Here is a 72,089-nt window from a genome sequence, read left to right as displayed (position 1 = left end):
CAGGCCAGGCAGCTTGCCCCTTATTTGTCTCCCCGTGACATGACTACAGTGGTCCAAGCAATGGTCACCTCTAGGTTGGATTACTGTAACGCGCTCTACGCTGGGCTTCCCATGGGCCTGATCCGGCGGTTACAGCTGGTACAGAATGCAGCAGCGCGGGTCATTGCTGGAGCACCGGTGTGGGAGCATATTACACCGGTGCTACGCCAGCTGCATTGGCTGCCAGTGGAGTACCGAATCAGGTTCAAGGTTTTGGTGTTAACCTACAAAGCCCTACGCGGACTGGGACCGACGTATCTGAGGGACCATCTCTCACCATATGAGCCCCGGAGGACTCTCCGCTCTGGCGGAAAACATCTTTTAAGTGTCCCTGGCCCTAGGGAGGCCCGCCTGGCGTCGACCAGGGCCAGGGCCTTTTCAGTCCTGGCCCCGACCTGGTGGAATGCTCTGTCTTGCGAGACAAGGGCCCGGCAAGATTTGCTTGCATTTCGCCGGGCCTGTAAGACAGAGCTATTCCGCCAGGCATATGGCTAACGCCGGGCAGTGCCCGCCCCCCCCGTGAAGGGGGGGTTAAACCATCACCCTATGCAAACACAGAGGCATGTATGAACCACTGGGCAGCATGAATTGTTATATTTAATGTTTTTAAATGTTTTTAAATGTATTATTTAATGTTTTTAAATGTTTTTAAACATGTTTGTATTTGTTATCCGCCCTGAGCCTGCGAAAGCAGGGAGGGCGGAATATAAATATAATAAATTAAATTAAATTAAATTAAAATAGTGGCCAATGCTATAGTCATAGACTGTCACACCCTTCTAAGACCATTGAAGTCAATGGGGTTAGAAGGGGTGTAACTCTTTTTAGGACTATACTGTTACACAGCAGACACAGAAGAAGAAGAAGGAAATTGATGGTGCTGGATTATTTGACTTCCTTGTTCTGTGTTACCTGTTCATTTTTTCTTGCAGTTGAGAATGGAGTCAGAAACGCTCAGCAGGGCTACCCAGAATCCTACTCATGTATATTCAGTTAGGTTTATTTACAGGACATTTTAATTTTATATACAACCACCACCCCCACCCACCCCCCGGCGCCTTTCTCAATGAAATTCAAGACAGATTACACTATATAAAACAATGCAATCAAATGACATGATAGCACAAGTTATCTAATAAGTAGTTCCCAACCTTTTTGGTATGGTGCCCACAAGCCCAAGAAATTGAGAAGGTTCGGGCGGGGGGCGCTGGGTTGAGGAGACATGGGAAGATGGCAGATGTCCACAAAGAGGTGGGCGGCAAGTGGCTCAGTGAAGCACATCTCCCACAGCAGATGGAGGGCAGTGAGGCACTGCAGAGGGCTGGGCAAGAGGCTGGGCTGCTGAAGGAGCAATGCCAAGACACAGCTTGCACTTGTGCACACCTCTTTGCCTCCTCTAGCTTTTCCATGCACTGAACAGCTCCCACCTATTCTTCAGCCTTCCCCCTCTTCTTCCAACTACTATCATAAAGTTACTAGTTACCAGACAGCTTCCTCCCCCTCCTTGTTGTCACAAAGGGGGAGGGCAAGGCAAGAATGTGAGAAGCTGGAAAGGAAGAAGAGAGAAAGAGAAGGGTCCAAAGAACAGGAGCTGCCATTAGGGTTGGCTGTAACTCACTTTCAGAAGCTTTGAGACCCACTTTTGGGTCCTACTCCGACCCACAGGTTGGGAAACACTGATCTAATAAACAGTGGAGTAGGACTAAAATTACAAAAATTAGGGTTGCACTAGGTAAGGAGCAAGGGAAAATGTATTATATTGTTGAACCTTTCAAAAGGTGTTCATAACAATAACAATAACAATTATAATAATAGCAAAACAGACAAAATGAGTATACTTTGACTTTGTCCTGCTGCCTTCAGACCTGTGAAAAAGGAAGCATATTGCTTGTCTCCAGATACTGTCTAGACTCTGACAACATCTTGGGGTCTTCCACATGGGTTATTTGACTGAGGTGCAATTGTTTTGGGAACTGGGTTTTTTCTTGCTTCCCTACAGCATCGCAATGCATTCATGTATCTCTGGGGTTTCCCCCAGGTTTTCTTCCATCTTTCTCAAATCTGCTTTGCTCCAAAGTTTTGGGAAAGTCTGCAGTAAAGCCTGGCTGATTGCTGTGTGGGTGGGTAAATTCAGATTTTTTGGCCCAGATGGCAGCCACTTTTTCTGACCATGACCGCACAGCAGCCATTTCCTTGCCCCACCAAGATGGTGGCTTTTCAAAAAATTGGCTCCGGAATATCATTATAGTGATATAACATTGTAACATTAAGTGTAGCAGGTTCTCTAAATTCCCACCTTTCATTTTTTAAAAAATAAGGCTCTAGCTCCTTCCCTTACCTGGTGGCCCAAGGGAGGGGGTGGTAGTCATTTAGGGATGCCATTCCCTGACTGGGGGCAAAGGATCTCCAGTCCCTTCCCCTACTGCCACTCACCTGGCTGGGAGGGTGGGGAGAGGCACCTGAGGGAAAGGCACATGCACAAAGTGTGCACTTCTGTGTCATACTGGAAAATGCCATCATTTTCCAGTGTGACTGGTGAGTACAGGAGCATCCACTGCCCCCCTGCCCCCTGGTTTGGCCCCTGGGGGAACCTGGCAACCATATGGCTACTTCCTGAGAAAGAGACAGGGAAACTGTGGGGAAACCTGCCATGTGGAGCCCCCATTGTTGCTGTGCCTAATATGCAGCTGCAACGGCAATGGGGCAATTCACAAAATCCCATCCCCTGTGTGGAAAACATCCCTGTTCGGTGACATGGCTTTTGTCTAAGAAACAGTACTGTTAAAATGACAGTAGATGGTGCTATTGCATTTTTTCTGCCGCAGAGAAACCTGTTCAATCCAGTTAAGCCAATGATATTTCAAAACAACAACAAAAATCTCCCTGCAAGGGAATATCAAGCCCTAACAACCAAATTCACAAAACCAATGCCCTTGATTTTATGACAAGGTACATGTTGCCTTACGATGAATGAACAATGGGCTCACTAGATGATCTGCTGGCCAGGCTTGTTCAGTGTTTTAATACCACCCGCCCCATGCTCTGTGGGGTCTCTTTAGGCCAGAAAAGGAAAATAGGCTGCGAGGCTTTCTAGGATGGATGTCTAGGTTTAGCGCATTGTCCTCATGAACCCCCAACTACTCTTAACAAGCAAAAGTTTCACTGGGTAAGAAGCGTGATGATGGCGTCAAATGATCTGGGAGGGTTGCCAACTTGTCTCCATCATGATCTTACCTTGATTTATATGATGAAGGATAAGCAGACCCAGATACACACTGTTCTCCCCAATGAGGACTCAAAGTGGCTTACACTGTTCCACTCTCCTTTTATCCTCACAACAACCATCCCTATGAGGTAGGACAGACTGAAAGTGACCAGCCTTTCAATGAGTTTCTATGGCAAAATGGGGATTTGAACCTGGCTCTCCCAGGTTCAAGCACTCTAATGACTAAACCACTCTAGCTCAACAAGCAATGATGACATTATCAAACACGATTGACTGGATCATCCAGAAACCTTCCTTACTATTCAAGCAGGAGCCTCCCCCTGCACAGTATTGCTGTGTTCTCTCTCCTCGTTGTCATGATGAATACGAAGACCACACACAATCCCTCTAATCTATCTCCTTTAAGAGTGGTTTGACCTTCCCCAACAACACCTCTAGCCAGTCAGGCATAAACCAAAGACTTTTGAGCAGGTAGCATGTACTGACACTTGCCTCATCTTAACTTCCTGTTCTTGGCATGAATCCTTACGTCAGAATCCTTATACCAAACAACCCAAGCGTGTAAAATGCTGCCTTCACCGTCTTACAACAACAGCAGTTTACTTTGGTTCTTTATTGTAGTGAAACGGAGAATGACTTAGAATTCCTCACTTGTGAGCTACTAGAAACATGTGGCTGACCACTGCTGGAAAGAATACTTGGCTAGACAGACTCGCTAATGAGTTAGGAAGCATAGATTTCACCATTATGTTGCCTTACATATTATCTGTCGCTTTAAATATGTACTCCTATATACTACCTGTGCTTCACGTTGTTTAATGTAAGTCCTAGAATTGATTATGTTCCATTTCAGCAATTCTTCAACCCCATATTGGATCCTTGCTTATACTATGTCAAACTTGTATTCATTTACCCTATGACATTGTTTATGGAAATATTCTTGACACTGTAAGGAGATGCCTGCCCTTGTCCTTGCCACTGATTGTACTAATCCCACACTTTGTAATCTGCCTTGAGTCTCAGTGAGAAAGGCGGAATATAAATGAAATCAATCAATCAATCAGTTTAACCCAGCAAAGCGTTTCTCAAGTTTGCATGAGAAAACCATACATGCTTTTGAGGCTCTATTTGCTTGGATATCAAATCCCTCTTCAAATTTCCTGTGTGGAAAAATAAATGTTGCTTTATAATGTCTGTGAAGTGTTTTGCAAATCCTAAAAGCACCATAGCACTTCGAGCACCACATAAATGCTTATTATTATATTATAATTATAATATTATTATAATTCAAGAGACTAACACATGAACGCATCTCATGCTTTGGGTTCCGGGTGATAAAAGCTTATTTCACAATACATTCATTCATCCTTATGGTATCACAAGACCTGTTATTTTAGCAACAGCTGATGAATGTGGCTACCCAATCCAAGGTTGTTTGTTGTTGTTGTTGTTGTTGTTATTGTACAAATCAGATCCCCAGCTGCATTACTGTACCTCTAGTGCAATATTGCAAGACTTTGGAAATGGTGGCCTAATTGTTGCCTATGTCGTTGAACTTTCTTGTTCTTGTTTTTGGAAAAGCCTCCCTTGTTGCAGCAAGATAATGGGAGAACAGGTTAATACTCTACCTGTTTTAAATGGAATCCTGTGGTGAATTTCTCCAGTCTAAGCCCATTGAAGCCAGTGAATGAGTATCCACAGTGGATACTCATTCACTGTAACTTTCCACAGGATTGCACTCTAAGTACGCTGAAATAAAACAGGAGTCCAGGTGGCACCTTCATCTACTGAAGTGGGCTCTAACTCAAATAAGCTTACACTGGGATACATTTGTCATTCTTTAAGGTGCCTCTGGACTCCTATTTTACATGGAAGCTAATGCCTAACACAGCTACCCATCTGTTGTTATTTTAGTTTGGACTCTGCTGCTGGAGTTTGCTGCCCTTGCTGTTTTGCATTTCTCCTGTGTTGTGTTAGTGCTGCTGCTGGTTTGTAGTTCTACAGGATACTTTTAATTATTGTAAACTGTCTTAAATGGTTTTGGAGAGATGTGGAAGAAATAGAGGCAGCTAGATGGCACTGCTGGCACATCCAGGGTGGTTCTGTGGCTTCTTAGTATTTCACAATGTAAACAATAAAATGAGGGTAAGCCTAGTAAGAGTATATATTACTTTTTTCACATGCATGGAACTGCAAGTAGAACACATGCTTTTTGCACAGCAAAAAAGTAACAGGTCCAAACTCTGGCTTCTCTAGTTAAAGACCTTAGGTATTAGGACTGAGGAAGACACTGCCAGTCCAAACAATGGATATAGGTAAATGTAGCAGCCATCTAACTCGGTGTAAGGTAACTTCAGATGTTTGGTATTATGCAAATCTGTATTAATTTCCAGTAGCACAGTGAAAAGCATGCCAGCTGCTTTTCATTTTACTACTAGAAATGGTTCTAAATATGTGCTTTGGACATGGTGGGATAGGCACCACATATGTGAACGTGGTCTTGGTATTTTAAAAAGCATACCCAATGCTTACCAAGACCTTTTATTTGGTTTTCTGCTGTATCCATGACACTCCAGAGAAAGTTAGGTTAAGGTCTGTGCCCTATTCAGACAATGTCTTTAAAATACTTAACCAGTGTGATTCAATAAGATGGGTTTCAGTAATACTAAAGCTACAAGCCTGATCTCATCAGATCTTGGAAGATAAGTATGGTTGACCTTACTTGGAAATTGATGGGAGACCCTCAAGGAAGGCCAGGGTGACTATGCAGAGGCAGGCCATGACAAACCACCTCTGTTAGTCTCTTGCCTTGAAAACCCCAGCCAGGGTTGCCATAAGTCAGCTATGACTTGATGGTACTCTCCACCACCACCAAAGCTACAAGTTGGGAGTAAGTCCCACTGTACTCAGTGCTCTTACTTTTGAGTAAACATGCATTGGTCCAGATTGCAAGGCAATATTTCAATTGTACCCCACATGTATATTGATTAATTTACATCAAACAAGTAAAAAGAGAATCTCTTTTCAGTACTGAAATTTTACTGGAGTTAAATAAAACAAAAGAAAATGCTGTTTTTTTTCTTTTCCTGAAAATATAACTTCAGTACTTCCTTGTTTTTCCCACTGTAGAAGTGCAATTAGAAGACCCATTGATAATTTGTCTATTCCACATTTTCAAATATTTTGCACATAATAAAGTTAAGTACATTTAAATCCCATTATCACATCTGTGTCTACAAGGCAGTCCTAGCTAGCTGAAACACTATTACTGCCGCTAATGAGGTTACGGTTATGATTTTATGCTTGTGAAATCCAAAACATTGCTTAATCGGATGATATATTTGGTTTTAGCCAAAAGGCTACTTTGGATAGAATAACCACTCTACATTGTACAGAATATCAGTTGATGGTTGCCCTATGATTAAAGCACCCAATGGACTTAGAAGAGAATAACTCTGCTTAGAACAGCACAGTAAGATTGGAGGATTTATATTTAACTATTTTATTGATTCAAGTGCTCCCCATATACCCTTAGACTTCCTCACAATAGCATTCCTGGCTATGGCCTGCCCACTGGTTGCAAGAGAAGGGTTTAATGTATGTCCACACAGGAATTATTTTCCTAGAAAGCAACAGTAATAGCATTACTGTTTAAAGTTCGTACAACATGATGTGTAAATTTTTAATGGGAAGAGAGGGCAATATGGAATGTCACACACTAGGTACAATTCAACAAACATTAGTCTTGAAAGCAACATAATGGGATTAGTCACAACTAATTTAGACTGGATGGTGCCCATTCTCTCTCTCTTTTCCTATTTCCTTCCTCTTCTCTTACCCCACTCTTCTCTCTTTCTCTGTTACCCTGTTATTTTAAAAGATTTTAAAAAAATGAAACCCTGACTGGAAGTTGAAAGCCTGTATAGCAAAGCAGGCTGTGAATTGAAGGCCTGGTGTAATTAGATTACTGTAAACACAATAAGATGCTCACCCCGGTGGTCTGTGGGTGGCAGAGGGCACTAAAGTATTGTGCAGTAGGATTTGGGACACTTTGACTGAAAGCAGGGAACAAAAAGCAATCTCAAAATCCCTTTAATCTTTTTTTTTTTGCAGTTCTATAGGGGTTTGTTTGCCATCAAATAACGCATCAGAGACTAAAGGTGTCCAAAACAGTGTTCAAGCGCATGAGTATTCCTACAAAATAATTTACTGCTGTGGAAAACTTTAATAGGAATCATAATTTAAAGTAAAACTTTATTGTAATTTTAAAAAGCAATAGTACTCAGTGGGTTCCCAATGATCTCTCCTCCCCCGCTCCTGGCCTCCACTTTAACATTAGCAATTCCAATATACTCTTCTCCAAGTGCTGTGGACTGTTGCTATGTGTCTGGAGTCAACGCGTTTAAACTTTGCCTGGCCCATGCAAAACTAATTTGAGTCAATTTGTCTACATCATCTCAACAATCGTCCTGAGCGTTTTGAATCGTATAAACAACACTACACGATAAAGGCCCGCCGAGCAGATGCCGACTGCTCACTCTGCCGTGGTTGGGCTGTTGCTCGTTCTTCACCATGGTTTCTCCATATCCTAGTGACAATGTTAGTTTTTCTGACGGCAAGGTTAAGTCTCTGCCTGGATAGTGAAGACTTTCTTTGCAGAGGACAGCTCCTATACAACTGCCAGCTCTCTCAGCCTGACCTTTCAAAATGAAACTGGGGGAATATCACACTAAGTAGCTTCTTTTTTAAAAAAACAAGCTTCCCTAGGGGTTTAAAGAAAACAAATCAAAACAAGGAGATTTTGCAAAGTAGGCAGAAGCATAAATAAGAAGAAGTCCCGACATTCAGATCGGGAAGCACTGGTCCTTTTGGAATAGATATGAAAAGCGATACTACTAAGTAGCTTTGAGTGTATCAAACAATCCTTATTTATCTCAGCAGTAACCCTATGATGAAGCTGATCCCTAATCCCATTTTGCTGATTGAAAGATAGTGCCTTACTTTACGTTATAGAAGGGCTTGGGAATTTCAGCCCACATGCCCCACACCTATTCACTAAACAAGGCTGCCCCAAACATCTTGATAATTGAGAAAAGAAACCTACCCCGTACTCTGCTATGCATGGTAAAAACAGTATGTTAAACCAAGTCACTGAACCATTGTGGTGTAGAGGTTAGAATGTGAGACAAGGATCTGGGAGACCCAGTTCAGACCCCCATTCTGCCATGGCAGCTTGCTGGGCAACCTTGGGCCAGTACATTCAGTCTAACCTACCTCAGAGGGTGCTTGTTGTGTGAGGATAAAAGGAAAGAGGGAAATGATGTAGTAAACTGCTTTGGGATCCCAACGGAGTATAAATATACATTAAAGGCTCTCAAAATATGCTTCCTGAAGCAGCTGATCTCGTTTTGATTAATAGTAGGGTTGGTCTGATCACTAATCATCCCAGTTATTTAAGATATCCAGATACCTCCTAACCCCTAAATCTGAACCTTTACAGTCCCAAGAACAGACAATCGACTCGAGGCCTTTGCTAAGTTTTTTGCTGATAAAATAGCACAAGTACACTCTGGATGCTAGTTGCAATGCAGAAGATAAGGAAGAAATGCTTAATGCACCATCTAGCTTGCATTTGGACTGCCTTGAACCAATTACAATATCAGATATTCATAGGACCCTGACATCTATGAAAGCCACTACTTGTGTGCTCGATCTTTGCCCGTCTTGGCTGTTAAAATCAAGTAAGGACTATTTAAGTGAATCACTGAGGTCTATTGTAAATCAATCACTAACACAAGGCATCTTCCCTTAGCCGCTCAAACAGGCGGTTTGAGCCATCCCTAGACAAAAATGATGTGACAAAAATGATGTGGCCAGTTATTGCCCAGTCTCTAATCTGGGCAAAGTAATTGAGAGAGCAGTACCTGACCAACTCCAGATCTTCTTGGAAAATGCTAGCGCTCTAGACCCTTTCCAATCTGGATCCAGACTAGGACATAGAACAGAGAGAGCACTAGTATTGTTAGTGGATGATCTCCGTCTGAATATAGACAAAGGCCATGCCTCCTTATTGCCCTTCCTGGATCTGTCTGCAGCCTTTGAGACAGTAGACCATGCCATCCTGTTGAGGCATCTTGAGACAGAAGTCAGCATCAAAGAATGTGCTTTGGACTGGTTTAAATCGTTTCTCATGGGATGGACCAAAGGGTTACTGTCAGGGCTTTTTTTCTGGGAAAAGAGGCGTTAGAACTCAGTGGGTTGGCAGCACACGGGGCAACTTCTGGGAAGTAACGCCATTGCACAGGGTGCAACCACCCCCAGGAGCGCTCCTGCAAAGGGGGGCGGGTTAAATTGCCATCTGCACTGCTGGCGATTTAAACTTCCCCCCTTACTCCAGCTGACTGGCACCAGTCAGCTGGAGCAAGGGAGGTATTTTAAAGTTTAAATTTCCCTCCACGCTGCTCACAAGGGTGACCATTTTCTAGAGGTGCTGGAACTCCGTTCCACCGCGTTCCAGCTGAAAAAAAGCTCTGGGAAATCAGCTGTCTCCAGAATGGGAGCTATCTTGCAGGGTTCCACAGAGCACAATCTTATCTCGCATGTTATTCAAACTCTATGTAAAGCCTTTAAGAGAACTCATTTGCAGCTATGGAGTTGGATGTCACCAATATGCAGATGACACCCAACTCTGTATCTCACTATCCAGGTCCCCTCAGGATGCAGTAGAAGTCTTGGATCATTGTCTGACAGCTGTAGTGAAAAGGCTAAAAATTAACAAATAGAAATTGAACCTAGACAAGATGAAAGTGATGCTTGTTGAGAAGGCAGAGATCTTGAAGGACATTGTACTCCCCACTTTCAATGGAGTTTGTCTGACACTTGCAGATCTGGTTAAGAGCCTGGGGTTATATTGGATCCAGTGCTACTATTAGACCAACAAGTTAAGGAAGCTGCAAAAAATGTCTTTTACAACCTCACTATAGCCTGGAAGATGGCTTCTTATCTCGACATGGCTGACCTGACCACCTGGTTACCTGTTATGGTAACATCAAGACCTGACTATTGCAATGCACTATACATAAGTCTCCCGTCCAGTTTAACTAGGAGACTTCAGTTGGTGTATAATGCTGCAGCATGACTGCTATCAGGAGCAAGCAGGAGCATGAACATCACCCCCATTCTGCAGCCACTCCATTGGCTACCTATCAACTACTGTGCTCAGTTCAAGGTATTGGTTATCACATACCACATACCAAGATCTTCATGGCTATGGCCTGGCCATGCCTCCCTCCCTATGTTCCTCCATAGCAGCTTCGCTCATCTGAGCAGGGTCTCCTGCAGGTGCCACCCTGCACATGGGGAAAATCAACAGCAGCCCATACATGGGCTTTCTTTGTGGTGGCCCCTACCCTGCGGAATGGCCTGCCTGAGGAGGTTAGGAAAGTCCACCTAGTGTTCTGCAAAGGATGCAAAACTGAATTATTCAGAAAGGCTTTTGTATTGTAGGGAGGGGCTCTTAGATGCTTTGCTAATGAGTTAATGACCATAGACTTCACCGCTATGTTGCCTTACGTGCTACCTGTTGTCTTAAATAGATGCTCCTATGAGCTACTTGTGCTTCATGTGGTCTGATGTCAGCCCTAGAATTTGTATGTTCTGTTTCAGCATTTCTTCAATTCTGTATTGGATTATTACTAATTCTATGTCTTTGGAAAATTGTGTTTATTTACCCTATGGCATTGTTTATGGAAATGTCCTATAAATTGACTGTACTAATCTCACACTGTGCAATCCGCCTTGAGTCTCAGTGAGAAAGGCAGACTATAAATGACATTAAATAAATAAGCTACACTTGCAGGAGTAGACATGCATAGGAAACTCAGAGGAGGGGAAGGGAAGCTGCTGGATGAGGAAACAGTAGGCAAAAACTGGGTAACCATCCTCTCCCTCTATTATTTTCCTGTTCACAATCAATATCTCCCAAAGCTGCTTTATGGTTTAAATAATAAAAATGAACAGAGCACACATTTATTTAGCAAGGTCCTGTTTCCATAAGTTGTGAAATTAGCCCCGGACTAATTCACACAAACATTTCTACACTATAAAGTCAACATGACTTTCCATTGGACTTTGGTACAATGTCTTAATGTATACTCTAGAGGAGTTAGCCGTGTTAGTCTGTAGTAGCAATATAGTAAAGAGTCCAGTAGCACCTTTAAGACGAACCAGTTTTACTGTAGAATAAGCTTTAGAGAACCACAGTTCTCTTCGTCCAATGCATCTGACGAAGAGAACTGTGGTTCTCTAAAGCTTATTCTATAGTAAAGTTGGTTAGTCTTAAAGGTGCTACTGGACTCTTTAATGTATACTCTGACATCTGTTTCCTAATGTGGCATCCAGGGGCAACATAGTGCCCACAGACACTTGCTTGTCCCTTGGTGGGGGGTGGGGGATTTTTATTTATTTTATTGATGTTATTTATGTCATTTATAGTCCGCCTTTCTCACTGAGACTCAAGGCAGATTACACAGTATGAGATTAGTACAATCAGTGACAAGTACATTTCAAAACAGTATCAAGGACATTTCCATAAACAGTGCCATAGGGTAAATAGATACAAGTTTAAAGACATAGTATTAGCAAGAATCCAATACAGAGTAGACAAAATACAGGAGCAGAACATAATCAATTCTAAGACTAACATTAGACAACATGGAGCACAGGTGATACCTAGGAGTACATATTTAAAGCAGCAGATAATACGTAAGGCAATATAGTGATGAAGTCTATGGTCCCTAACTCATTAGCAAAGCATCTGAGACCCCATCCCTACAATACAGCCCTCCCTTTTGAGTAAAAAGCCTTTTTGAATAGTTTGGTTTTGCATCATTTATGAAAAGCCAGGAAAGTGGGGGCTCTTCTGAGGCAGGTCATTCCACAGGATAGGAGCCATCACAGAGAAAGCCTGTGTATAGGCTGCTGCTGACTTCACCCGTGTGCAGCCTGGCACCTGCAGGAGACCCTGTTCAGATGAGCGAAGCTGCCGTGGAGGAACATAGGGAGGGTGGCAGTCCTGTAGGTATGCTGGACCAAAGTCGTGAAGAACTTTGTATGTAATAACTAATACCTTGAATGGCTGACCTGCCGCCAGACCAACTCAGTACTGAGCCCCCTTTCACCAATGTTGAACTTGACATGTTTGGCCCCTGGAATGTAGTGGCACGCAAGACCAGGGGAGGACAGGCCAACAGCAAGAGGTGGGCAGTGCTTTTCACATGTCTGAGCATCTGAGCCATCCATATTGAGGTCCATAGATACCTCCAGTTTCATAAATGCCCTCAGAAGATTCCTTGCCATATGGGGACCTGTCAAGCTACTGAGGTATGACCGTGGCATGAATTTCATCGGCGCCTGCAAGGAGCTGGGAATCAATGGAAGCACAGACCTTGACCTGACACTCAGCAGTTACTTGAGTGATCAGAATTGCAAATGGATTTTCAATACTCCCCACGCCTCTCACATGATTGGCATTGCACGCAGAATATTGGACTCTATGCTGGCAGGAAAACCTTCTCTCACTCATGAGACCTTGACTACCCTCCCGACAGAGGTGTCCGCCATTATCAATGCCAGACCTTTAGTTCCAGTGTCCTCTGATCTTAACACCAGCCACCTTGCTGACTCAGAAAACAGGCGCCTGGCCTGCACCCCAAGGAGACTTTGTTTCTAAGGATAAGCTGAAGAAGCAATGGAGACAAGTTCAACTCCTTGCTAACACCTTTTGGAAGCAATGGAAGCAAGAGTACCTCCCAACTCTTCAATGCAGACGCAAGCGGGAGAAGTCTGAGCCCAACCTACGAGAAGGTGATGTCCTCCTCCTGAAAGACAAGGATGCTCCTAGGAACTTGAGTTTTGCCCAGTGCAGACGGGTTGGTCCGTAAGACTGACGTCTGTGTAGCCAGACATGACAGCCCAAAGATTTTCACCAGACCAGTCACCAAAGTGGTCCTACTTGTACGAAAGGCTGATCTTGAAGACTGAAGTTCAAGCTTTGCATGCCATTGTGTTGGTTATATTTTTATATTTGGCTGCTGTTTGCTTATTCTTAGCTCTTATTTGCTTAGTTATGAGAAAGTGTAGCATGACGTTTATGCTTAGACTTGTTAGAATACTCCACTAGCTTGCATGTTGGGGGTGGAATCCACAGGATCCCAGGCAGGGAGTGTGCTGTAGCCACAGCTTAGGAAAGCCTATGTATCAGTTTAATCAGAAATATGTACTGTCCCTTTAAGAATAGCTACTCATGGGAATTGTAGTTAAATCCTCCTGCCTAGAATAGCAGGAGGACATTTGAGCTGTTTATTGCAGGTTTTCCTGTTTTAAGTGTGAGTTTATTGCCCCTCTTCCTCGCTTTGTTTGTAACTTCTTCACTCCCTCAAGCAAAGATAGGAAGCCATCATGAATTTACCGCTCATCTATGAATAGATCAAGCTGAATAAAGATGTACCCACTTTGTTTGAAACATGAGTGCTGTTCACTAGCTCTGAACTGTAAGTAAGGATCAGTTCAACAATTCTGAAACATTTAGGGACTGATCTTAACTCAATTAATGGAGTTTAATAATTTTACATGTATAACCATGAAGGCAATAATTCGGTTTTTTTATTCTAAAGGTGGACAATACATCCCAGCCACCATCATTGTCTTTAGCAGCAAAGTAGGCTTGCAATTTTTATACGAAGCACCTGTGTGGGTTGAAGTCTGTGGAGAACCAATTGACTCCCTCCTCTATCATTTTCTTCGGAAAATTACTGGTGCCCCTAACTGTGTAGCTGGACTATCATTGAGGGCAGAATTGGGACTTGGGTCCTCTGAAGCATGGGTTTGGGTGGCAACTTTTAGGTTTTGGATTAAAACCCTGTTCTCCATGGAATCAAATGGCTACTTGCACCTGCTACAGACCATTTCCTATCAAAGCCCTTGGAGTAAATTGATCGAAAACCATGTCCAGTCCTTGGGTATTCATCCTCATAATCTGAAAGAACAAGGGCCTTCAGCAGCTCTCTCCTCGATCTTGGGCTGTTTGAGCAAACTGGATTATAGAAGTACTATGATAAGAGCACATAGAGTATGCTCACCGATATACTTGGGTTTAACATTGCCACAGTCTCTTCCAGCTTACTTCGATTTCTTGACAGTTCCACGTTATCAACGATTATTTATGTTAGCCAGCTTGAATGCCATTCCATCAGGAGAGTCACTGGGATGTTTAAATAGGGTTCCCTATTCTGAGCGACTCTGCCAATGTGGCTCTGGCCAAATAGACACTCTTCAACACTGTCTATTTGAATGTAATATTCTAAACACAGCAAGAGACGGATGGATTACGCCCTATATCCAGGACCCAGGAAGTATAGAGGACAATTTGAGGCTCCTTTTAGCAGGGGTAGATTTTAATACTACTTTAGCAGTAGCCAAGCTCCTCTCCCAATCGGTTAAAGAAAAAACTTGCTAAATTTTAATATTATACAGATTATATATTAAAGATTTTTCCTATTTAAACTCTAATTCTAGTGTGGCACTGCTCAGAGCTGAATAGACTGTATGAGCAGTATCATTAAAGTAAAGTAAGTATAATTTTACATGAATCCGCTTGGACATCCAGCTGATAGCCCATTCCAGGGTGCTGGTTTAGCTGTAGCGGGACAAACAATATTTTGTGTGACTCCTGGACACAGGGCGAGGGGGGTGAGTGGACTAAAGTCCCAATCAATCTCTAGTACACACAACAACTAATGGCACTGAATAGGGATATCATTCTCATCTGCATCAAAAGTCATACGAACTGTTCAGAGTACACTCAAATAATCAACTACATAGGCAAATAAATTTACAGCTACCATATTCTGCATCTGAAACCAACATGGTAAAAATGATGTCATAATCATATCAAAAGTGACCCTTTGGTCTCACATGCTGAATAGCTGGACAGCTCCTAATTTGCCAGGGTAAAAAGTACCTATGGCAGGACCCCTTGCCCACAAATCTTTCACATGCTGCTACCCACCCAGACCTCCCTTCATAGGTCTGGGGCCTCCCAGGGAGGTAAAGACTGGGTCAGCACATGCTACCTGTTGAGCCCCCACTATAGCAGGCAGAGAGCCCTGACCCAAATTCTCACAGGGCCCCCTCTCTCCTCTTCCAGAGCTCCAAGGCCAGTTCCCTGTAAGTACCTTCCCTCCCTCAGGTATAGCCCAGGGCTACTGGAGAAAAACGAATTTAGAGGTTACTTTCCCTATATATAAGCTGCCACCATTTAAACTTGACCCATTGGTTGTTACCAGAGCGTTTGAAGCCTGTGTGGGGGATATTTTCTCTCAGCCAACAATTTCAAACCAGCCAGGGTTAAACAAAACTTTAATAAACCTGATTTATATATCTCCCTTTTACAAAGTGTGTTATTATTATCTTCACAACAATCACCCTGTGAGGTGGGTGGGGCTGAGAGAGCTTTGAGAGCTGTGACTGACTCAAAGTCACCCAACTAGCTTCAAGTGGAGGAGTGGGGAATCAAACCTGACTCTCCAGATTAGAGTCCTGCTGCTCTTAATCACTACACCAAACCAAATAGGTTTACAAGGAAGACTCAAGACACGAGGAACTATTAAACTCATTTTTATAACCACTCATAACTTCTAACACCCAAACATCTGTGGTGATGGACACCCAGGCTGCATAAGAGTGGGTTAGTCTATCACCGAAAATGATAGGTTTCTCCTGCGTTAATCAGAATTTCTTCTGACTTTGAATCAGAACCTTGCTCCTCGTTAATGAGACCATGATTGCTGAGAGGATGGCAACACTCTGTAGGATCTCACAGTCTGCCAATCCTTCTGTTTTTGGGGGAAATATTTCATCAGTTTTTGAAGAGGTTAATGTCTCTCCTTCAAATGGTAAATCTTCCATCCTGCCTTTCGTCTCAATAGATAAGAGTCATGGACTGGAACCATGCATTCCTCCAAAGAACTACTGCTGATGCTAGAGCTCTAGCTACATGCCTTCTGGCATTTATCTGCTGCTCTGAAAGCCTGATTGCCTCCTCTTGGATCATTTTGACTAGGACCGTATAGTCCTCTGGCAGATGCTTATTATATGCTGACATCTTATTCCAAAGGAGTATCTGGTAAACGCTCATAATAGCAACATAATTAGCAATTTTTATGTTGAGGACTGCAGATGTATAGACTTTCCATTTGAAACATCTGCTTGGCATAGAGTTGAAAGTCATCCGTGGGAGAAACAGGTTCCCTATCTCCTACAGCCTCGTCTAGTGACAGTTCAGATGGTAGACTTGGGCTCCTCCAGGTAGGGCTCTGGGTCTGAATCAGGTAGATGAAATGCCATGGATGACTTCAGAATGGAGTAGTCGATGGTACACTCTATGTAGTGTAAGACGATGTGGATTCTACAGATTCTGCTCTATAGGGTTCACCCCAGTTGACGCCCGATGGTGGAGGTATTCTCTGATACCACAATGGACATTTGCTTGCATAGCAGCTCTGGTGCAAAATTTGTTCATGCCCCTTAAGAGCTGTGTAAGAAGATTCTCATGGTAATTCCCCCTCCGCTTCTGATGAGTAAGCCAAGTGGGAACCTGAGTGAGGAGAAGGAGTATGTGGGTATCCACTACCTCCAGATCTCCTTTAACTTTTACCTCAGAAGGGCTTTTGGGTCACAGTGAATTTCTACACAGACACACACAGAGCCCAAGGTGTTCCCTACTTTACCCAGACGTTTACTTCAAGAACACCTTTGCTTTAGGGTTTGAATGCCACAGCTGCCAACCATTTTATGGCAGGACCCCTTGCCCACAAGCCTTTCACATACTGCCAAACTCCCTTCACAGGTTTGGGGCCTTCAGGCAGTTAAAGGCTGGGTCACTACACACTGCCTTTCTAGCTTCCACTATAGCAGGCAGAGAGCTCTGACACAAATCCTCACAGGGTCCCTTCCCTGGGCTATAGCCCTGGGCTATATATATGCTGCCACCATTTAAACTTGGCCCATTGGTTGTGACCCAAGTGTCTGAGGTCTCTGTGTGTGTCTTATTTTCCCTCTACTAATGATTTTGAGCCAGCCGGCGTTAAACAAAAAAACTTTATTTACAAGATGGAACATAGGAGAGAACAGATTTTAAACTAATAAACAAATTGGAGTTAGAGAATGTTTCAGTGAACAGAATAGGTTTGGAGTCACCCAGCACTATCTCTGCTGCCTCTTCTCAGCAGTCAAAACCCTTCACCTTCTCAGCAGCTCCTAAAGCCATTCCCCCCCCCTCCAACATACACTACCTCTCAATGGTCCAGAATGGTCTGCCTACTCCCATTGGCTGTCTCTCAGGATAGGCAGAGCTGGAGCTAGCCCTGTCTGTCATAGCCACTGCTTGGGTAAAACATAACTTTGTGTCCTCTCCTCATTTGATGAGCACATCTCCCATTCCACAGCAAAAGCCTTTCAGAATTTTCCTGGGCTGGCACTAGATCAGCAACCTTTTATTGGCATTCAGGCTGGCAATAGTCTTTGCATGGTGGAAGAGGGAAGAATCCCTCACTCCTGTACTATAGCTAATGCACACAATTGCACATCTCTCTCTCTTTTTGAGAGACAAGAATTGTTGGAATCTAGCATCCTCATGGAGTTCCCACATTATACAAGATCTTGATTGGTAGTGAAGGTGCATGAAACTCTTCCACTCTTTGTGCACTTACTGGCCTGGGAGATGTCAGAACTAAGCCAGAGTCACTAATGGATATATTAAACAGTGCTGGGCATCCAGAACATCATTTGGGATACTCTATTAACAGTTACTCTTAGTTCTTTCTTAAGATCTCTTGTTTTTGTTATTGCAGCAACCAGCATATTCTGCTTACACAGCTCTTGTGGTAGCACTTTCAAGTCCGCAGTTCTCTTGCATCTTTGTAAGAACCATTTCAAAAGCCTTGCTAAAGTTTCTTTCATAATCCATTAAAACAGAACTGTGTTTGGTTAACAGTGCAGTCCTAAGCAGAGTTACACCCTTCTGAGTCCATTGATGTCAATGGGCTTAGAAATGTATTAACTCTGCAGAGAATATCACAATTGACCTAGTTCACTTGCTTGCATTGCTCTTTTGCTCCCAGCATGTCTTGGCTACAGGAAGCCATGCAATTTTCATTTGGATTATTTCAAATAGGTTGTTTCACTCTTTGCTCTAACACCATGTTAAAAGAAGTAACAGAATTAGCTGAAGACATTTTGATGTTTGTAGCAGAAAATTCTCACTCTAAGCCCATAGGAACCAATCCAGCAACAATTTTTCCTCCACAATGCTCACTGAAATAGGAACTGCACAACAGGTGCAACAATTGGAAGGTGTATCCTGCACACACAAAAATTTCAGATTAGACTGTAAACTGCAAGTACAGTGGCTTAACTTCTTATTGAGATTAGTTTGAACTTGTTTGTTAAAGCAATGTGCTCTAATGCTTTAAGCAGCTTGTGAATCTGGTTGTCCGTTACCCTTTAGGGAGAAGGTGCTTGAGTTTCAGTTTGTTGCTGTCTTGTTGCCTGGTTTTTATTCAGAGCTTGTGTATTGCAACTACACCATTCATTTCTAACTGGGTAGCACTGGATTTCACATTCATTATTGTGTATGTTTGGGGCAATGGGGGAAGAAGAGGGATAAAGCCCTATTTTGCAGAAAATTTTCTGTTTATTTCTAGGAATACAAGCATGGGCAAAGAGAGACCCAATCTAGTGTAGAGGTTATGTTTGACTAGAACTGGGGAACCCCCTGATGAAACTCCCCGTCATGAAGTGCATTGACTGATCTTGGAACAGTCACTCTCTCTCTCAGCTGTAAAACAGAGGTGGGTAAGTACCTAAGCTCTTTGGAGTAAGGCTAGGACAGTGATGTGATTGGCGGAGGGAAAAGAGAGGTGGCCATCATCAACTAGCATACTCCAAACTAAAGTGTTCTGTTCCTGAGAGCTGATCTTCAAGAATGGTGACTGTAAAATAGTGATGTGTGAAGGATTACAGAATATGGGGCTGTGAGAAGAGAGAGGCTGTGGCCTGGTGGTGCAGCATCTACTTTGCATGCAGAAGGTCCAAAGTTCAATTCACAGCATCTCCACTTCAAAGGATTTAAGATTATGCAAGAAACCTCTGCCTGACACCCTGCAGAGACACTGCCAATCAGAGACCTTGATACTGAGCTTGACAGGCCAAGAGTCTGACTCAGTGTAAAGGAGCTTCATGTGGACAGAGTGAAGCCAGCTGGGTGACCTTGGGTCAGTCACAGCTTTTTGGAGCTCTCTCAGCCCCACCCACCTCACAGGGTGTTTATGAGGATAACAACGTAATTTGTAAATGGCTTTGAGCAGGCGTTAACTTGTCCTGAAGGACACTATATAAATAGAATGTTATTAGTAGTAGTACTATCAAGATCACAGGGGAGTAGGAGTCCAGAGCAATGGCTTTCAAACTGTGCCCAAGGGAATGGTGGGATTTCATGGAAGTTTCTCAGGTATTCCTCAATGAGCACATTAATACCTTCCTAGAAAGACAATCTGTCCACCACTACCATTTCCCACTCATGCAAGTGTACAGTAGAGAGTTGAATTTTGTCTAGGATGCAGTATGAGTTCAGCAAGAAGCTGAGTAGACTGAGCCAATGCCCTGTTTGAGTTGGTGATGTAGCCTAGGGTAAAACATGGCCCAGAATCTTTGGCAACAATCAAGGAAACACAGTAGATTTGAAGGAGTTCCTCAGCAGTTGATGTAGAACTATAAAAGGTTATCAGAAGTTTTCAAACCTACTACTCTAGAACACCACTCAGTTTGAGACCCATCTCCAAACTCACTGAGTCATAATCTGGCAAAAACATGAAAGAACCATTTTCAGGGAAATGGAGTCTCACCATTGCAGAGGCACTGTAGTCTGTCTTTAAAATTCATAGAGACCATATTTTCTTGTGCCCAGAAGTATTGACTCTTTTCAACCTTGTTCAGCAAAATAAACAAAGTATTTGATTCCTCTTCCCTTTACCATTTAAGAGACAAGAATATAAAAATTAGCCATTGCATCTTCATTAAAACTGTATTCCCCCCAGCTCCTGGGGATAATTTGGTAGTGCAATATATTTTCCAGGATAGGCCTTTGTTTCCTTTCTTAGCAGTTCCCCTCCTATCTGTGTTAGGTTTTGCTCATTTCTCTTGTAAGCTGTCTGGAAGGGGAGAAAGGCTTTAGTTTTAAGCAATTCTTTTTCAAGCTCCCTTTTATTGAATTCCAACCACCATTTTCTTTCTTTAAAAAAAATGAGAACATCATTTATCTTGGATTTTAAGTTGCAGAGGCCTTCAAGGGGCTTCTTTTTTCTTTCCCAGCTGCATTTGTTGACACACACAGTCAATCTGGGGTTTCTTTTTTGCCTCCACGCCCCCCCTCCCCAAAGTGGGCCATAAAGAATCTACAGCTGTGCCCTTTATTAGCATAGTCATTCTAAGCACAACAAGAAAGAAAGAGACTAAATATATTACAGCCATTACCTCTGTCAAAAAGTGACAATTTTAAAACATTTTAGCTTTTCACTGGAAGAGCCTGGTAGCACAAAAGCAAGAGCTATAATTTTATTGTAAATGCTTTTTAAATGTGGGTCACTTGGCCATACTTTGGAGAAAGGACAGAAGAATTCAAAGCTTGAGAAAAGCTTAGTTACATATTAGTGCTTTTAAAAAAATAACCACCAGACTTGCTAATATGTTAATTGGCACAAAATGCACAACAGGGATGGGTGCCCAAGATGGGGGTTTCACTCTGTTCACCTTGACTCCATCTTGTAATGTGTGCATATTACCATTTTGAATTGCCTGTGGGGAGTTAAGGATAGTTAGGTGCTAGAGTGGCATTTTTGTTTCCTAAAACAAATGTACGAATTGCTCTTGAAGAAGTTTGGAAATCTGGTATGGACATCTATTTCCAACACATTTACAAGAATGATTTTGTACATTTTCCTTATATTCAGGATTTAAGGTAGGTCCCCAAAATCTTTGCAATAAAGCAAGACAAAGTATTTTCCAATGAGTATGATATACACACTATTGTCATCAATGGGGATTATACATGCATACTGACTTTATAGTGACAGCATTAGAACACAAGAAGAGGCCTGCTGGATCAGGCCAGTGATCGATCTAGTCTAGCATCCTGATTCAGACAGTGGGCAACCAGTTGCCCTGGAGGGCCAACAAATAGAGCACAGTTGCTTCCTAGCATTGGTATTCAGAGGGTTGCTACCTCTATATATGCAGGTTCCCTTTACTAACCATGGCTAGTAGCCATTGATAGATCTGTCCTTCATGAATCTGTAGTAAAAGCAATTTAGGCTCATGGCCATCGCTATATCCACAGGCAGTGAATTCCAAAATGCAATTGCTCATTGATTAAAGGATTTCCTTTTGTCTGTCCTGAACTCATTGCCCATCAGCTTCATTGGGTGCCCCCGAGTTCTAGTGTTATGGGAGAGGAAGTTCTTCATTCACATTCTCCACCTTATGCAAAATTTTAAAAACCTCCGTCACATCCTCCTTAGCTGAATGGAGAGAAATCAAGGGAAATTTTTCACAAAAACAGAGATAAACATTTTAAACCGCTAATGTCGGCACATGAAATTGCTGCTACAGGAGCTGGTTGAAAAGCTGGCAGCCTTACAGTGGATATATAACGCCTCATAAATTTCCTGCCCCTTCTGCCAGTGATTTTCATACCAGTTGCTTACCAGTTTACGAGTTTTACACTGCAATCCTAAGCAGAGACATACTTTTAACCTCATTAACTTTAATGTACTTAGAAGGGTTCAACCCTGTTAAAGATTACACTGTTAGTCCTAATTTTTTTCTGTGTCTTTGACAGAACTGACTTGACCACACATAATACATACCCAAACAAAGCAGAAGTTCCACAAAAACAGCAAGTCATGAGAGATGGCAGGTCAGCAGTCTGGATTCTGGCTCATTCAAGATATACACAAAAACAGACTGTCTGTGAGAAGCCTGGAGGAAGTACATTCATATCTTGGGAACACAACTATAGTGCCACACAGGTGGCAACTGCCCGTTTGCCAGAGTTGGGCTGTTTTCTAGAATCATGTTCAATGTCATGTTTAAAAAACATCGTAGTGCAAGTTTCTAGAGCTGGTATATACATCCTCAGTACATTTCCCTCAGTTTTCTTTTGTGGTACCAAGAAAACTGGGGTCCTAAATGAGCTGGCAGGCTTACGTTGCAGGAAGCTGCCTACATCAACTTACCAGGCCTAGGTGCTGCTTCTCCAAGTCTCTACCCTGGACTTGACTCACAGTATTCCTAGTGGCGGGGAAGAGGAATCACAGCACACAAATTCAAAAATGTTACTGACCTGGCCTTAACAGCCCAGGCAAGCCTGATCTTGTCAGACCTCGGAAGCTACAAGAACACAGGGAACCCCCTGGGGACACAGACAAAACTACAATGCAACAACCAGGGTCACAAAAAATCAAGCACTCAATGTAAATATATTGTTAGTGTATTTTTCCAAAAAGTGCAAAAGTGCAAACGTGCAAAGATATTATTACGTAACACAATATAACAACAATTTAAAGTGCATATTTCATCAAAGCAGGGGTAGTCTATCGGATAATTAATCAGTAGATAAATTCATACAATCCAAAAAGTTCATCACTGGTGGTGAGGAAGTGCAAAGAGTGCATGGAAACTGTCCATATGTCCAAAGCTGGAAAAAGAACGTGTCCAAAGACACGTATCTATCTATTGGTATCTATCGGGTTCCTTCTAACTGCCATGGTGTGTGCTGTGAGGAGAGTTGCTTTTGGACATCCATAGAGTCTAGCCCAAGAAGAAGAAACACTGAAACGGGAATTGGTAACAGCAAGCTAAAGCCCGTCGGCTAGGTGTCTTTGGACACGTTCTTTTTCCAGCTTTGGACATATGGACAGTTTACATGCATTCTTTGCACTTCCTCACCGCCAGTGAACTTTTTGGATTGTATGAATTTATCTACTGATTAATTATCCGATAGACTACCCCTGCTTTGATGAAATATGCACTTTAAATTGTTGTTATATTGTGTTATGTAATAGTATCTTTGCACGTTTGCACTTTTGCACTTTTTGGAAAAATACACTAACAATATATTTACATTGAGTGCTTAATTTTTTGAGACCTCGGAAGCTAAGCAGGGTCAGCATTGGTTAGTGACCAGATGGGATACCTCCAAGGAAAACCCAGGTCTCTGTTCAGAGGCCAGCAATAAGTGAGCTTGATGGCACTCTCTATCACCACACCAGTTTACTAATCCTCCAGTTAGGGCAGAAATAGTAATAAACTTACAGCTCAGTCCTAAACCCTGAGGCAGTGTCATTGCTCGTGCATTGATGTAAATGGGGCACTGCTCCATGGCTCCCTATGGACTTTCGCAGGAGAGTCCCGCTGGCACCCAAGCATGGCAAGGTGAGACATGGCCGCTGCCAGGAGCACCTGCCCACCATTCCTGACAGCCCCGCTCACACCAGCTAATGACCACACCACTCCCCTGACAGGCAGGCAAGGGGCAAGCAGCGGCGCAGCCAATGGGGAGGCCATGATCCCTGCTGCCACCAAGAGCCCCCCCCCCCTCGGATAGCAGGCATCCCTGCCAGGAAGAGGGGCAGAGGTGATAGCGAAGGTCTGGATCGAACACTAACCCTCTCGGCTCATCCAGCCCCCATTTCTGATGAGGGCCAGGCCGGTGGCTGCAGCTCAGTGCACCTGCAAATCCCCGCCGCCATTGCTACCATGGGAGACAGGTTCCCCCTCCCTGAAAAGTGGGACCAGAATGCCTGCAGCACTCGGAAGCAGCCCCCAGGATCCGGCGAGGCAGGTGGGGGGGGGGCAGGTTCTACAATGAGTGACAGGAATGCCCACTGGAAACCACACGAGAGGCCAGAAGGGAGTGCAAAGCACCCACAGACTTGTGGTGGCGCCATTTGAACAATCACTGCATCACAACGATATGAGAATGCGGGTTGTACCTTGAGAGCTACGCCCCAGAGCAGGGGTGATAACCCCCACCCCTGCGGACTGACAGCCTGCAGGAGCAGAGAAACTGCTCCAGGGGCCGCCATTTACCCCCTCCCCGTCCATCCTTGCTTCCACAAACAGCGAAATGGAGGGTGGTCCATGCTCCTGGAGGAGGAGGAGGGGATCTGAAGATGTCGCTCCACATCCCCCACCTCCCTGCAGTAACTTCTGCCTTCTACTCTGCCTGGCTTATCAGACGCCAGCAGCTCCATCTGTCAGAGAATGAACGTCCTCAGTGGAGCCTCCCCGCCACCCTGCCAGACATTCATGGGCCACACTTCAATTCCCACCCCACTGCCTGAACTTACATTGAGTGGAGGGGGCAGGGGAGCTGGACAGGGCGCCTCTTGACACCTGCTCCTCCTGGCAGCAGAGCCCGCCCCATCAATGGGGTACAAAAATGATTTCTAGTTTATAAGTTAAGTTTGACAGGCTTAATACCAATCAAATGTGTTTTAGAGGTTGTCTACTAATTTTAGAGACTGTTTACTAATTAGGATAGTGTGGAAAAAGAAGAGGGATATAAAAATCTGGTTATGACTATCTGTTCAATACAGTAAAACTGTCAGAACCAGTATTGATTTCAATTTGATTTCACATAACTTCTTAATTCAATTAGCCATCCTACCTCCTTCCATTGATTAGAGAATGAGTTAAGGCAACCCAATCAGCATGCAACTTTTTTACAAAGAAGGAACATCACAAATAAATATTAACATTTTAGTATTTTAATTTCACAGCACACTTTGTTCCACTGAATTACAATTAGTTTTAAGTTAATAAATTGGATTGGTCTTGCTATATAAACTGAGGCCTTAGAAATGCTAATATTACACCACAGAATTTATAATTTGAACATTCTGATTGATAAAACAGTTGCTGTACCACTAGGCTAAGAGGGAAAGTGTCTAATATTTAGATAATAAAAGATACTGTGAACATAAGGAAAGGTGGGTAAGACGGTGAAGCAGCCAATGCTCTAGTCAGAGTCCAAACTATCTCGTTCATTGGTTTGGTACTGACAAATTGTTTCTTCCAGAGGAGTCAGTGTGCCATCTGGTCCCACTCCCATAGGTGTTATCATCTTGTCTCTGGGGGAAAAAAAGATTATGGGGAAAAAATCACCAGGATACTCAACCATGGCAATGTATGGTCACAACATACATATTTAACACAGAGCTGCAAAATGTGAAAGTTCTGAACTCATATTCAAATTCACTTTGGTAACAAAACAGATTTATTTAGAACAAATGGACACAGAAATTCTACCAATGGGCTGCCATAAAGAACCTAGGAAGCCATGTCATGGTTGTCATTTTTGACAACGCACAGATTCTAGATATGAAAGGGTGAACAGGGGCTTCGACACACAAAGCAGAACTGGGGAAGGGGGGTGGGGAACAAAGGCTCAACACTGATAGATATCATTCAGGAAGGCCAAATTTGCTAAGCCAATTAAGAACTATAGAGGAAAAAATTTAAAATCACTAAATAGGACAAGGACAGGTTCACTGATTAAATTAAAAATAAAGGACACGTTCTCTATTTATTCTCAATGCTGATATGGTTACTGAATTTTCACCTGTCACTTGGGCACGTCCACCCCTTCTATTTCAAACCCATGGTTGGATTCATATTCATCTCACTGAGTAAAAGAAGTCAGTCAGGAACAGAGATTCGTGGTACACAGCCAACCTCTAGTGGTGCTCAAGTACTCATGGATTCATTTTGATTGTCAGCTTTCTCCACCCCCAGCCCCCGCCTTTAAACTGTTGCTTTTGTTTGTGGCTGTTTAATTACAGGATTGACAGCCATTTTAATCTCTTCAAAGCTCTGAAGGCCTCTCACAGCTAATCCAATTATATCTACTCCACGAGCTACAGCCTCATATAAAGATGATTAATTATTGATTAAGCCAATCAAATAGTATTAGCAAAGATTTATTTAAGCCTTTCGTTGTTTCACATTTGATTATCACTTCATTTATTATATGTGGATTATAGGGCAAAGGCTGTAAGGCCAGAGATGGAAACAATTTGATCCTTTCCCCCTGAAAGCCTTTGTAGTAAATTCACAGATGGTTTAAACAAAAAATTCATATCCAGGATGTCAGTCTTTCCCTCTGCTTCTCATCTTAAAAGGTCTCTACTTTCTTTAGTAGTGGCCGATCCTATCTCGCAGAATGAAGCCCTTTGTGCCTTTCCACCAATTTATAAGGAACATTTAAGTTAGGTGCTTTGTACCAGTAACTCCACCATTAACTGAATAAGATCAGAGCAACAGAAAGTGCAGTAGTTTCCAGGTATAACATATTGCCCTAATCTTTGTATCCCGGTTCTCCTGAGTGACAGTAACAGGTTCAGGAAAAGGTACAGGGACATTAAGATGAAAAGAAGCTTTAACTCATTTGCATGCAATGTTTCTGTATAGCAGAAAACTGCTTGGCACATCTCAAGCACTAGGTGACCAAATGACTAATGCCATTTCCTCAAGTATGAAATATTTTTCCACAAGCACATAAGCCTAGAAGTGCCTTCTCCCTCTGAGAAAGTTAGTCCACATGTGTCATAACCATCCCAGAAAGGTAGTTTAGAGGAATCATCCTAAACTACCACAAATTCCTATTTCATCCCCGAGAGGCAGTATTGGGATTTTGAAAGCATTTCCAATAATTTTATTCCTAATGATGATACATGTTTGAACATATTATATAAAAAATCCTTGAACAAGCTCTATATATGAGTGAGTGCTCCCCATTAGTAAGATTTCCCCCCAAATTAAAAAGCATGAACTAATAATTACTGGATAACACGTCATGATAAAATCCCTGGTAAAACACATTATTCTCTGCTTGCCAATCTCCCATGAATCCCTTCAAATTCATGTATACAATCTTTGCTTCTGTTTGCTTTCCACTTGCCATTTAGCTAGATAACGACTCCAAAAAACCATTCCCTTGTTTTCAAGGGTCTTTCTTTCTTGCATGCTCTGTGAACAACAGGTCAGTGTTAACACATGGAACTAATGACGGTTGTCTGTAATGAAACAACCATATTGCAAACACCGGTCTGCTCCTTTGAGAAAATAGTGTATTGGGAACCTATTCACCTCCCTATAATTGAGTGCTACATAATAGTGCCAATCCTTTTATGTACACCATTTTGTTCCATGATTAGAAAAGCAGAGGAAAACCTATGGAGGAACTGCTTTCTTCAGTCATCACTGTGATTAATTCAGTATTTTTAATGAGTGTGGCTGCTACTTAAACAGGTTCTGTTACATACTATTTTTGTTGACTTCTTGTCAATGTACAACAAAACCCAAACTGTGATAATTGGGGACTGTTTCATCAGCGAAAGAATTCCTACTATTAATACAGTGTTGGCTTGGAAAAGCACCCTGACATTTTAAATTAGTCAATTAATTCATAATTGTGCCACCAGTTTATAATACAGGAAAATATTTATAAAGCATTTTAATTAACACTGAGAACTTTCATTCATGCAAGCTGAACAACACAAAGACCTACATCTTTGAGGTTTCATTTAGTTATTTTTTTTAAAAAAATGAGATGTAATTAATTTAGTGAAAGGCTAATATTTGATATAGTATGAGAAATAAATTCAGTTAATGCTTGTATGCAATTCAGAGACTTGTTTTAGAAAAACAAAGTTTCAAACATTAGATATATAATACACTTCTGGAATACTGTGTAAAAGTTTCTAGTAAAGGAACCATACAAAGAACATTCTTAGTACTTCAGTAACGAAAAAGCATTTTAAATGTCTAAACCGCACACTGAGTTTCTTCAGTTACACAAAAATGTTATTACTAGATGGCTTTTACTTTTTAAACAATTTATATAGCATGTCTAATACTAAAGTCCAACTCTGTTCTTGTTTCAGGAGGCCACATTATGGACAGGGCTCCCATATGGGGGGAAGAAACGTACACTTTACTGGGGTTCAGAGGGGCCCAACCCAGACCGCAGTCCCCATAACCAGGAGGAAAAAACAAGAGGACAAACTGCACATCATGCCTGAGAACATATACAGAAGCTTATTTCCTTGTTTATCTAAACTGTAAATCAGCCTGAGGACATATATAGAAACTTATTTTCTTGTATCTCTGTTTATACTGTCCAGATCTTGAGATCTGCTGGAGCCAATCAGAAGCAGTGCTAACTGCAAGCTTAAGCAACATTCTGAACTGCTGGGCATCCCACATTTATCATATCAAGAACTACCAGTCCCAAAGTTCTTTGGGCATATGCAGGACATCTGGTGGGAAGCGCAAAGCACCATAAGACAGTGGGAGTAAGTGTGGCTGCTGCTTCTGGTAGGATCTGGAGGCCCAAAATATATGTAAGTACACACACGCTCCATGCTGCCATGTCTGGTGGTGGCTATAAATACAAAGCAGGCAGATAGAAATTCAAGAATGTAAAAGAAAGAGAACAAAAAGAAGCTAAAGGACACTAATCTGTCCTTCAGTTTTTCAAATCAGACAAGGCCTTTCTGCAGTCAGGCAATAATACAGTAACTAGGGAAGCAGATGAATACAATCAGGATGAAAATGATTTCAATATAGAGATTAAATCTGTGGTAACTAATTTTCAGTGAAGGGAGCATAGCCCTACAGATTTTTTTTCATGCTGCCAGTGACTGTGGAAGAAGCTGAAGAAATTTCAGCAAGCTAGCACACATCCAAAACTGTATATGTTCCCAATAGGGCAAGAATAGTTGTCTTGTCTAATGAGTGTGATCTTGCAAGAGAAATTGACTTTAGGGGGCTAGTTCATAACTTTGCAATGAAAAAAGCCAGAAAAATAAAGCTTGAAGTTAATTGGTCTAATATTCACAAACACAGTGACCCATGAGATTTTTTTTTAAAAAACCCACAGACATTGGTATGATAATTTCTTAAAATAGTTATCACAGTTCATGAGATATGGTCTGAGGGACTGTGGTATTGGGGGCACATTTTACATATTCATAATGGGTCTGAAAAAATAACACTTAGGCTATTTTTTAGAGGCTGAACTACAAGAAGAGAGAGTGGCTCATCTGACAGAACCAACATGGTGTTGTAGACAGACTGGTAGTCCCTCAGACCAGAGGGACCTTGGTCCAAAGCCCCTCACAGATCACTGAGTGACCTTAGGCCTGACACTAATAATTCACCTAACACTAACTCACAGATCTATTGTAGGCATAGGAAGGAGAACCATGTATGCCAACCTAAGCTCTTTGGAGTGCTGTGACTGGATGTACTTAAATAAATTATCTAGTTAAGTACACTGAAATTCACATCCTAAACTCAAGTCCAATTCTTCAGTCACTGGACCAAACTGGTTTTATATACATTGCCTTTAAGGCATGGCTTCAATTTTTTTTAAAGGAAACAATTTTTTTTATAAACAGAAACTATTCAACAAAGGGTTAAAATTTACGTCTGATTTTATGAGCATTTTCAGAAATACTGATTGGACTATACATTTGGAATGGTCAACCTTTTGGATAATCATATCTTTATATATTATATGTAGGACCAAAGATATGACTATAAAGCATACAAGTTAATATATACATTACATCAACAGGTGTCAAACTACATTTTAAGTATGTATTATGTTAAAGTACTATCTATATTTAGAACTCTTTATTCTCAATATTCAAAATTTCTTTCACATCACTGGAGTTGGTACAATGGGATTTGGACAACTTTTTACTTTATTTCTGATCCATTACCATTTTGCTGTGTGACAACATCAGCTGTTCTTCTAAGCACTATATATAGCCCATGAGCTACAAAGAGTGCTTCAAGTCCACAGGTTTCCCAGCTCTACATAGAACTATGACCTGAGATAGAACATTCACTCATTTGTTTCAAGCACTCCTTTGATGTAATACATTTTTTACTTTATTATTTATTTTATTATATTTATTTTATTTTATTATTATTTATTTTATTATATTTATATATTTATATTATATTGCATGCCTTCTATGGCATGCAAAACAGTGCATGTGGAACTCCCAGGTGTTCTGCCATCAAGGGAGACTCAGAGCTGCTTAGCCTGACCCATCCTGGACAAAGTATAACTAGATTATTTCTTGTATTAAACAAGATCTGGAAACAATTGATTTCTGTTTGTTTGGAATGCATGCAAATAGGTTCCCTTAGGAACATATATGTCTTTAAAATATATACTAACAAAATAGCTAGGGGATCTTCATGCATCTTACAATAATCTTGTAGAAATGGAGTTGTCATGCTGGGTACTGAAAAATCAAGACGCATGAAGGCATTATTTTGCTAGTATTATCTAGAGAAAGTGGTGCAAGAATCAATAATTTAATTATACTGTCTAATTTATCGTCTGCAATTTCATGTCTGTGATCCAACTTTTTAAAGTGTGACATTAGCTGTGGAGACTTTACAAGGAACTTTACATGGTACATGTTGAAAGGCTGAGATAATATTTGCTAATTACACTTCTATTCCCTGATAAAATATTCTTAGATCAGAGAGTACCTAATACACAACAACAGTTGCAAAAGTTCAAATATGGCAGTGAATCCAACAGCTCATAAGGAAAGTCGCCCCAGACCAAGGAATTTCCCCTCTGAAATGAAAGCCAACATAGCTACATTACCTAGAAAGCTTATCAAACATATTGACGAGTTTCATGGCTTCATATTCTTTTTGTTCTTCAGTCATTTCGTCCATGGGATTAGGCATCGGCTCTTCTAAATGACCTGTGATAAGGTTAATGCTTGGTTAAGGGGGTGGGTGAGGAGAGAAGAGAATGAGAAAGAGTTTATCTTCCGGGAGCCATTTTATTGTAAAAAAATAAAAAAATTAAAAACATTTGAATGTTAATTTTTTTTCTAATCATCATCTAAAATCTCAGATTTTATGAAATACCTAGATTTAAACAATACTAAAAAATAATCGATGGCTTTCTTTGTCCTATAAATTTGCATTAATTTAACTGTTGTGGCTTCCTTAGCAAACAACTCTTGGAGCATCTAAAAGTCACCGATAAACAATTTTTAAAGTATTTGGGTAGCCCTGACAGCTAGGCAAGCCTGAAACAGGTTTTGAAGGCCTGTATGAGATGATACAGCTCTCAAATGTACCTCTAACAGGATAGCCATGAAGGAATGGAATCACAGTTAAATAATATAATTCGAAAGACAGATACAAGATTCTAAATTGTAAGAGTGCCAATTTTTGTTTTGCAATGTAAAATGGAGTGTGACAATATTGGAAACTAGTATCAGATGAGACACTTTTGCAGGTGGTCAAAGAGAAAGAAGAGTATGTTACAAGAGTGTAAAAACTTGACAGGGAAAAAGAAGACAGTTGAGTTGAATCCCACAAATACAGCATGAAACATTGCTGTTAACCTTAGAATATTGAAAGGAAAGAGTTGGTGGGCTAGCTTGAGGAAGTTCTGAAAGGTTAGCTAGTTTTTAAAAACCACACTGCAATATGTATTGGAATAGCATACAGAATAGATGCAAAAGCAGTCTTAAGATATGGTAAACCAAGAGATATACTACCAACATTTCAGAATTAAGGATGCAAATATTGGCTTGGTTATATAATTGACATAAATTAATGGTTGATGATCATTAGATACTAATCCTTAATTATTTACATCCAGATATTTTGTCTATAAGGCGACAGTTGCAGTTTCTGACTTCCAAGCTAAGAAAAAAATAAGATACAACTAGGGTACATGTTGTAAACTTATTGTGTGTTTCAAAAGGGAACAGAGCAATCCATACAGTTACAGAAGCTAGGGAATTTGTCTTGGTTAGAAGATGGTAACATATTACCAAGGCCTCCCACTTAGCTTCCCCCCCCCATTTCTTTTTTATCCCGGAATCTTAAAATTTTGGCTCTTAATTTAAAAGGCTTAAATTTGTTTCAGGAGGAGGAAATGTTCAAGATCTCTCTTAAAAAGGTCAGGTAGATTTTGTTTTTGTAAGAGATACATATTAAAGCTGGACATGAGAAATTTTTGAAAAGTATGGATCTTTGACAGGTTTTTTAATGCATCTCTCTAAGAGAAAAAATAGCAGTAGTAGCTATGTTCTTAAAGAAATGCTAAGATTCTGGTCAACTATGTTTTTAAAGATGAGAAAGACAGGAAGGCAAGCCTGAAATAGATTTTGAAGGAAAGAAATGGCCTATATGAGATGGTACAGTTTGAAAATATACTCTTGAGAAAAGGTAGAAATGAAGGCAAAAGAAAGAGAAATGTAAAACATGGAACACTTTGGCTTTAACAGCAGGAGGTGTGGGGATAAACAATAATGTACTTTGGTTTTGCAGATTTGTATTCTTCAGTGTCTGTATCTTCATCATCCGAATACCAGTTTTCCCCTCTTCCTCCAGCTAATAGGCCCCTTGCTGCCAGCAGCCCTGCTGCATTGCCATAGCCAGTGTACTTCAGTAAGCTGTCAACTGCAAAAAGTCAAGCAGATAAAGAAACAATTTATTTATGCAGAGTTCAATTAAAAACCTTACATTATCAAGATCTTTAAACTGTGGATTTCACAATCTTACTAGCCTGTCCTTTGATGTGCTTTATACTCGATTTGTCTGAATGTGCATTTGATTTAGCAATAAACAGGTATATCTTTAAATGGTACATGAAATCTTCAAATGACACTCCCCTCCCCCTTTAGCAGAAATAAAAAAATTGTCAGGGGCAAATAAAGATTTGATTCTGGACAGAAAAATGTGCAGGGGCCCATGCAAAGGACTGTCAGCCAGAGAGAGCCTCATTCTAAAACCTGATTTATAATTTAAACTTAAATTCTGTGGCAAGACATTACTTTAAATGAAATTAGATAAAGTATGTCCAAAAAAAAGATAAGTTTAACTTTTTCATGCTAGTACAACTGTGGGCCGCTCATTAGCAGCCCACTTTATTTTAAAACTTGCCTAGATACACATTTTATGTAGGTAGGTCATTTGTGGAACTCTAAACAGCTTGAAAGACCCTATTTCCTTCCAAGTGATCCAAGCTTCCTTGATTGGAAGCTTTTATTTGCCAATAGGTGACAAGCAAGGGACTACTTCAAGCCACAAAAGCCAGCCGTTACCTCTTTCCTTGCACAGAACAAAAAGAAATTCTGCTGCAATTTGCTTCACTCCTAGATCAACATGAGTCATAAGACGCACAAGTTTGTTTCTCAGTGTTGTGCCAACTTCAGGACGATTGGATACATCTCTCAAGGGAGGCAACACCTGAAGACAAAAAAGCAGTTAATCCCCATTGGAAAGTGTTGGCACACTTCCTTTTTTTCTGACTAGCTAACAGAGACTGGACATCCAGGGCATCTGTGAAAGGTAGTATCTTCTCTTCCCAAGATTAGAGGACAATTGGCCATTCTGGCAAGATAGCATAAGACTACTACCCTACACAAAAGACGTATTTACAAGTGCAGAACCTGCAAGGACTTGTGGGGAGCATCTTGTTTCCCCTTCCCCCACTATTTCCTCTTTCCCTCCCCTGAAAGCCTTCATAGCTTTCTTCCCACTCACCTACCAGTAAATCTACCGTTATCTTTCCCTCCTTTCCCTCCTCCACTTGGCAGCCTCTCCTCAGGAAAACTAAGGACCAGCTGTGCAGTCTCAGTTGATGGACCAGGCTCAGATGCATGAAAGGACTTGTGGGGCGCACATCATTTCCCCCTGTATCCCCCTCGCCACACTATTTCCTCTTTACCTACACCTGGCAACCCTGATATCTTCACCTTTCCCTGCTTCCTTCTCTGCTTCTCACCCTCCTACCAATCTTTTATCTACCTCCCATCTTCAGTTATATTTATTATTTATTTACTTCAGTTATACCTTGCCTTTCTCCCCACTGGGGACCAAAAGCAGCTTACACTTTTCTCGTCTTCTCTATTTTATCCTTACAAGCCTGTGAAGTTAGACTGGCCCAAGGTCATCCATGGCAGAGCGGAGATTTGAACCTTTGTATCCTAAATCCTAGTCCAGAACTCTAACCACTACACCACACTGGCATTCATGGAGTGACTGATGTTAAACAGCAGCAAGCACCCAGTCCTGAGTGAGTCATGCAAGCCATGTGGTATCAAGTCACCCAGTAGTTGCTACAAGGCTTGGCCATGATGAGCCCTCCCTTAAAATGCCCTAGCCCTAGAAAGGAGCCTGTCTCTCTCCCCTGCATTTTACTGACAGAAACCAAGGCTTGAAGGCTGGAAATACTGCAGTGGTTGTCTAGCAACAACTACAGCAGTCAATGAGTTTCTTAAAGCTATAGGCATTGCTTCTATTATTTGAGGGGGGGGGCTAATCCCCAATATACTTTTTTACAGATTTCACATTTTTCTGCAAACCTAGGGCTTTTTCAGGTTTATAGAAAGCTCTGTTTTGACTATACATGGCTGCAATCTCTGGATTTGTATTCACAGATTTAGCCATGTTGAGAATTTGATAGAGTGACTAGGCAGTACCTTTCTTATAGTAATTTGAAACAAAATGTTATTTCTTTATCCTAGGATTTCCAAATATTTGTCTCAAGTAGCAACTTTTATTAACAATCTTCAATATTACAACAATCAGATATCAGGCAGAGGGTTCAAACAGTTCTTTTTGTAAGAATACTGAAATATCCAAACGTGAGAGTTTGTTTTCTTTCCAAAAACTGGGATGTTAAACCAGTTTAGAATCCCAGTTTGTGAGGAGAAAATTCCAGTTTGCAAAGGTGGACATTTGGATATCACTGGCCAATGGCATTTGACCCAAGGTCTCAAACCAGCAATTTTCAACCATGGTCCACATGGGGCAGGACAGGGGGGGGATACTCATGGGCATGACTGTTAGTCTGGTACATTTTTGGCCCTGAATTGGTCCAGTTAAGGCCTCCATCTTTAAACACAATGAATTTTCAGACCCTGACTCTGTGTTGCTTGACTTTTGCTGAGACTGCAGGAATACACTACCAGGTGATTTTGCATTCTATGAGGAACATTCAACTAAAAGTAGCTGTGAACACCTGAGGAGTAACACCTAATATTGAGAGAAAACTTTTGTTCATAAAGGCAGGTTGTCCGAGCAGACTTTCATAAAAAGAAAACCTCTCCCTCCAGATGACCCTACCTGTGTTCGCCATTACATTATATGGGGTGAAGAGATGCACAGATTGCTAGATGTCCGATCTTATTTTAAGTAAATCTTTCAGTAGTTTCAGAAGAATCCATGGATTAGCATGCACAATCATGTTATACAGGGGTATCTTTACTTGATCCCTAGCCTGATATTCGTCACTGGAAGTCTCCAGAATGCACTTTGAGCAGTTGTATGGGGTGATGGGGAAGAATAAAATGAAAAGTTCCTAATATGCATAAAATTATGTAAAATTCCCATTGTGATATCAAGCATTAATAGTCTCATTTATGCCCCCCCTTATACCACCAAGCCCTTTCTCAAATGTGTACATCTATCTCCAACCCACTGGAAGTTTAGTGAACAATGATCAAACCAATGTTACATGCTGTACAGCATGTTATCATGTGTATTATTAATATTAGTTATTAAAATGTATCAGAAATTGTTTATTTCAATTGTTTTGTTATCTAACTATCTGTACCTCACCTGAGCTTTGATAAACTTCCTTATATTCCGATGGGATCGGCAGCATCTTGTTAGTAAACTGAGAACCGGAGTGAGACCTTCCCGATAGCTACTCCCCTAGAATTATAATAAGAGTACATAGGCAATTAGTTTTTTTTCTTCTAGTGACACTAACATTTCCTTCTAAACTTCATATTGTTTCTACGGTGTTTCTCAGAATTGGAGGATAGGCATCTACAGTTCCCACTGTAGGTCACCCATGTCTTTTCTGTAACAGCTGAGGGCCATTTATGTGTCTGAAAGCACACAGTATTTGACCTGTGGTGAAGATGAAGTAACGGTTTCATGCTGTAGTGTGTCGGGGAATTACCTTTCTACTAAGAAGACTAATCCATACATTTGGATTGCATTTTCAGGTAAATTTTATTTCATTCTTTATTTCACATTTGTATTCCGTCCTCCCCGCAAGCGGGCTCAGGGCAGAAAACAACATATTAAAATACAATTAAAATACAGTTAAAATTCATATTTATTAAAAACAACACATTTAAAACATATGCCTGGTGGAACAACTCTGTCTTGCAGGCCCAGCAAAAAGATAGTAAGTCCTGCTGGGCCCTGATTTCAGCAGACAGAGCATTCCACTAGGTGGGAGCCAGGACCCAAAAGGCTCTGGCTCTAGTTGAGGCTAGGCGGGCCTCCTTGGGGCCAGGGACCACCAACAGCTGTTTGTCCCCTGATCGGAGTGTCCTCTGGGGAATATATGGGGAGAGACAGTCCCGTAGATACGCTAGTCCCAGTCCACACAGGGCCTTATAGGTCAATACCAGAACCTTGAATCTGATCCGGTACTCCACTGGCAACCAATGCAGCTCACGTAAGAATGGTGTTATATGCGCCTTATTTGGCACTCTCGTAATAACAAGCGCCACTGCATTTTGTACCAGCTGTAATCTCCGGGTCAGGCTCAAAGGCAGCCCTGCGTAGAGCGAGTTACAGTAATCTAGCCTAGAGATGACGGTTGCTTGGATCACTGTAGTTAAGTCACGGGTTGACAGGTAAGGGACAAGTTGCCTGGTCTGCCGCAGATGGAAAAAACAGGACCTGACAACCGCTGTGACCTGTGCCTCCATTTTCAGGGAGGCATCCAAGATCACCCCCAGGCTCTTAACCCCTGGAACTGGCACTAATGGTGCCCCATCGAGGGCTGGGAGCCGGAGTCCCGAACCTAATCCCCCGTGGCTCAAGTACAGGACCTCTGTCTTCGTTGGGTTCAGTTTCAGCCGACCTGCTTCAACCAACCAGTCAAAGCTGCAAATGCATGTTCCAGGACATCTGGGGCTGAGCCGGGCTGGCCGTCTGTCATCAGATACAACTGAGTGTCATCTGCATATTGATGACACCCAAGTCCGAATTTTCGCACCAACTGGGCAAGGGGGCGCATACAGATGTTAAACAATATTGCTCCCTGTGGGACCCCGCACACCAAAGGGGGGCGGGATGACAATTTCTCCCCAAGTGCCACCCTCTGTCCCCGACCATGGAGAAAAGAGACAAGCCACTGTAAGGCAGTCCCTCGTATCCCCACATTGGCGAGGTGGTGAGTCAGAAGATCGTAATCGACTGTATCGAACGCTGCCGACAGATCCAATAATATCAGCAGCACCGAGCCACCTCGATCCAGATGTCTACGAAGATTGTCTGTGAGGGCGACCAGCAACGTCTCTGTCCCATGTCCCGGACGGAACCCAGACTGGAAGGGGTCTAGGGCTGAGACATTCTTCAGGAAGCCCTGCAGCTGTTTCACCACCGCCTGCTCAATCACCTTTCCCAGAAACGGGAGGTTCGAAACCGGGCAGTAACTGACCAGGTCAGTGGGGTCCAGCAATGGTTTCTTTAAAAGAGGCCTCACCACAGCTTCCTTTAATGGCCCAGGAAAACCCCCAGAGCCTACGGATAGGTTAACAATGTCCTCCAGCGAGGACTGCAGCCCCTTGGCACTGGCCTTTACCAGCCACGATGGGCATGGGTCCAAGGGACATGTGGTGGGCCTAATTGATTGCAGGGTCCTGTCAATTTTCTCCCCAGAGAGTGGGCTGAAATGATCAAATATCGGCCCCGAAGACGGCCAAGGGGTCTCCAGCTCATTCACTGAATCAACTGTGGCTGGCAAGTCACAGCGGAGAGACAAGATTTTATTAGCAAAAAAGCTCCCAAAAGCCGCACAGCTAATATCTGAATTCAAAATTTGATGGCCTCCCTCTGGCAAGGAGACCAATGACCGAACCACGTTAAACAATTTTGCCGGGCATGAGCTAGCTGACGCGATGGAGACTGCATAAAACTCTTTCTTCACAGCCTTCACCACCACCTCATAGGCTTTCATAAACGTCCTGTAAGATGATCTTGCCTCTTCGTCCCGAGATCGCTGCCACACTCGCTCAAGCCATCTTAGCTCCCGCTAAGACGGCAATAGAAAATAAGTTTTCTATTGTGTTAGTGAAGCCACCTACATCATCAGTGACACAAACAAGCACAATCATTTTATATTTTCATGGGCACAGAGGATCCTGAAAGTCTGAAAAATGAGCAGGCTAGAAAAAGAAATTTTATATATCTATAGTACCTAATAAAGTTTATTAACACGGTCAATCAACTTCATTCTACACTTTTGTGTTTGGGGTCTCTAGGAAAATCCTACACAAATCATATCACAACAATAATAAAACTTTAGATAGCCCAATACTGCTTCATGTTCCATTTTTAGAGACCAGCTTCTAACCATGAAAGCTTTAAGACAAGGTCATAAGGTTAAGTCCAAACCAGATGCGGCAATGCAAGTTGGCAAACATCTCTAGGTATTTTAACTATAAATAGCAGTTGTGCACCACCATTACCCCATTTGGCTCAAGGCTGAGGGGCAATCGGGTTTAAACCTTTTCCTCAATAGTTAAAAATACTGCAAGTATCGGTTCACAGATTCCTGTTATCACATCTCATATCAATACTTGAGACCACACTAGACAATAAACAGTATGTGCGTGAAATGCTCTCTCTCTCTCAAAAACCAGCTGAGGGAGGCTGTGCATGAGTCTGGGACAAAAGTACAAGGTTGTAGCATATCTTTTCCCCTTCGGCCATTTTCTGGACAAAAACTGCTCTCCCTAGACTGTTTATTCAACATGCAACTGATTTTCACCAAAACAAACAAAGAACAACAAAAAACAACTATGTTGGGAGAGCTATGAACATTTGCCATATAATGCCACATGGCCTGCCCTTACCCTGTCAATTCTTTTCTCCATAAACTTCAATAGCACTTGAATTGCATCCATATTCATGCCATTGTATTTTATATCAGTTTCTTCTTCTGTATCTTCTTGAGTTGATGGACTGATGAGGACATCCAAACAAGAAGCTGGAACATTACTTAAAAGGTTGATTGCATTGCTGAAAAAGATTTTAAAAATTTGTTTGCTTTTGTTGGCACCACATTCTTCAATTCAGATATGAAGACAACAAATGAAATTAGTTCCAGTTAACCTTTAAAGTGCCATTGGGCTCCTGTTCCAATACAGAAAGTTACTGAGGTAAATATATACACGAAAACAGTACATTCCAACAGCAGTACCACTGAGGTTGAATTGATACCCATCATAAAATCTATATAATATTCAAAGTGTTATTTTTGCTTTGATAAATATGTAACAGCACAAAATCATAATAATTTAAGAATATAACAATTCAGGCAGCCTTATAATTTTAGCCCACACTCAAACAACACAACTTATCCAGAGATACAGCTTCTAAAATGTTTTCTCTGCCCCTGAAATCATAAACTTATTGGATCAGATTGGTTGCAAAATTAACCTTGATTTAACAACAACAACTTGGTTTAACTTTTAGGATGACCCAAAGATAATCCCAGTTCAATTTGTAAGTAACAGATATTAGCTGCAGCAATTTTAACTAACTGCCATAACAACTAAAGGGTGGTGGTGGTGGTGGTTAAAGTGATAGCTTCAGCCACATAAGATTTTTTTTAAAAAAAGCAAAACCATGCAAAGCTTTTTTAAAGAAGAAGTTTTGAAGCATCACACAGTGAAGTTAATGACTATATAAATAAAATAGTTAATTTAACTTCTAAGTAGATAACTGAAGTCTGTCACCTGGAGTATACCTGGCCTTCCATTTCTATACATACAGAAAATTATTTCTGATAAAAAACGAAATTCTATAGCGTGTTTATACTGAAGGGAGCTATTGTAGCATAGTGGTTAAGTGACTGGGCTGCAAATCAGCACTCTGCGGGTTCAAATCCTACTACTCCATGAGCTCAGCTGGTGGCCTTGGGTAAGCCACTCCTCTTAGCCCCAGCTCCACAGCTGTATTGTAGGGATAACAACAGGGCTTTTTTTGAGCCAGAACGCCCCAGAACGGCATTCCAGCGGCTCTTTAAAATAACCATGTGATTGGTGTCCCCCACCTGGCATCGGCCCATTCCAGGCTGTTAGCCCCAATCCGGGCTGTTTTGGCCATTTGGGGCCCATTTAGGGCCCAAAACGGCCAGGATTGGGCTGGTGCCAGGCAGGGGAACACTCCCTCATCCAGCAGCGGCCCGATCCTGGCCATTGGGGCCTGAATTGGGCCCAAAATGGCCAAAAGGGGCCCAAAATGGCCAGGATCGGGCCTCTTCTGGGCAGGTGAACACTCCCCCACCTGGCAGTGGCCCGATCCTGGCCATTTGGGGCCCCTTTGGGCCATTTTGGGCCCAATTCAGGCCCAAAATGGCCAGGATCGGGCCCCTGACAGGCAAGAGAAGACTCCCCCGCCTGGCAGCAGTCCACTCCTGACCATTCTGGGCCCAATTTGGGCCCCAAATGGCCAGGATTGGGTCCGAAATTGCCAAGGTCGGGTCTCTGCCAGGCGAGGGAACACTCCCCCGCCCGGCAGCAGCCAAATCTTGGCCATTTTGGGCCCCTTTCAGCCATTACAGCCCAATTCAGGCCCATAATGGCCAAGATCAGTCCCTAAACAGCCAGGTTCAGGCTGCTGACCTGCAGGGTAGTGCTCTTCTGTGTGGCAACAGCGTGACCCATCCAACTTGGAAAGCTTGCTGATTTCACTAAAAGTGGCAATATTGACCAAATGAAGCTACAGTATAACTGAGAATATTTTCAAATTTCAAATCAGACTATTTTCAAAGTATTGACTATTGTAATTTACTTTGTTTAATTGGCATAGGCACCTCATAATATTTAAGTATATTCTTGTAGCTATATTTTACTACCGCACAGTGGCTCTGTTGTGTTGGTTGGGAACATTACCATCTGTTGTTTGTATTATAACTAACAGCTGGATCCAGGCTGATCCGGGCCATTTTGGCCCTATTTGGGCCTGAAATGGCCCAGATCCAGCCACTGCCGGGCAGGGGAGTGCTCCCCCGCGGTGAAACAGCCCATTCCAGGCTGAATCGGACCCCCCCCCATGGAGCACAGGAGCGCTCCTGGGGCAGCCACGCCTGTGTGATGACATCACTTCCCCAGAAGTGACATCATCATGCAGTCCTGGGACATGTATTGAGAGGCACACCACCTCCTCCCAAGAGTTGCCCCGGGTGAGAGTTCCCTCACCACTTTCCCCAGAAAAAAAGCCCTGGATAATAACAACATTGACCTTGTTCTCCACTGAGTGGGGCAGTAATCTGTCTAGAAGAGCAGTATATAAGCATAGTTATTATTAATATGATTACCCTCAAGCCTTTCATTTTCCCATTTATTTCATTTCCCACATATAACACTGGTTTTGCATCAGTTGCCCTGGCTCCCAATAGAATTCCAGATCAGGTTCAAGGTCTTGGTCTTAACCTTTAAAGCCCTTAGCAGACTGGGACCAGCATACCTGCAGGATCGCCTCTCACCATATATTCCCTGGATACTGCTCCGTCCAACAGACAAACATCTACTGGTTGTCCCTGGCTCTAGGGAGGTTCGTCTTGTCTCAATCAGGGCCAGGGGGAATTTTTAATATGGATTTACTTGTGCATTGTAGCAACATTTCAGAATTAAGGATGCCAATATTGTAGATATATGAGCAAATGAAAAATCTTTCATCTTGACAAGTTTCCCACACTGTACTTTAAATTTTGGCATGGGAAGATTTGAATGCATTTCCTCCACAATTGTTTTATATATCTTTGTGGGAGTAATGTGATTTATTATATTTTTGTGAATTTTACATTTAATTAGTTTTTTCCCCATGAAATATCTAGACAATTATATAAAATTTTCTCTTTTTTGTTATTTTAGGTCCAGTCTGTGCAGGATCTGGTACTTTGGATTTCTTAATTATATTGGTAAGTATACACCACTGAGGAAGGCTCTTGGGCTGAAACGCATCAGGTTCTGGTTCTATACATATGGAGATAAAATGTACTAACATAACTGTATAATTGTAAGTTGTTCATTTGTATATACAAGATGGTACTTACATGCTGAAACACACTGTTGTTGTTTTTAATCATAATTTTGCACTTTAGTTTGTTTAAATTATGTACTGGTGTTTTATTCATTTGAATTACATTTGTAGTTATATTTAATTCACTTTTTCTGTTTCAACCTGTCAGGTTAAACCACCCACTGGGCTCTGACTCATGGAAGCTTAATAAGTGAGACATGATTGCTGAAAAGTTATATTTTTTTAAAAAAACATCTTTTGTGGTATCAGGAAACCCTACTGTCATAATTGTTTTAAAAAATCATTTAAAAAAGCAAGCTTCCAGTTCCAATTGCAAGAATGTACTTGCAATTTTGTGGGTAAATCTTGCTGAAAGTGCGGAGGCCAGAAAGATGGCTGAATAATTTTTTCAGCAGTTGGGGATCAGGGATTCAATATCCTTGTAGCAGATTATAGTAGTTCTACTTTATGGGGTTGATCAAAGCTAGGAAAAAGTAGTTTGAACTAATATGAGTTCCAGGACAGAAGAACATCAGCCAGAGACGGTGAGAGAAAGATGGCAGGCACTGAAAGTGTCGGTGGCTGAACCAAATTGGCAAACCAAGTTATCCAAGCCTTCCTGCCGTGCTTGAAGGAAAAGTGAACTTTAAATTAATTCAAACTTTGCAGAGAAACTTCATAGGTTTAAGTAGTGTACAAAATTCTTCTCTCCTCCATTTTATCCTCACAATAATAACCCTGTGACAAGGGTTACATTGAGAGTGAATGACTTGCTCATGATCACCCAGCAAGCTTTCATGGCAGAGGGAGTCAAACCAGGCTCTCCCAGATCTTAGACCAAACGTTAACAGCTTCACCAGGCTGCCTTATTTCTTTACACTCAGCAGGCAACAATGCAGTAACAAACTATAAGGACAAAAAACCCACAACTATATCATAAGCTACAAACTAGGTAACGTGTAGCATACTTCAATGAATGTTTACTCAGAAGTAAGTCCAATTTTCCTAAATGGAGTTTATACCCAGGTAAATATTCAGAGCTTTGCACACAGACAGTATTCAAAATGCTTGAATAAAGGGATGTGAATGTCGGGGGGGGGGGTTGCAAATAGAGAGAGGAAGAAGTTTTGCAGTGCAAGGGGTGCACTCATCCATTTAGAAGCTTATGCTGCAGCTGTGCCAGATGGCACTTGAACAAGCACATGGCTACATTTGGGGGGATAGGGTTACCAATTTCTGAGTAAGTCAGTCTCCTATTTAGAAGAGCAAGTTACAGGTCCAATAGCACCTTAAAGACCACCTAGATTTCCAAGGGATGAGCTTTTGAGAGTCAAAGCTCCCTTTGTCAGATAAAAGGAATGGAAAAAGGTAGGAGTTTTATAATCCAGGCAGAGGATTAAAAACTCATACTTTGGAAATCTAGGTGGTCTTTATGGTGCTACGGGACCCGAATTTTGCTCTTTGAAGACCAACACGGCTACCCACCTGACACTTATCTCCTATTGAGTTTTCCATTTTCCTTATTTCTAAAAGTTTTGTTCATACTGCATTGAACACATGCAGGTATACAGGAGGGAGAAATCCCACAAACAGTTGTGACTGTACACCAAAACAGCACATGTAAAACTTAAGACTGACCACTATGCTTAAATGCAGTTTCCAGGCCTCTGCATTGTGGCTAGAGCAGACAAGTGGCAGCTAGATACATCACTTGCTCAGTATATTGTTGATACTTTTATTTGCACCCATGATGGTGGAAAGTGGTGACAGCTCAATCTGAGATGTCTCAGCCAGGCTCCTTGTAAATCCCTGCATTTGAGGAACACTGAAGCCACTGAACACACCCAGGCTAGCCAGAAGCAGCTGGAGACAGCAGCCAGGTTGAGGGAGTGGGGCTGAACAGGTCTTGTTTTTCAGGCTCATCATGTATAATGATGAGAATGAAAGTTGCTTTGTATCGTTTCATAGTGTTCATCTTCTTGAGATAATATATTAATGTGACCTGCATGTGTAACTCCTTTAGCATATAATGCCAACGTGACCGGACCTTAGCCTATGGCTTGGCTTACTTTCTTGAGATAGCTGCTCTTGCATGCACTTTCCTCTTTTTCAATTGTGACACAGTTGTAGTCTTGATTATGTTATCAGGCCTCTTCCAATCTGAAGTGGAAGGTACAACTTAGCAGTAAGAAACTTGCAAGTAAATGCAACTGTCTACCACAGATGAACATGGAATTTCTAGGGTCTCACCACCAGGCACATGGGGCTCTGTTCCAATGCCAGAATTTTTAATTAAAAGACTGACAACTCCCTGCAAGTAGCTAAGAGAATGGAAACCTTGGGAACGGAATAGCTGTGGGCTGCTCTGATTCTGAAGGGTAAGCACTTTATACTACCCTACTATTTATTCAGGGAATAATAGATTGAGAGCAAATAAATAATAATTCCCCTGCAATTCTTATATAGGAGGTGGTGACTTCTGTGGTCATGTATGAGTCTTACAGGGGTACTTTCAGGGTTTTTTTGGAATTTTGGGTTACATACGTGCACTGCTCTTTTTGGCTGGAATAATTATGTCACACCAGTTTATACTGTCTGTTGATTAAGCAACACATATGTTCCAATGACCTACAAATATATTTTAGAATTCCAAAATTTAAATTGGATCAGGGATTTAACGGCATGAGAGATTTACTATGCTAACACACACCACTGGATTTCAGCACAGGGACCAATGTTTAAAGAACACATTGGAACCATATAGTTTGACTAATTTGTATTCCATATTGTGTCATTTTATTGTTCCAGTTTTGTAACAATAATAGTTTGAGAAGGGCTGCTAGTCGCTTTCTGTCACCATTCTGATTAGAGCTGCCATATATCCACTGGGAGCAGGAGATATCCATCCCCTATTGGCCACTGCCTGCTGACATTCCAACAGCCAGTGGGAGAAAAAATTAAGAATTGTCATCACTGATGGTGCTCCCTCATATCCCCACTCCCCTGGACTCCTGCTGGTTGCCAGGCTACAATTCTGACAAGTCCCCCCCCCCGCACACCAAACATACAAAATCACAATTTGCTTTGCATCATTATTACATTTTAATGGCTTCTAATGTGAATTTACTGAAAGTACAGTGCTTGGCTTAACTAGAAAAGTATAAACAAAGAAAATATGCAGGGTAACTATGGATACTGTAAAGATGTTTATATGCAGAGGCAGGGAAATCAATTATGAATTATGTTTTGTATCAATATTGAGACTACAAGCCTCAATACAAGCACAAAGTAAGCAATTAACATATTTATAAGTGGATCCACTCAGAATGAGTGTGTAAATTCCACTGATTTGAAGCTGAGAGGATAAGATTAGTTACCCCAAATACTTTTTTCTCTCTAATCTTACTTGCTCCAACCATTGTGCTAAGTACTTATTATGATTTATTGAGTTGGACTAAAGTACCCTGAGCAGTACTGAACTTTTCCATCTCCCACCACATGCCACAAAATGTTTCCTTGAGAGGTCAGGGGACTGCGCAGGAACAGCACTGAGCATGATTCAGGGGTCTGCACTGCAGTGAGAAAAGAGCAAGGAAAAAATCACCCTTGCTCCTCAGCCACAAATGCTCTTCCAGACAGGAAAGAAACTATGTATTCAACTCATATGTTCACAATACTTTCTTTTTCCCCTCACAACACATAACCAGTGCTTCTATTTAAAGCAACATATTATAAAAGCTAGCAGAAAGCAAGATACATGTTGTTGATTGGGTTTTGCTTTAAACACCTATGTTTTGCAAAGTAACCTATTCTCGGCAAAATAGGATGGGCAAGAAATTCAACATAATTCAGTACTGCAAGAATTTGGCTGCTTGGATTCCTTCCATTAAAAGCCCTTTTTACTGGTTTCTTATTAAGCAGTAGTGCTCCCAAACACCTACAAAATTAATTTTCTGGATCACTGTGCCTGAGCTATTCTTTTCAATAACCAAAGCCTGGCTTTCTGATCCTTGTCACTCTCCTGACAGTTTTATTTGTAGTAGAGCAGTGTATGAAATTCTCTAGCTACCAGGAAGTCAGCAACAGTGCATAGATCCACACAATAGTGTTTGCATTCCTCCTGCAGGGGGTAGAAATGCTGCATATATTATTCTTTCTCTCTCTCTCTCTCTCAGCTTCCTAAAGATCATTAATCACTAGGACATGACAACCACCCACTCATGCTCTCAGGCCCCCTCCTGGTATGCAAATGTGAAAGCAAGGAACTGTTTAGCACTGATGAAAGCCTTGATTAAAATCTTGTTAGAGGGCAAACATGCATTTGTTCCAATATACAATAATTTAAAATTGCATGTTGTCAAATGTTATAAAATGACATGATGGGTAGAATCACTACTGCCCATGCACAGTTTCCCACATCTTTCACTGAAGTAGACATGAACATTTTTTAAAATACTGATTTAAGTATTACAACCTAAAAGTTTAGGTTATAATACATTTCTGTTCATAACATCTGAATCTATTTTAAGCTTACATTAATTAAACTGAATCCATATCACTCTTCCAAACACACTGTTAAAGACTGCTTGTCTACCTATGATAACAAACACCAGGAACAAAATTATGAGACTTTTGATGTCAAGCATATGACACAAGGAATAATCTGCTGCACTTATTATTATGCACATTATCAATATTTAGCATGCCAAACAGCAAGAACTGTTTTCCATGTTGGGGAGAAACACTGTTTTGGTCAGAAACTGTTAATCCTTGCTTCTGGAAAAAAATATTTTTTGCCCAAATTTCCTTCTATGCAGAGAAATAAAAGTTCTTAATTTCATAATTGCTTCCCTAAGCAAGTATAAATGATATAGGACAAAAGGCATGTAGGGTATATATTCAGAGCTATAAAATACAAATAGAATATATTATATTCTGATAAAATATAAACTTATTTAATTTCAAATAGTTATAATTGTTATACCAACAAACACATGCAGGTGTGTCCACCAAATGTAAACTAGAAAGTGATTTAAATAAAGTTTTTTTAAAATCAATCCACCTAGCTATTAGAGACCTACATCATATGCACATTTTTAAAAAAAACAAAAAGCCCTTTCAATATGCAGTTTGTTAGGAAGTAAAAGAAAGCCTCATTTTGCTTTTCTATACTGACATTTTTTCTTCTGGCACAGTAGTAATACCATTAATCAATAAAACTTCAATCCATTTTACAGAATATATGTGTATGACAAGGGGCTGATGATCAGAATGAATAACACACTGAACATGTGTGTTCATTTCATAGTTTTAGTTATCATAACTGAAAAACCCTGAAAATGTATTTGACATTCTATATCTGCCTTTACAGACTTAATCCTATTTTAAAACCTTTTGCCATAAGAGAGTATCACACTTTACCCCTACAAATATTACAAAAATCCTGATTGTCCAGGATCTGAGGCTCAGCACCTGGACTTACCAGGAGGACGGGATGGCAGCTGGGAGACAGCCACCTAGCCACCCCAATGGGCACCCAGGACCAGAACAGACCAACCACTGAAGGGGGGAAGGAGGCATCCCAGCCACAGGAGGGCAGAGAAGCACCCAAGCCTCAGAGAGCCAGGCGAGGCAGGTGGAAGCCAGCTAGCCCCACCCTCCAGTGCGAGGCCAGGGGGCCAGGCAGGGAAAGTGAGGACCCCCAGGAGGGGAGGAGGCGCAGGAAGCAAGGGCAGTCAGCCAGCAGCCTTACCAGCCAGGGAGGAGAGGCAGCCAAAGCAGCACAGAGCCATGCCATGCCTGCAGGCCAGCTAGAAGACAGTAGTCTGGTCCAGGCAAAGCTGGGAGCAAAAAAAACCCCGGTGGGGCTGCCTGAGGCACTCTACAGGAAGAGCTTGGCAGCCAGCCAAGGAGGCACAAGTGTGCCTGTCCCAAGCAGCCAGTTCAGTAGAGAAAGCTTGGCAGCCAGCCAAGGAGGCACAGGTGTGACTGCCCACGGCAGCCAGCAGAGCAAACCCAGGTGCAGCTGCCTGAATCAGCCAGGGGCATGGCTAGAGTGCAGGAGGGGGCGTGGCTGACAGGTGAAGCAGGGAATGGGTGAAGGGATAAAAGGGAAGCCCACCCACAGGGTGGGGTGGGTTGTGTAGAAGTTTGGGGGGAGAGGGAGAGAGACTGAGTGAAACTGAGCGAAAGGAAGATGAAGGGGAGAAGGAAGAGTAAGTCTGGAGAAGGGAAGGGGCCAGCTGTCATGGAAGGCGAGGGCGAGGTATACCCCTCTCCTTCCACAGAGCAGGAGCCTACATAACCCCTGATGGTACCCCTGGTCCAAAGTCAGGCATGCCAGCACCTCACAGGGTGACGCCCAAGGCAGAACCTGACACTGATCAATATAATTCTAAAATACACAACTCCCTAATCTATACTTTTAAACAAACAGGTTATGCAATTTTGTGCAAAATATCAACAATGGTCCAATCTGAATACTGATTACAAAAATTTGAAAAAGTCCCAAATTTGAAAACACATAGAATTCCAGAGTGCAGGGATGTGACCAGGTCTAATTTCAGAAGTCATATTCACATGTGTACATCTGTTTGTAAGATAAAACCAATGTGAGTTCAGTTTACAAACATGACACTGGGGACCAGTACCTGGATAAATGTGGGTTTTCAATCACACGTTGAACTGGACATGTATTAAATGTAACTTGAGAATTTTTCAATGCACATATAAAGAAAAACTAAGTGCACACAGTATACAGTTTGGATGTGTATTCACTGTATCTTGTGAACAGGGCTCCAATCTTACTGCTAACAAAGAATTTGATGGTGCCAAGACTTTCAGTAGGGCCGTGAAATCACAGACCAGGGGCAGCGGGAAGGTGTCGCAATTACTCAAGAGACTCTTCCGGACTAAAGAAAAATATTTGTTTGTACATTAAGAAAAAAGACAGACTAATAAACACGACGCCCGTTCACTGGCCTCCAGGAGACAATGAAAGTTGAAAGCAGTTGAGCAGAAAATGTGTGTTTGTGGTGGTGGTGGTAGGGAGAATTGCCTATTTGAGCCCCTGACAACATAAATTTATGTAGACATGAGGGAGAATTAGGATCAGGTGATGTGCCTCTTGACTTTAAATTCCAACCCAAAATGTTATAAGTTTTAGTACTCTGACCCCTTTGAAGCCAAATGAGGGGGAAGAAGAGAAACTGTATTTGGATCAGAGGAAAAGTACTTCCTTCAGTCTTAATCCATCCAAAGAGCTGGAGCCCCTAATAAACTTTTTTGGAATGTGAAGAGATGGTGGTTAAAATAGGACTGGATATTATACATGGAGAGACACACATCCACTGACTCTGGCCCCCACCCACTCATCCATAAGAAGGAATTAAAAATACCCACTTCCTGCACTGATTCCTGATTGTTTCTCCTCCTCCCATTCAGTCTTCAAAGACCTCTTAACATTATATAGTATGTTCATTGCCTCTACTGTGCCTCAAGCATGGTCTCCATACTTGCACTGAAATGTTAGATTCACCCTACCAGTACTTTCCAGTGGAGATAGAGTTGACAACTATCTGGAGAAAAAGGCATCCTGTCTCTTTAACAGAGGCTTAATGTTGTTTATCAACAACCAGCAAACTGATCCTTATGAAGTACATAATTGTACACTTCCTAGTTCACAGACATCACTGTGACATCACATCAGTGTACTAGACCTAATGTTAGTCTACCATGATATTTACTTAAAGGGGTAGGGCACTTCCCCCCAAATATCATAAAGATTAGTCAGAAGAAACTGCATTTGCCTGAATCCTTTATAGCAACCACGAGCCTTCTTGAAAGCACAGCAAGCAAAGACAATTCTATACTGAAAATAGATGATCTGAAGAGAAAAAAAGAAATGTCTTCTGCAAGATATGAAACTGGTCTAAATATTTCAGGGAGGCAGGAAATGGAAGTATGACACACACAAAGGTAAAAAAAATCACCTGACAATTTAATACATCTAAAAAGATGTTTGATTGCTCAAATGTCAAATCACAAGTGAAGCTGAGACTACAAATCTAAGTTGGCTACATACTACTGTTATAATACCAGCCACTCGCTAGGCTTAGTCCTAAAGAGGCTTCTTCAGACACTGCTTCTCACACTCACCTCTAAGGAAGAGGCCAGGCCTTGGGTTCAAGCATTTCACCTCTGCTCATGCCCCATTACTGAGCAGAAGGCAAACTGGAGCTCCACATACTTTATACACAGAGACTTGTGTAGAAGTGATTCCATGTTCAAATAACTGCAGGCCATCATGGTTTGAAACTCACCTTTGATGTACACTAAATGGGGAAGGAGCAAGGATGAAGTGCACAACTGTTCTTGATGTTACTACTCAAGGGAGGGGGAAGAGGACAAATGTCTGAATAGACATTAAGTTAGGCGAACATGAACAAGACGCACTCTGGAGCTTAACAATAGGTGACTGTTAACTTGTAATAGAAGGTAAAGCTATAGTGACCAAGGAAAGACTTTGCAAAACTGGGGTTTGAGGAAGGAATAATGCAACACAATAGGTTCTATATCAAACTGTTCACAAAACACAGCAATTTTAGCAGAGGGTACAATTAATTTATAAGTGATTGGGCACAGTTAAATATGATTAAGAAAAAGAATGTTCCATTGGTTGCAATGACTCATGGCAACCCCATCCATGAAGTGCTACAGGCAAGAGAGGAGCAAAGGTGATTAGGGCAGGGCCTAACAGACAGACTCACCTTTCTTCAAGTTATGCCTTACTGCCAAGGCCAACCCACAGATGTTAGAGATGGTGGCAGAGAACAAGGAAACAAATCAGCCATTAATTGTGTCTTATGTATCAACAGAATAAAGGCCATCTATTTATAGCTTCAGATTCATACTCAAGCTCACAGTAAGGTAAATGAATATATGATGTGTGTCCATATCGGTAAGAGTTTGCTCTCCACAAGCTAGTGCTGCTGATCTCTAGTATACCTGTCCTTTATGAATCATGCCTTAAGCGCTGACTGCAACTTCTGGGCAAACACCTCTTAAGACCAATCCTTCCAAGTGAGTCCCTCTAGCACTTTGTCGAGGCAACAGAAGCGAGTGTACAAACAATGTTTATAATATAAAGTTAAGTGATCTAAAGCTCATGAAGTAATCTCCAACAGATATCTGATTTTAAAAATCAAACCTTGGATGACCTGCAAGATACTCAAGTGTGCACTTAGAATTACCATCTTGAGGAAGGGTAAAGATTAAGTTTTAAGCTGTACGATTCAAGTCCAGTAGCACCTTAGAGACCAATTAGATTTCCAGGATGTGAGCTCTCAAGAGTCAAGTCTCAAAAGCCCATACCCTGGAAACCTAGTTGGTCTCTAAGTTGCTATTGGACCCAAAACTTGCTCTTCTACTACAGACTAACATGGCTATCCACCTGAAACTGCTTAAGGCTGTACAGATATGTGTTCAGTGCCAAAGAAATCAGCACTTAATATCTTCTATCTACTTTCCTGTTCTGTTCTGCTTGTCTATATGTATTCAGGGTTGTTTGCACATGCAAATACATGGATTGTACACTGAACACTTGCAGTGCAATCTATGCAGAGGAACTCCAGTATAAGCCTATTGAAATCAATCTGCAGCCCAACATGAGAGCTCTTTACAGAACAGTATTGTTTGAGAGTTGATCGACCCCATTCAAAAAATCCTACTTGAAGAAAAATGAACCAATAATATGACAATTCCTCTTTGAAAATCGTAGAACTAGAAGAACTGAATTTCTTATGTGACAGATTTTTTGAACATGGTAAACATAACTTTATATTTCTGTGCCTTTATTCCCATTCAAAATTATGCAAACAAGTCTCCCATTCATGTAGCGTTCAACAGTGAACCATATTAAGTCACACGCTTTCATATAAAGTTGAAATGTAACAAAAATTTATTTCACTTTTTTTTCTTTTAATAATTGGAAAAAAGACCAAAGTACTCCAAGCAAAAAATCTAGACAAGTGGTACTCACTCTGCAGCTCACAGAGAGTCAGTCACATTAGCAACTGGCATCATTTAAAATAGTCATATGAGTACTGAATGCTTTATGTGCCAACTCAAACACACACACACACATACAATAATATAACTGAATATTTTTAAATATATATAGGTATATATAGGTGTCTAAAGAAAGAAGCTGTGACTCTCAAAAACTTACATCCTGAAAATCTTGTTGGTCTTTAAGGTGCCACTGGACTCAAATCCTGATATATATAACTATAACTTCTAAATTACTGGAGTACCTCTGTGCATGTAGGGTTGTCTCTCTCCACCACTGTTGAACCTTAGCCAGCCCTTGTGTATCTGGAGTGAGAGGAAGGGGCTTCTGTCTCAGCCTTCTCACTCTCTCCTCAACATGAGGCACAGTAGGTTGGATGACTGAGTAAGATGGCCAAGGTGCCTGGAGGAGGACCAGCTGACTGTGGAGAAAGGGTGAGTAAAACCAGCACCCACCCCATTCCACTGGCACCAGCTTGCTTTTCTCCTTGGCTGCTGTGGTGGTAGTTTGACTCACTCTTTTTTGAAGGCAGCTTTCTGTACTCCCACAGCAGTCTGGGTGCTGGGATGCGAGGGCAGATGCGAGGGCAGATGGAGAAAGGTGTGGGGTCGTTGTAAGGATAAAATTAATCCTGGCATGAGGCCTGAAACTCACATCTTACTTGTCCTCTAATCCTTGCTGTTTTCAAGCTATGAACTATCTGCCAACCACCACAAGCTCTAAAGGGCAATGACATCACTCATTTACTTGAAACATATAGCAGGTTCCACATTGGGGGATCACTGCCCGGAACTGCACAGGTGGATGTCAAAGAGCCACATGCAGCTCCTGAGCCACTAAGTATCACTGATCTAGATAGAGTGAATGAGCATCCAGCCAAACAAAACATTATCTCTAAAATAAATATATATGTAATTCCACCAACCTGTGCAACTCTTCAGTTTTGTCTTCAGTAGGGCCCAGTGTTAATAAGCAGTGACGCAGAATGGCAGCCATATAACGAAATTCATGAGAATCGTTCTATATAAATACAAATTATGAAGAAGAATATATTTCAATATTAAGATTGTAAATGAGGGCTTCAGGTCACTAGTATAAACAGGAATTAAAGCAAAAGACCATGCTACTAAATTCCTTCCAATGGGAAACTTATAAATGCCATATGGCTTGTAATCTAATCTTAAAGTATTCCGGAAATAGTAAGACTTTCATGACTGTTTATGCAAGAAATTCAACTCTTGCACAGCCTAGGCAAGATTTAAATGTGACAACCTCTGCTTATGTTTCTCAGAATCAAACCCCTAGACTGGACTTTTCTGGCCTTTTCACACTAGAGTGCCTCACCCATACCTGGTGCTTGCAAATCACCTGCAGTCTGTTTTGTTGCTATAATTAATTAGCAAGTCTCCTATAAAATTTAAATAGGAGTCTAAGCTGTTTTGTAGCAGAGTTGGTTGGCTTAGGGCTCCAAGCAGATTTCTGTCTAAATCTGTCTTTGCTTCTTGGAACCCTTTCTACCTGATGTGCTTGATCAGATCCTCCTTTGTCCTGGAGAGCTAGAACTGTAGTTACCACACTGCTTGAAGTTCTTGTCTTGGCTTGCCTGGACATCTTGGGGCATAGTGCTGCAAGGTAAAGCAGAGGTACCATGATTTGCCTTGGACCTTATTTGGGCACTGTGATTTGCCTTGGGCCTTATTTCCCGGGGTTCTGCTAGCTTTCCCTTAACAATATTCAAGCACTCCCAAGTTAATACACTGACAATCTTTAAAAAAAATACATCCTTAGCACACTGTGTCTTAATCCTGCAGATTGTCTTTTCAATGTAATATTGCCTTTTTGTGAAATTACACTGTCAAAAGAGGCATCCCATTGTATGAAGTCTGTTTTTCTGGTTATGTAAACCGACATGCACAATCCCTCTTAACTTTCATTCAGAAAAAGGTTATATTCTTAGAAGGATTTACCATGTGCTTTTTTGCACCTGACTTGGCTCTCTGTTGAAACTCCCCCTTTCACTGCAAAAACATGAGTGGAGAACCACAAATGAAGGCAAGAACAATTAAATAATTAACAATAATATATTACACCGTATAAGTGAATCCAGTAAACAAGTAGGATAATAACTGAAAACACCACAGTCAAGAAACAGTTAAACAATCCAAATCCAACGTGACTAATACCGGTAAGAAATGAAATGACCAATACTCAAAAATTTATAAGGTGCAAGAAAATACAAGAAAGTCCAAACGAAGGAAGATATTCAACAGGTAAATAAGTAAGTCAATTCAGTAATATGAACATTTCTATTGACAATTTATTTCTTCCTTGTTCCGTTTTATTCTTTTAGGCGATTCAATGGAGATCAGGACGCTCAAAGGACGCAGCCCACCTGCCGGACATTCAGGGCTGGCAAGGTTCCTGATGTTTCATTGAAACTTCTTCAGGGGCGGTTAAAGAATCCACTGCATACATGTGATACAAAATCTTTTAGCACCAAAGAATTCAAAAGGTACAGAATAGCGGCTGCCATACCTGTTGGATATCTTCCTTCATTTGGACTTCCTTGTATTTTCTTGCACCTTATGAATTTTTGAGTATTGGTCATTTAATTTCTTACCGGTATTAGTCACATTGGATTTGGATTGTTTGTTAACTGTTTCTTGACTGTGGTGTTTTCGGTTACTATCCTACGTGTTTACTGGATTCACTTATATGGTGTAATATATTATCGTTAATTATTTAATTGTTCTTGCCTTCATTTGTGATTCTCCACTCATATTTTTGCATTGTACTGTTTGAAGGCGCCTGGCCCTCTTTTATTTGGTTTGGTTACCCCCCTCTTTCACGACATCTTTCACAACAAGCATAAATCCAATCATTCCTCCTTTTGTACATTTTTCATTAGTTCATGCAACAGTGTTCAATTGTCCTCAAATATATGCACTTAAGCATCCATTCCTGCCTCCTGTCAAATCTAAACAAGAAAGTGCAACAAAGCATGTCCAAAGCAAAAATGCCAATGGGAACCAAACTTTACTACTTTTATTTATTTTGCCTTTGGGACACAGAAGTTCATTATGGAGTGGCACTGCTAAAACTCCTTCAATCTACTTTAGTACTCCAGGCTCCACTGGAAACATATGAGGCTCCCCACTGAGATACTGGAGAGACCAAGAGTATGCTCAAAGTGACGAGCTATAGTATGGGACACTGCTCCTGTGCCTTTAAGAAAACATTTTTACTCCTTCCAACTTTACTGTGGCACCATGATATCCTTCTTGGAAACTTCCAGGGCAATCTTGTAAAATCTAGGCTAAATAATTTTTTTTGAAAGACAGATCTAGTACCTCTAGATCTTGATATTTTCCCATGCTGAACTTAACCATTATGCTACAATTATTGCCTATAAAGTCCTTCATAGCCTGGAATCCACATATCCGTAGGACTGCCTCTCCCAATAAGCTCATCTGCAACAGACTTCCCTCATCTGAGCAAAGCCTTTTAAAGATGCCACTTTGCAAAAGGATAAGATTAGTTACTGCATATATCCAAGCACCCTTTGTTATGATACCTACCTCACAGCAAATAACCTACCTGATCCTATGCCAGTATCATTCTGTACAATGTGCCAAACAGAACTTTCCAGGAAGGCATTTTTTATGAAGAAGATATTATTGCAGTTTTTAATTTTGTTGTAAGTTGCAATTTGGTTTTCTTGTATTTATTAGTGACCTTTAATTTTTATAATCCATAATGAGTCTCCATGAGAAAGGCAGACTACACAAAGTAAATAAATAAATAAAGCCTGTTCACTACTTATTGGGGTTTAGACTTACAAGGATATCAAGACTCCGCAGGAGTGGGAAACAAATTAACATGATCTGCCCCTGCAGCTGATGGTTTTTGGGTAGCATCAGGGAATTTTCTTGCTAACATGGATGTTGTTGTCGATCCCCTGGTTGACCTCTGAAATGAGGAAATCACCCAGGCAATTGACATGATCACACCCAGGTATTTTCCCTCAGGGGTAAGAGCCCTGGAAGCCCCTTGGTTTACTGAGGGGCTGCAGATGGTGAAAAGACAAGGGAAACGGCTAGAGTAACAGCAGAGAAAGACTTGGGATGAATCTGACAAGGCACAGGCTAGAGCTTATTTCAATGCCTACTGTGTGGTGATGATGACAACAAAGAAACAATATTTCTCCACCACCACTGCATTTGCACAGTGTAGACCTCTCAAACTCTTCTGGGTGGTCGGTGGCCTACAGGGTTCCAGACTAAAGGAGGAGGTGGACTGCTCTGCAGTCCATTGCAACCATTTCACTAAACATATTGCAGATAAAATATCTCCCATCCATTACAACTTGGGACTCCACATTAGCAGTGACAGTGGGCCCAGGTTGCTGATTTTCCCATTTGAATGGGATACCTTTCAGGTTGTCCAGTCTGATATGGACTAGATGCTTGGAAGTTTGAGACCTACCACCTGTTTGTATGACCTTGCCCATCCTGGCTGCGAGAGAGTAAATGCCTCCCTGCGAGAGAGTTGGTCACTCCTGATTTTAAGCAAGCTATGGGGCGACCACTCATAAGGAAACCCACTCTGGACTCAGGGGAGCTGAATAACTACTATCCTGTCTCAAATATACCATTCTTGAGTATGGTGAATGAATGACTGGTGGGTGGTCAGGGATTTCTGAATGAAGCAGATTGCTTGGATTCATTCCAATTTGCTTTCTGGCCTGATCATGGGACTGAAGTGGCCTTGGTAGTGCTGGTGGATGCCATGCACTAGGAAACTGACAGGGTGTGTGTGACAGTGATAATTTTCATGGACCTCTTGGTGACTTTTGATACCGTCAATCATGGTATCCTTCAGGACCACCATTCAGGCACTGTATTGCGGAGGTTTCAGTTCTAACTAGAAGGTAGGTTTCAAACTGTGGTACTGGGGGACTGCTGCTCTGCCCCTTGGTCTCTGAGGTTCTGCAAGGTTCCATCTTATCCCTCATGGTTTTTCAACATCTATGTAAAGTTCTGGGAGAGGTCATACAGAAATTTGGGCCAAGTTGCAACCAATATGCAGATGACACTCAGCTCTATCATGTGCATCCAGCAGATCCCAGGGAGGCTATGGAAACTGAACAGGAAGCAGTTCTGGAATGGATGAGGGCTAACAAATTGAAACTTAATCTCAACAAAACAGAGGTGCTACTGGTGGGGAAGAAGATCTAACCCAGCAATTAGGATATTTCCCATTGTATATGGGGTTGAACTCCCCCTAAAGGAACAGGTTTGTAACTTGGGAGTGCTCCTGGACCGAGAATTCCTGTTAAACAGGTGGCAGCAGTGGCCAGAGGTGTCTTTTACTAGCTTTGGCTGGTGAGCCAACTGCAATCCTTCCTGAATGGAAAAGAGCTTGCCACTCTAGTGCACACCCTGGTAACATTTAGATGAGATTACTGCAATATGTTCTATGTGAGGCTGCCTTTGAAGACTGTCCAGAAGCTACAGTTCATATAGAATGCTGTGGCCAGAATGTTGACTGAAGTAGGTCATAGGGCCCATGCCACTCCACAATTGGCTCCCAATTTGTTTCTCGGCCCAATGAAAGGTATTGGTATGACTTTTAAAGCCCTGTATGGTTTGGGGCCAACACACCTTAAGAACCACATTCTCCCATATGAACCTATCCATCCACTCCAGGCATCCTCAGAGGCTCTGCTTTGAGCAGCCTTAACATCTAAAAGGGTAGCAAGCCAAGAAAGGGGCTTCTCAGTCATGGTGCCAGCACTTTGGAACTTCCTCCCCAGGAGATTTACCTGTCTCCTTCTGCTACAGTGGGTGAAAACTTCTTGGTTCTGTTTGACACTCCTGCTCCCTGGTGTTATGTCTGCTTATATGTTTTGACTGAATTACTGCATATACACTTGATTTTCAATATTGAAGAGTTTTAATGGTTGCTGTTTGCTGCACTGGGGACCCTATTTGGATGGAAAGCTGATATAGAAATATTTTAAATAAATTTTGGCATGTCTTACTTAGATAAGGTACTATACTGCTGCAAGTTGTTACTGGAGTAAAGGTAGTAGGAATGAATCTGCCCTGAATGTATACTTGCACTACCCAGTTTTGCTTAGGGAGATAAGAAAGTACCACAAGAATTCAATTTGAATCAGCAGACTAGGATCTTATCCATTATTAAGTTAATGGGGGAGGAGTGCCTAGTCACTGCTCTTCCATCTAAGACCACCACTTCTTCTGGGGCTGCCCTCGGCCATCTGCTATGCCCGTATACAGACTCCCAATATTTGGCCTGCTCCTGGACTATTTTAATGATTTAAAAAAATATTATTGATTTTATGTATTTGTGATTTTAATGTATTTTTAATGTTGTTAGCCACCCTGAGCCCATCTGTGGGGGCGGGGTATAAATTGAATAAATAAATAAAATAAATAAACAGATTTCTACCCAGCAAGAAGATCTGCACGTGGCGATGGATCATATAACCTTAGCTGCATGGCAGGTTTTATTGTCCTATATTGGAACTTGATACTTGAAACCAAATGGAAGTTCTCAAGACACTCTTTGAACTTGAACTTGAGTGGAATTTTTTTGAAATTCATGCAGCACTGTCATTGGGACCAACTCAGCCACAAAATTTCAACACAGGCTATCCTGACTAGTGTTGCAACAGAGATACAGGAAAATCATCTTAACCATAACCTCTGGCAGAAAAATAAATCTGGTCAGAGTATTTCAGCTCCAAACTTACCTCACTGTGTACATTCCAACTGTCAAGAGTTACATTAAAGAGTGCTTTCAGTGCTTCAATCGCACAATCTGTCTCTTGCTGTGACAGGGGTGACATTTCATCATCAGCTGTGATGTATTTATCTGTCCATCTTATGCTAAATGCACTTTCCAAGGCCTGCGTCAACAGTGGCAATCCCTGGAGATCATAACGCAACTGTGACCTAATATCTGTATGCAGAAGGGAAAGGAGGAAAAGGAGGCGTAAATCAAAGCATTTTATGTCCTCAACAAATTGTTGGTTCTTGCACTTTTTCAGGAGATTGCAAAGCATAGCTGCCAGGTTCAGTTCCAGACTGAGTTTCTGAGCGGCTGGACTATTAAAAACAATGTTACAGAGGCATTTTAAAGCTTCCACTATGACAGGGAAGTCAGTCACGTCCTCCAATGAATCCTCCAGAGCATCCAGCTTCGCCAGCTTCATCAATATCTGCATGTTTTCCTTGGTTGTTACAGGTACTAAAACCTTCTTGTCTCTCGAGAGAATACGAAGAGCTTCCAGACAGGCAACTCTACATGAGGTTTTTATATCTTTGTCCAGAAGATGTAATATTCCTTCACATAGTTGCTGCATGTACAAAGGGAAGGGAGAGAGAGAGAGAAAGAAATATTTTAGGATTGTGTTCTAGTCTGAATAACACACACATGCTCCTCTTTAACTCTCTTTAAAATATTTAGCTTATACCATGTACGGATCATCAGGTTTTCAAAATAACAACAACAACAACATTCAATTTATATACCGCCCTTCAGGACAACTTAATGCCCACTCAGAGTGGTTTACAAAGTATGTTATTATTATCCCCACAACAAAACACCCTGTGAGGTGGGTGGGGCTGAGAGAGCTCCTGGAAGCTGTGACGGACCCAAGGTCACCCAGCTGGCTTCAAGTGGAGGAGTGGGGAATCAAACCTGGCTCTCCAGATTAGAGTCCCATGATCTTAACCACTATACCAAACTGGCTCTCAAAATAAATCAAAATAAATCATGCTTGATTCACATAATAAATCATTCCTATGAAAGCAAAAGAGTATCATAGCCTCTCACTTGTATATTAGCTTCTAGTTTCCCAAACATTTAAGACATCAAATACTTGCCTAACTGTCACACAAACTATCTTTCTAGTAAAGAGGATGCAGTCACAAGATTTCAAAAAATTAATCTGCACAAACTTGCAGCTAACTTCTTCATAACACAATTTCTTACTCCTTCAGCTATTCAGTACTTTCATATGAATGCCAACATTTATTTCAAGGACTTATCACCAATTTAAAGATGAAGGAATCCATGACACTGAACAGTGGTTTTGAAACTGCAGTCTAATAAGATGACCCACTAACAAATTTAGCACTATGTGGCCATCATGAAATAAAAGCAGTCTCCCAAAATATTCCCCAGAGATACACAATTGAACTTGCTTCGTTTTGCCTGTGGTACTTAGCAAACAGGTCTCTGGGTAGATGGCATATACATTCTCAAAATAAACCAATCTCAATAAGCTCATAGACATTCATCCATCTAAAGGATGGATAACTAGAAGAATGCAGAATGACCCTGTACTGTTCTGTTGGGGGAAACCTAAAAGCAACTTTCTTTATATGGGTGGCATTCAGATGCAACCATAAATCATGGTATGTCATCATAAGGATAAAATCCTCAGGCTCATGCCCTTCCTTTGCAAAACAACTCAGAACTGAAGACTTCCAGATTTTCTAATAGTTTGTTATGTCCCAGCCACAAACAATAATTTCTCTCTTTCCTACAAGCTATGCTCTAAAATCCTGGTCTGTACCAAAGAAAAAAAACCCAAATTTTCTGGTTCAAATACAACAGCAGACTATGGATCACTACAAACTAGGAGTATGGGAGCTGGAACCAGAAGACTTCCAAGGCTTTTTTGTTGGAATGACAAATCACGGTTTATTATTGCATTTGAATATAGTCATACTATTGTCAAATGTTTTATCTATACACTCCAGCATAGAAAGATACAGCTGAATTGTGAAGTCCTTTTGCTTTCATTTAGGTAAACTCAGGAAAACAAAGATGATAAGTAACATGGTAGAGTTAATCTACATTTTTTCTCCTTTAAAAACAGACACAATTAGGAAGTACACATGGAACATCAGAGCAAAAAATGTCAAATTACCCAGCCAAAATACTTTAAAAGGGTCTTATATAGCTCATTGTACAAGACCACTAGTAGTCTCCAGTACTTTGGCCTCACTGAGGATTATTTGCCAAAGTACACAATGTTCCTAGTCTACCAAACAAATGATAATTGGCATCATGTCATGCTGCCTTCTCTTGGCCTGGTTTAAGATTGTGTAGTTCATTATGTCTTTTGACCCAGGGCCTTCTCAAGATAAAATTCTCAGCTGATTTTAATTAAGCCCTCCATAGGGGGCCCCTGAGATAGGCATTTAAAAAAAATTTATTGAATTCAATCTAGTTCTACAGCTTTTCATTGGGCAGGATGATTATAATCAAATCAATGGGAAACCCTAGAATAAAGTAGTCCATAAATAAGCTGCTTACCCCACTCTCTATAACTCATACAATCTCTTGTATGGGCCAACAACATTCCTACTGGTGCCTGTCTAGAGAGCAGAACAAGTTATCATCCACTGGAGACTAGCTGAAATCTTAGTTGCAAGCAACCCTTAAGGATAGAAATTGCTATTAAAACTTTCCATGAATTGGCAAGAGATAAGACAGCACTTATACTCAACATATGGATGAGCAAATTCCTTCATGTGGTTGGGATGCCATGCCAGCTGTAGCCTTTCCAGGGTCCATAACAAGCCCAGCTAAGCTAGTGTAGGTCTATCAGGAAGAAATTACAAGAATACTCTGACAAACAAAGATGGATTTTGCCAGGACGTACAGCTGAACAAAAATTAGTACTATAATCCAGCTTCAAGAATTTGAAAGGGTTAAATTAAGACAGGAGCTTTTTTTAAAAAAGAAAAAAAAACACATTTCAAGCTTTCTCCTTACTATTTCTGTGCCAAAGAGATTTATGTTTACAAGTTATGATCACGGTGAAGGAAGAACGTTTAAAGTTTGTGATAACCACATAGGAATTATTGGGGGGGGGTTAGTAGCAAAGAAAATTAACGATGCCAAATACCTTTTGTTGGCTGTTCCTAAGGAGAAATTAAGAATTTAACATCAAAGAGAATTTGAGCCATCCTAATTTAAGTTTCAGATTCATTCACTAGCAGTGCAATCCTAAACAAATTACACTCTTCTAAGCATACTGACTTCAATGGGCTTGAAAGGACATAATGCTACTCAGGAATAGCAAGTCTGCAAAGTATATACCTTGTTGCAACTAGAGACACTGACAAAGTGTGTACTCCTATGGATTAGACTACAAAAATCAGCAGCATGAAATACAAATCTTCAAAGCAAGGCAAGTTTCCTAGTGGCTTAATTTTTCCCTGGTAAATCTGAACCAGCAAATTCCCCTGATCCAGCCCCATTCCAGATTATCTTCCCTTTTGACTGGAAGTGACATGGTACCAGTGAAAGACATCTAAAAGCTGCATGAATTTTGCTTCCTTGCCTCCACATCACCCCCCAGCTGCAGAGCAGATGTTGCCAGAGAACAGGAGAATTGGAGGGGGGGGGGTCCTAGAACTCTAAGATGCTCTTCATGACATACCATGGAATCTTTGCCACCTGGTTGTTTTTCTATTATTGATTGTATTTGTGGGACCTCTTAATTGTAGTGCTGTTTTTAATTTTAATAAATAATATTTATTGTTGTCTTTAATTGCTTTAGGTCTTGTTTGAGGGAGAGGCAGGATAAAAATCTAAACAATAAACAAATAAACAAATGAGATGCGGCATGGGAGTTCCAAACTGAAAGCCTGGATTGCAGCTTGAATAAAACTAGCTTATCAATGTTTTACTAAAATATGGAAGACGTGAGCTAGGGGAGCTCACCCAAACCTGCTTGCACCTGCATTACCAGAGGCTGGAGGCATTCTCAGGATGCCAGGCCTCCATCTCTCTGTTTTCAGTGCATATTCTCCAGTTACTTTTACTTTCCCAAAGTCAAAAGCCACCAGGCCTAAAAAAACAAAACACTGTCTGGTTATTAATTTCAAAAGTTTATCACTATAATTGGAAGAAATCTGATAGTGCAAATTCCTCTGAAGCAAGAGTTCCACGGAAGCCCTCAGACCACAGAGCAGCAGATGACTTAAAGCCATCCTAAGCAGAACTACGCTATTCTAAGTCCATGGCATCAATCGGCTGTTTAGGAATGCACTGTCAGTCTACCAGGTTGCAGGGAGGAGCAGAGCAACTCTTGGAACAGCATAAAGTTTCTAATTTATAAAGTATTAATTAGAGGCCAACACTGATGGAAAAAGGTTCTTCCACCAAACTTCTTCCAAAGATCACTTTAATTTTGTTGCTAAACAAACACTATTAACAAATGTCTACTTCAGCTGCAATAATACGCCATTATAAAGTTTAATTCTTCCTTTTAGCATTTGCCATTCCATTGCCTTAAACATTCTAACATAGGGCAATGCAGCCATGTTACCTAGGTTATAATATAAAATACTTGGCAGTCATATGATGGCTAAAGATGACAATTTTACAAGTGTACAAGCAATAAGCTAGGGGTGAGACAATCATCACTTGTCAGGATGGTGAAGAAAAGAAAAATTATACTATGCATCAAGCGCAGGTGGGATGAGGAAGACATCTACTGTGATTTTCACTCATCCTCCTGAATGTGATGCCAGTGGTTATTTTAAAAGGACCTGCTTTTAAATAAAATTATCTGACACAAATACAACTATCTTAGAATTTTAAAAGATGGCTTAACAAATCACTCCAGAAACTACTCAGATTCATTGCAATTACCTGCATTAGAGCAACTGCCACAAACTATGACTTCTTTAAAATTAGCCTTGTTGCAAATACCTTTCTCCTAGTACACTAGGAACAGAAGAAATAAGATGCTGCCCTCTTTCCCATGTTCCCAGAGCAAAGTATACCTGATCTTATCCACAGGAAGAAGAGGTGGGGGGGGAGGGTCCCAGGCAACAGAGATGCTTTTCAAAATTAATCTCCCATCTCCATCCCTGTGCAGGGCTACCATATATAGCTCTGATGCTAGTTCCCAAACGCACAACATAGTCACCATTTACCATTTTACCTGCTTTCTAAAACTTCAAGCCACATTAGAATAACAAACTACTACCATAATACAATTGATGTACAACTGCAGTAATTCTTTATTTAAAATAAATGTATATCCTACTCCTTAACCTGAAGATTTCTATATCAGCCAACATAAGCTGCTGTAGTTCCGTGGTTAAGTGGCTGCAAATCAGCACTCTGCTGGTTTGAATCCCACTACTGCCATGAGCTCAGCAGGTGGCCTTGGGTAAGCCACTTCTCTCAGCCCCAGTTCCCCAGCTGTATTGTAGGGATAATAACACTAACTTTGTTCACAACTCTGAGTGGGGCAGTCTAGAAGGGCAATATATAATCTGTCTAGAAGAGCAATATATAAGCACAGGTGTTATTATGTTAAAACAATTCATTCAAAAATAGTAATTTCTTATAAAAATATAAAACACAACCTAGCATCTAAGAATGACCACCTACCCAGGAGGGAGGAGAAAAAATAAATCAACCAAAGCCTGGGAAAACAATGTTTTTATTTGGTGCATAACACTGGAATCCTCACACACTTTCCTGGGAGTAAGCCCCACTGAATAGACCTGCTACAGATTCTGAATAGACCTGCTACAGATTGTGCTCCAAAGGGTAGGTACCAGACAAAAAAGCTGTGCTACGGCCATGTTACAGCTGAAGTGCCACTACAGAGAAGGTTCTAGTGGTCACATACTTTACTGCATGTATAGCAGGGCCTCAGAAGATGACTGATGCTGCCCAGGAGGTTTATAGGGAAGCAAGCGATTCCCTGGCTCCAGATCCATTTAGGCTTTAAGATAATAACCAGTGCTGTGAACTGTGCTAGGAACTGAATAGGCAGTTAGAGTAAACTGGAAAGATGCTGGCATTGCTTGCCAGTTATCTTGCTGCCGCATTCTGTACCAACTAAAGAGTGTTCAAACTCAGAGCCATGTAGAGCTCAATGCAGAATCCAGATGGGATGTGATTAAATCGTGAATAATAACATTAACATAACATTCAATTTATATTTGATTAATAATTGTGATGCATTCCTACCCAAGAAACAATGTAGTTGGTGCACCGACCATGCCACTTAGGAGAAACCCATGTATTGCTCCCTCCCTCCCAAAACCGCAAAATTGCCCTTTCTGGGATTTTCCATTCCCTAGTTGGAAGCATTATCCACCAACAGTACTCCAGTTTCGTCCAAATAGTTATGACACTGTTGACGTCAATACAATCATCTTCACTCATGAAATGGTATAATAACTAATCGTGTGAATCTCTCTTATTTCCAGGATCCATCCAGACCTAGAACATGTCACTATTTTTGAAGTCTCAAATAATCTCAAAGGCCATACTACAAACTATGTGTGACACTGAGGATCTGTGGTAGAGCACAAAAAAGCAGCCATGGTGTAGGGTGAGGAGATAACACTTTATCCCAGTGTTGTCTGATGTCCGTCCCATCAAAAATGCCCCTTCACACAGCCTGCTTTGTCCTAGTAGTTGCAGACAATGCATATATCTGTTTTTTCTCCTACTGTAGCTTAAAGTAGCCCATTTTTCAATCACAGAAATTGCATAGGACAAATGGCATTCATTCAAGGTGAGCCACATTAGCAAATTATCATTAACCAAAAGAGCCATGTGACTGCTATATGCCCTGTGTGTCGCCCTACTGAACACACATACAATAAGATATGAGTATTAATATTACATGTATAACTATAAGCTTTTAAATTACCAGAGTATCTTTGAACCTGCAGGGTTGTCCCTCCTTACCCCCACTGAACCTCAGCCAGTCCTAGAATGAAAGGAAGGGCTTGCAAGTCAGATTTATGACATGCAGTAGTGTGCAAGCTTTCAAGTTCCCTAGAACTCTTTATTAGGCTGCATGTTAAAAGATTAATGCTTCTTGATGTTAAAAGTACCCTTCAAAATGAACTCTGAGGTTGCAAGAGACAGGATGGTTAAACTTTCTCTGTGCTAAATGGAAACTGCCAACCACAAGGCCCACTGGGAAACAGCCTCAGCCCACTTTCTTGAAAAATAGGGCAGTTGCCACATTGAAGAATAGTGCTCAGATGGCTCCCAAGCCACTGAGTATCACTGGCACAGAGGAAGAGTTAAATGCCTATTTCTCAAATGCCATAGCCTATGTCTGTATTCCCTCCCACTTGCTTTTTGCATCTTAATTAAATGTCAGGGACCTAATCATGAATCCTTTATTATCATATAGAGCCTGTATTTGGATGTCTTTCAAAATGTTTATTTCAAAAGTTTTTACAAACTATGCAATGAAAAAAGAAAAGTCATATTACAAACTAGAATTCCACTTCTGACAGTTTCCAAGGGAACAGATAGGTCCTACTGACATCATATCCCTGTACAGTATCATCTCAAGTATAAACAAAAAATGTTGCTTCAAGTGCTTAACATCTCCAGAACACATTCTACAAACTGCAGCTTCCACTTAAGTAACTGTCTCCATATTTTCTCTTTATGCTCTGCTATCATGACAAATGCACCCTGTGCATTCCAGTAGGTACACTGGAATGTACAGAGTGTCCCTGAAAGAGGGACAAGTCTGCATACAGCATGAAAAAGTGTGTTCACCTCGACAATGCAGTTAACAAAAAAGACAAAACTTGCTGGGATTCCCATTTATCAACATAATGTATGTATGTATAAAGCATAGATCACGGTCTTCACTATGTTCAAGGAAACTCTAAAACAAAAAATGGTAAATATCCATCCCTGTTATCTAGAGTTTTTTTTATTATAGCCATATAAACAAAAGACATTCTGAAAGAATAACAAAAGTTTCTATATTGTCATGTTATGATTTATTCTGGATAAGAGAAAGAAGCTCTCCTCCATTACAATTTTCCACGAGTTCAGTTTATTTTAAGGACAATTATAGTTTTAGGTATAGGAAAACGAGACAAATATACCACACACCCTGTCTAGAAAGCACACATTACACTGCATTATTCAGAGATGAAAGAAAACAAGCACATGGCCTCTGAAACTGAACTTTAATACACTTACCTTTCTTTTCTCTTCATCAGAAGGCTCAAATTTGAAGGTGGCCCTATTCTGAAGAAATAAACAAGATTTAAAATAAACGTTAAAATAAACGTAAAAATGTGTCAGTAGTTTTCTAATCTAGTTTGCATGTGCTGTTTTATCAGAATAAGCTTTATGACAGCATCCAAAGCAAGTAACAGAGCATAATCCTATATGTACTTCAGTTTTAGGGGGGTTTCCTCATATTTCTGCAAGAACAGAAATAAACTAGCTACTCATTCCTTGACTGGAATGATATTTGATGATTTCATTACACTTTATTTTGAAATTATGGTCAATCTAATGCCTATTTAATTTATTTACTTCTTTTATACCCCACTATATTCCAATGGGGATCCAAACCAATTTACATCATTCTTCTCCATTTTATCTTCACAACGACTTCTAATTAAGTTGCTATCCAAGCATCCAAGCATTCATCCCCAGGGATTTTATCTTTACTGTTTTGGAATTTTTATCCACAGAAATTACATTTATCGACACAGGGTGCTTGACAAGAAAGCAGGGATGACCACTATTTTAGTTGGCTTTTTCAAAAAAGTAGACAAACTCAAGGAGGACGTATTTATCATTTGTTATTAGTCAAGATAACCAAAGGAAAACTTTACGCTTGGGGACAGCATGCCCTGAATGCCTATGGACAAACTATGGAGAAGTCACCATCAAGCCCAGTCTGTGAGATTCCAGAGGTATTTGGTTGGCCACTGTTTGAGAAAGTGTGCTGGACTGGTCTGCTCCAGCAAGGCAATTCTTACATAATTAAAGGGAAACTTAGGTTCTGGAATTGTCCTGGTTTATTGTAGTCACAACATTTGTGCCCAGCATTGTCTTTAACAGATGTGATAGACAAAGGCCAGCAACACTCATAATGGATAACTAGAGGCTATTATTGAGGTCATCTTCATCATTCAACTGTGATCCATGGAAGTATTCTGCTAAGTACAAAATGCAGGACCAAGTATGTGACTGGAGCATATTTCACTGGTGTTATGTTACACATGAGTAAAGTACTTGGCTGACGATAGGGTTATGCAAATGTCTTCACACTTTAGAACCATTTCACACATTACACACCATTGTTCAATATGGCACTCTTGGTTATCCTAGCATTCTCTGTACATGTTTTCAAACATCCAGCAGTGAAATCCTAAGCAGAGTTATGCACTTCTAATTCCACTGGAGTCAAAGGGCTTAGAACAATGGACCTGTGCTTACAATTGTGCTGTAAAAGATGCATTGTGCAATGAGGGCCATAAAACAGCTGCAGAGCATCAAGTAGTTGGAGCAGTAGAACATTGAAGCTATAGCTTTAGTAATTAGCCAAGGCCTATTTCATCAATAGACATATGCTGGATTGTGGCCTTAGTAACCAAAGCACAAAAATTCCTACAGATACTGCATATGATAGTCAACATCTATTCATTCCTTACTCCATCTATTCATTCTTGACTCAAATGTTCAACTTATAAGGATAATGTGTCAGCATTATATGCAAGGTATACTCTCTGACTCAGAAGTAAATGGATATTCCTACTGAAATATTCAGTAATGGGAGAATGGCTATATCAACGGCCTTCAAATATAATACACAAGAAGGACAACAGTTTATTCTTCATATAATTGTGTTTGCTGCTTTTCCTCTTTGTTTATTTTTTAATTAATATTTTAATTTTGACTGCAAGCTACATTGCGGGGGGGGGGGATTGAAACAGAAGCAGCTCAGGTCAGAAGCGTTTTAAAGCAAACATTTAAAACTGCTTTCTGGAATTACCATTATTTTTTGGCACAAGCTATAGTATGAATCATGATCCTAGCCAGCTAGGATTTATGTACATAAAAAGTGCAAACAGCTTGCTTTAAATAAGATTTTTAAGCATCATCACAACATACTAGAAAACAATGTAGATCAGTGGAACAGTGTTGCCATAGCTGACACACCAGTAACTAAGCAACCACCCTGCGGGCCAGCTGAAGCTTCAAAAGGTAGCGTTGTGTAGAGCATTTTACCCAAAGGATGCCAGGAACAAGGATGCTCAATGGGCCAAGACACAACATAGAGAAACAAACAGCTGTCTAACCTAGCAAATGTCAGATTTTGCTTTCAGGTTTTGACACTGCTAGAGAATACTGAAAAATCCCCTACCATTAGCTTCTAGTGGGAAGATTAGTACATCAGGTGCTCACTAGTTTAAAAGATGTTAATTTTTAAAAGGATTTCATGCCCTGTACTCTACACAGCCTAACACATATATCCCTTAACCCCAGCCAACCACGTTCTTATCTATAGAACTGAATAAGCACTGCTGTATGTATTTGTTTCAGATGCATTTGTACACTGAAATAACAGTGTAACTATACAAGACATGCGGTAGACTAAAAGTATCACATCAGAAAATAGTGCATGAGGGATCAAGGCCTACTCTTGAGAAGAGCAGAGAACAAGGCTGAGATAAGTACTAAAAATTAAAAAAATGATGGTTTGTAGGTAGTGATGGTTTGTAGGTAGTGATACACCCAGAAGGACTGGAGGGCGGGGACAGAGAAAGAAGGCAAATCCACGTAAAAGGAAATCGTAAAAATGCTTTTCATAAAAAATGATGCCAAAACTGCATGTGCTGTGGTGGGGGGTGGGGCACAGTGGAGAATGCTGCAAGCATTATAAGTAATAACTGGACAAAGAAGGAGGCAGCACAATGCTTAATGTACAGACAGTAGGACAGGAGGGGGGAAAAACTGAAGCTGTTTTCCCTCAGAGGGCCTTACTATAAGCCCACTGAACCCTTGGCCTCAGGCACACCAGAAGTCTTCCCAAGGGTCCAAGCTGCAAAGGCAGATTTACCCATGAGATTGCTAAACCTGAGTTCACTTAAAAGTTCATGGAACAATGGAACCCCAAGGCTGAATAGAGACATAGGATTCTTATCAAGAGCAAGATGAAGTCCAGTACCACCTTAAAGACCAGCTAGATTTCTACTGGCCTCAAAGCTTGTTTTTCAACTGCAGACCAACACTGCTACCCACCTAAAATTATCTCACTACAGGTGTTGATTACTGCCCTAATCAAGCTACGTTGTGTCTTTACATCCTGCTCCCCTTCTTTGCTTCACCCCGCCCACCTCCTGACTGGAATGTAAAGGCTCAGAAATCTCCTGGTATCTGAAGAAGGGAGCTTTGATTCTCTAAAGCTTACACTCTAAAACATCTTGTTGGTCTCTAAGGGGCCGCTGGACCCAAATCCAACGGTCCTGCAATTCCCTATAGGTTCTGAGGCACAACAAAGGCGCCCCATGCTGCGCCAGCAGCAACGCTCAATAAGAAGGAAGCTCCTAGCGTCGACCTGAAAGCAAAATGGGCGACGCCCACTCGCCTGAAGAGAAGCTTGTCAGGCGTTAAAATGCCGAGGGAGCGCGCGCAGAGAGCACGTTCGGGGGACAAGGGGGGGGGAGGGGATGCTACCGTTAAAAGGGGCGTGGCGAGAAGGGCCCCTGCTTTTTACCTGCTCGTTGAAGCGGCTCAGAACGCCCTCAGCGCCATCTCGCCCTCGGACCGCCACCAGCGCAGCTTCCAACGCCATTCCTCAGCGAGGCGCGGGCAGGCGGCCTCCCCGCCACTACGTCCTATTCTAACGGTAACGATGCTCGGCTGCCACTCCCTTTCCCTGACCCCTCTACCTTTCACCTCGACTGACGCCACGGCCAGCCCAGTAACCAGGCCCCCCTCAGAACGGCAACGCCTGTTCTCGATTGGCTGGAGGAGGTTGACAGAGGAGGGCGTGTCGCTTCCTATTGGCTCGGCTCTGTTTACCTCAGGCGGAGAAATAGGCGTGGGGGCTGGTAGGAGAGACTACACTTCCCAGTGAAGCGAGGAAGCTCTTCTGGGCGGGGAGGGATGTTTTGTTATGTGCAGTGCATTATGGGGCATGTAGTCTTCGAAGCCAAGGTGCTTGAGTCGCTCCTTGTCGTTAGTCTGTTGCACAGACTGGATGCGGGTCTCAGCGTGCTTGCAGGTCTTGCTTAGAGGTCGATAAGCCACTTGGCACGTTGCGAATGGAAATTGTCGCGTGGGATAGTCAGGAACGCTGTATTGTGGGTAGACTTGTTGGTCCATTAGGAATGGGTGAGGGGAGCCCAAACACCACAATGGTGTCCAGCAGCTACATATAATTGCCTATAAATAAGAGTCTTGTGTTAAAACTGGCAGAATTTTATTCCACCAATAAACTTTCGTGGACATTTTCAGTGTGGAAGTCTGCCAGAGTTTCGTCCTTTTGCTTTAAAAAAAAATCCCTTAGAAGTGCGTGTTATTTCCAGCCTCCAGGTGATGGCTGGAGAGCTCCCGAAATTACAATTGATCTCCAGACCACAGAGGAAATGGAGAAATGGCTCCTGTGGAGGGTGAACTATATGACCTACCCAGCTGAGGACCCTGGCCTCCTCAGGC

General features: G+C 41.5%; 1 protein-coding gene across 1 annotated transcript; it reads right to left on the bottom strand.

Annotated features, from left to right (window-relative positions):
- Positions 1 to 25,162: 25,162 nt before the first annotated feature.
- RIC8B (RIC8 guanine nucleotide exchange factor B) lies at positions 25,163 to 71,353 on the bottom strand. Its single transcript, XM_054988710.1, has 10 exons — positions 71,146 to 71,353; positions 67,611 to 67,658; positions 59,350 to 59,955; positions 53,497 to 53,591; positions 39,331 to 39,496; positions 36,068 to 36,163; positions 33,547 to 33,691; positions 32,758 to 32,902; positions 31,080 to 31,199; positions 25,163 to 25,512 (listed from the first exon to the last, which is right to left on the bottom strand). The coding sequence occupies exons 1-10, from the start codon at positions 71,221 to 71,223 to the stop codon at positions 25,401 to 25,403; spliced, it is 1,611 nt and encodes a 536-aa protein (XP_054844685.1). The 5' UTR covers positions 71,224 to 71,353; the 3' UTR covers positions 25,163 to 25,400.
- Positions 71,354 to 72,089: the final 736 nt, after the last annotated feature.

Source organism: Eublepharis macularius, chromosome 9 (assembly GCF_028583425.1).
Source record: "Eublepharis macularius isolate TG4126 chromosome 9, MPM_Emac_v1.0, whole genome shotgun sequence".
NCBI classification, from domain to species: domain Eukaryota; kingdom Metazoa; phylum Chordata; class Lepidosauria; order Squamata; family Eublepharidae; genus Eublepharis; species Eublepharis macularius.
The sequence above is the reverse complement of the archived record's forward strand: the minus strand, read 5'-3'. Positions and strand labels throughout refer to the sequence as shown.

Excerpts from the sequence above, each read along its gene's own strand:
- RIC8B (XM_054988710.1), bottom strand. The coding sequence starts at position 71,223 with ATGGCGTTGGAAGCTGCGCTGGTGGCGGTCCGAGGGCGAGATGGCGCT. Across the intron at positions 67,659-71,145 it reads TGAGCCGCTTCAACGAGCAG|AATAGGGCCACCTTCAAATT; the intron begins GTAAAAAGCAGG and ends TTATTTCTTCAG. Across the intron at positions 36,164-39,330 it reads TGGAGAAAAGAATTGACAGG|GGGAGTAGCTATCGGGAAGG; the intron begins GTAAGGGCAGGC and ends TTATAATTCTAG.